This window comes from Cyprinodon tularosa, unplaced genomic scaffold, assembly GCF_016077235.1.
Source record: "Cyprinodon tularosa strain WSP-4 unplaced genomic scaffold, ASM1607723v1 ctg539, whole genome shotgun sequence".
Taxonomy (NCBI): domain Eukaryota; kingdom Metazoa; phylum Chordata; class Actinopteri; order Cyprinodontiformes; family Cyprinodontidae; genus Cyprinodon; species Cyprinodon tularosa.
In genome coordinates, this window is record NW_024039273.1 from 255,001 (window position 1) to 312,982 (window position 57,982).

At 42.9% G+C, this 57,982-nt stretch overlaps 1 protein-coding gene across 3 annotated transcripts; it reads left to right on the forward strand.

Annotated features, from left to right (window-relative positions):
* Nucleotides 1-11,598: 11,598 nt before the first annotated feature.
* On the forward strand, nt 11,599-56,942 carry tbx4 (T-box transcription factor 4). 3 transcript variants are annotated; one of them, XM_038304579.1, is made up of 9 exons: nt 11,599-11,726; nt 19,365-19,519; nt 19,639-19,733; nt 25,194-25,313; nt 41,697-41,844; nt 49,908-50,060; nt 51,831-51,919; nt 55,508-55,743; nt 55,819-56,942. In XM_038304579.1, the coding sequence occupies exons 2-9, from the start codon at nt 19,367-19,369 to the stop codon at nt 56,463-56,465; spliced, it is 1,641 nt and encodes a 546-aa protein (XP_038160507.1). In that variant the 5' UTR covers nt 11,599-11,726; nt 19,365-19,366; the 3' UTR covers nt 56,466-56,942. The 3 variants fall into 3 exon arrangements, with proteins under 3 accessions (XP_038160507.1, XP_038160506.1, XP_038160505.1); XM_038304578.1 differs by lacking the exon at nt 11,599-11,726 and adding an exon at nt 15,959-16,150; XM_038304577.1 differs by lacking the exon at nt 11,599-11,726 and adding an exon at nt 18,348-18,372.
* Nucleotides 56,943-57,982: the final 1,040 nt, after the last annotated feature.

The following is a 57,982-nucleotide window of genomic DNA, read 5'->3' on the forward strand; positions in this document are numbered from 1 at the left end:
AAGAACGTCTTTAGCACCAGATGTCAGTTTAAAGCTGTTATTTCATGAGACCAAACCAACAGAAATGTTCAGGTAAATGTTTGGTAGTCAACAGATTGTATTTTCTGCAAAGAGTGAAAAATAAATAGCAAATATTTGAATGTGTTATCATTATAAATGAGTTGGGCATCACTTCACTACAATAATACCTTAAAACAGGACTATCAACACTTAATGCTGTGTGCTGAAGAATTCTGACTGGGTTCAATAAAATCCCCCAATGAAACTTTACACCTTCAAAAGCATAAAAAACAACTTTATGCATTGAAAATGCAGCAACCTCCATCATATTTTACTGCAACAGGCTGTGCATCAAAACTGCAGACAAACATGTTCTGTAAACATTCAGGTTTGCTGCGTTTCTTCTTCATTTTTACACCCAAACTCAGCAGTTCAGGCAGGAGAAAGTGGCATCTCTCATTGTCTGTCAGAAGTGATGCATTCTACCGTAGAGCTGTTAGGTAAATAAACATGTGACTGAACTACATCTCTATCAGCACCAAATATTTGAGGTGGTTTTGCTCCATATCAAACGCTACAGCACAACCGATGAAAGAAACATGATGAAAAAACCAAGTAAACATGTTCAGACGATGGTTCATCCTCTTATGAGCTGCTACGCCCAAGACGAATTATAAACTGGGAGATGTTGAAGGGAAAAGCAGTAAATCAAAGCCAAACCAAACACTGGGAGTCGACTAATGAAGTGGCTGCAGAGGCCCAGACTGGGCAGCCTCCATTCTGACACTCATTACTGCAAAAGGAAACAGAGGAGGACGGCGTGGAGCGGCCGCCTTTCCCTGCCTTCGATAAAACACCAGCAGGAGCCGGTTGGACATGCAGGCGGTGAGGTTGGTTCATGGAGGCGTTCGCCACTCTGCGGTGCCACTGTGACCCCGGGCCCCCCGCGCACAGGCCTGACGCTGAGTGAGCAGAAGGGTTAGGACTAACACTGTCTGTGATGATAAATGTGGGCCGAGTCAAGAAGCTGACACCCAACCAAGTCCCCCCCCCAGAAGTTTGCCTGATCAGCTTCTTCTTTTAAAACAAACAGAGATGTTGGTGCAAAGCCGTCCAACACCAGTCAGGAAGATATTTATTATTCAGGTCACAACAGTTCAGTGGAGCCAGTTAGAGCTTCAAACCAGTATAACTGGTGCTTCCTCTGCTGGTCTCTGGTAAAATGGCCGTTGGTGAGAGGAAAATGTGTTTACATAGGTGGCATAGAAAGTACCATGAGAGCGCCCTCTGTTAAAAAGTACAAAGAAAAGGATAAAGATCACAAACTATTTGTTTAAGGCTTTGAGCAGGATAATCACAGCTAAGCACTCAAAAACTACCAGTAAAAAACAAACAAAAGAAAACAGCCTGATTCCAGAGTCAGATGAATGAGGGTCCAGCCAGGATTGGTGTAACACATCAGGTTGGTGGAGTTATGGCTTTGTTCCAGAGCTAGCTTAGCTTCTCATTGAAGCCACGCCTCTATACTGTCTTTACTGTAGAATCTATTCTCTGATGGCACTGAGCTGAGCTAATGACCAGGTAGGTAGAGGTTGATGCTTTCTCCAGTCAGAGCTCTGATTCTGGAGCATCAGGTGTTTTCCAATGGTTTTGGCCCAGAAGATTACTGCGCTGATTGATGGTTTTCATCTATTACTGTCTATCATATCAGTTAGAGAATCTAAGTAAGGACACAGGGAACACATTTTCACACTGAACCAAGAATAACATCCAAACTCTTGAAGCTTTATTGTTCCTCATATTCTAAACAGAAAATTTTGCTCCCAGATTGCAGGTTAACTAAACTTCAGCTATCAGGCTTTTCTCCTGTAGAACCCACTGGAGTTAACCCTAACCTGACCCAGGAGGCAAACATCTCATCTGCTTTTAGAACATTTTTAATTAAGCTTTTATTGCTAGAATTAATGGTCCAATTTTTTATTGACCAATTGATAAATGGACAGCAATTGTACTATACTAATATAGTAATCACTCTTTATAGGGAAGAGTAATTACTAATTAAGCTGTTGATTATTTTAATATTTAATTAGTCATTATTCATCCAAAAAATAACTTTAGCCCCAAATATTATAGTTAGAGTGGCTCAGGTTATCCTGATCTATCTCTATAGTTCTGCTGCTATAGGCTTAGACTGCTGGAGGACATAGGGACCCCTTTCTTTGCTAAACATGTATTTATTATTTTTGCCTTTTGTTACTATTTCAGCTTTAAACCCTATGTTCTATCTGTCCTTTTATGGATGCTGCACCTGGCCTAGCTTTACTCACAACATCTTCTGAGACACTAGTACCAAAACAGTCTCCTCTTTCTATAGATGCTGCACTTGAACCCGGTATTTCCATGGTTAACTCCATATCGGTTGAGCTGTTGTTGTGACTCTCGCTGACCAGTTGGGAGCTCAGCTGTTCAGCTGAGTTTCGCTCCTCAATGGAGCCACTGAGGGAACTTCTACTCCCGTTTTCTTTTACTTTTCTTCAGTACAATTCCGCTGTGTCCATCGCGTGTCTCTGCTCTGCTTTTTAAAAACCTCCAGCTGGTGGTGGCAGATCTCACTGAGCCTGGTTCTGATTAAAGGGTAGTTTTCCTCTCCACTGCCAGTAGAGGCACACTTAGCTTGGGGGATTGCTGCAAAGTTAACAGCAAAATGTTAATAGTGGATGCTGCGATTTAATGCTCAGCTGTGTTTCCTTAGACACAAAACATTTTATAATAATCGAATAATGAACCTGACTAAATAGTTTGAAAACAAGGAAGTAATTTTCCGTCCAATTCAGTTCAGTTTATTAAGTGCTGAAATCTTTGCTCCTGACTTAAAACTCGTCTGTAAGATTTGACAAAAATTTAAGACAACATGTGATATAAACTTGATATAACACTGTGGGATTTAATGTAGCTGTTAAAGTGTGTCAGTAGGCAAAAAAATGTAAAAAGGTCAATTGAGTTTTTCTGTCCTTGAATATAAGGAGTAAAATGTGGAATTTTCTTTTCATTTCTCAAACTTTCATATTAATTAATGTGACGGTTGATATTGTGAACTCCTGGGTGGTTTCTGCTGTTCTGTTTATTCGGCACATTTGATGAAACGTCTAGTTGCCGTCTTCCCATTTCTTCATCCCTTCTGTGGAGCTGCTTTGGAAAGTCTGATCATCCTGTTGTTTAGTTTGGAATAACTTTGACTGACTGCTTTAATTGTTTCTGCCAACAGGATCCTGCACAACTTCACGAAACCCAGCAGCATCACAACGTGCTTTCCTAAACATCCAAATGAGTTTGATGAACCAGGAGCCTCCATGCTCACCACGTCTCCAGCTAACTGGGATTTTTCAGTGACAGAAATAATAATCCTCCTGCCATAGAGCTAGTGTGTCTAGAAAAGCAGCATAGAGCATGAGTGGTGACATCACAAGTGTAGCAAAATGTCATCAGGCAGAGGAGAGCCAATCAAAGCATTAAATCTCCTCTTAATCCAATCAATAATTTTCCATTTCTCTGAGCAAGTTGTTTGAAATTAACTTCTAGTTCAGAGTTTTTATCTACATAAAAATAAAGATCTTTACTCCCGGATACAACTTCTGTGAAAAAAGATTATATATTTTTATTTGAGAGCTTGAATATTACTGAACATGCTCCACCGAACACCCCTGAAACATTCAAAATGTACTTTAGAAGTCAATAACAATCGCTTGAATAAACTCAGTTTGTTAATTAATGGAGCAACTGGAAGAGGATTAGTGCCACTGGAGAAAAAAAGAAACGATTTAATTATTTTATTTGAGTTTTATAAAGGAATAAAGTCGGAATTCTGACTTTTTTCTTTTTTTAGGAATAGGGCCACTGGATAATTTTTTTTTTTTTTTAAATTAGCAGATTTTTTCCTCTAGTTTAATATGAGCAAAAATTCAGAAATCTGAGATTAAAGCTGCAGTCTGTAACATTGAGGAGAGAGCAGACTTCACTGAAAATTTGAAGAAAAACAGGTTTCACGTCACTCCCCCACCCTCTCTGCTTCACTCATGCCCCACCTCCAAGCTCCGCCCCTCTCACAGCATCTGCGCGGCTACCGCATGCGACCAGAAGGGGGGGGCGGGATTCAGCGTGTGTGAGCTGTGATTGACACTCCATCAGACGCTCCTCTGGCTGTGATTGGTTGTTTTGACTCGTCCCGAATTATTCTTTCCAGATTGAAATACAGGCAGTAGGCGGGACCAATTGAAGCAGTTTTTTTCACAGGTTACATATCACATGTACTGCTGTCTGGGCATAGGGACAGTTTTAGCCAATATGACAAAAAAGTGATTTTTAAAAACTTACAGACTTCAGCTTTAAAGTGAAAATTCTGAGATTAAAGTAAAAATTCAGACTTTTTTCCCAAATTAAACTCAAATGAAATTAAAACTTAGTTAACTTTTTTTTTTCCAGTGGCCCTAATCCTCCTCCGTAGAAAGATTTTGAGTGAAGCATTAAAGCGGATGGTAGTTGCAGAAAGCAGATGCCCTCAGAGAGGCTGCCCTGAATGGCTGCTAACAGGTGGTTCAGTCCAACATGATGGTCAGTGTTTAACGGAGCAAAGCTGACAGGATCCCAGTGAGATGATGGGAAAATCCCACAGTCCCTTTGAACTTTAATCACCCCTCAAGCAAACAACAAAGATTTCAGAGCAGCCTGTCTTTGTCACAAACAGCCTAATATATGCTACTGCTTTCATTTGGCTGCATCAGTGACAAAAGTCCGACTACAGGGAGAGTTTCAGGTTCAGCAGAGAAGTTGAAGTTCAGAAGGAAACCAGAAATAGCATAAAAGAAAGTGGCCCCCAGATGTGTGGATTAGAGGTTATTGAGAGCTGAGCCATTAATGGCATGGGCCCTGAAAGCTTGATGCATAATCAAACCCAACTTCCATCCTGTCTCAAATAAAAGTTTCTCATTTAGGAGCCATTCCTCAACGGTTACACCTCCAGAACTTCCAGACACATTCCTGCAGTGAGCCGTGACGCGCCTCGCTCAGGGATCCCACCATTCAACGAAGAAGGGAAAAGGTGAGGAGATCCTTCCTGGGAGGTCTGAGAAACAGCGTCCCTGTGCCGGGCGGCTGGATAACCAGGTCCCATGTCTGCCTGGTCACATGTTCAGGGGTCAGAGGGAGCTAAAAGCTGCAGTGTAACCAAGACTATTGGTCTGACCAGATCTTGAACCGGGCGGCACATGATGCCTACATACCGCCAGCCGAGCAGCCTCTCTAAAGTTCAGCTGAAATCAGCAATTAACCCTGACACTAATATCATCAAGCTGCGCCTCGAATTAAATGGTCACAGTGCAAACATGGCGCCCACTTCAAAGAGCGCAGGGGCTTAGGTCTGAAAAACAAAGGCCATGGCACTGTTTAAAAACCTGCGAGACGCCAGAGCTTACGAGGTGGAGCAGAAAGGGACAGGCCAGATAAACAGGAGCCGTTTTATAGAAGCTGTAATCCTTCGCTTTTAGGCTGCGTTCACTGCAGGCCTGCTTCAGCATGAGGCATTTTACTGCACCGTAACCAAACTCACAAATTATTACAATAAGATATCTGAAAGGAGAAAGACGCAGTGTTTCCTCCATTGCTTAATTATCAGCGGCGGTGTGGACCAAAGGACGGAAACATCCCATCAGTAGAATATGGACATTTCCAGTTCCTCCTTCAGGAATCAGAGAGGAAGAATTTATGATGATATAGCATTCATTTTCTAATAAATCTGCAATCCTGATAATCCTGCTAATCCTGTAAATATGGAAAAATATCAAGCAGTTGTTGTTCCTCAAGTCATAACTGAATGTGCATCCATGTTTTCTATAGATGATCAGTTTGGATTTTTACTGCTATAAATGAAATTCTGATGAAGAGATGAAAATATGTTTCTGGATGTTGAACACAGAGTTTCCTTTGGTCCTGCTAATGTGCACTGCAAAAAATTAGAAATCTAAACAAATCATTTTGTCTTAAATTAAGTACGTTTTTTCTTGAATTGAGGAGGAAATTGAGACGCTTTACGAATGGAAAAAGAACATTTACATTTAAAATAATTTAAAAATTTCAAGTGCATGTTATCTTATTCTCTTATTCTAAGAGTAAAAAACTCATATTTCCCAGCTTAAATTAAGTGTAAATACACTTAATTTCAGAAATTTTGACTTATTTCTAGATCCTTTTTTCAGTGTAACATGCTTTAGTATCCAACTTAACATAAACAAGCATGCAGGGGAGGCTGTGAAGTTTTTTAACATTTTAAAACTCTGCTAAATTTGAACTGAAAAAGGTGTAGAAAATGCCTGATGATGTAATCTGCATCATGCAACCTTGTGGTCTGCAGATGGTCAGTCTGCTGGCTGCTGCAGGAGGAAGGTTGTTTCACGGCTTGATCTGAGCTGGAGGTGCAGACTGACACTCAGAGCTGCTCTCTGAGAAGCTATGAGCTAATGCTGCTTCACTTCATTTACAGGCCTAATGAACTGTAACCTTTTAGGCCCCTAAAGTTAAAATAAATGTCAGTTATGATGATATATGAAAGGTTTCATCTTATAGGACTGAAGTGATATTCACAACTTTGGCCACTTGAGGCCAAGATGTTTACATTGAGGAAAATCCCCACGGAGCGCAGAGAAACAGGCAGCCAGTTTCCCAGCCTGTCAGCGCTCTGTTTGTTTCTTTATTTAATGCCTTAGAGGAAACCCAAACCACCACTCCTCCATTAATTGACCACAGTGGATTTAGAGCTTGATCTAATGTAACCGCATGGCTTAATCCCTGCGTTTAATGAAGACGTATTCTGTGACTGTGAAACAGGCCGGCACATTGAGTTTCTACGCCTGCAAAGACAGACAGCAGCTCTTTATTATCTCAGTGCCTGAACCGAAGCGCCTCAACTTAAACCTGTTCTGTGATTCAGAACAATTTTACTGAAGTGTTCATGAAAAGGAAGCCTTTAAAGGGGTCATTTAAGCCAAAAGAGCAAAACTATTTTCTTAGAAGATTCTGCACATGAGGTCAGAGCAGAACAGTTATAATAGAAGAAAAATAGATTTTTTTAGGCACTAACGGCCTTTATTTTTCTAATTTCTGACAGTATTCAGACAGGAATGGGGATTAAAAGAGAGCTGGAAAGGCATTCGGCAAAGGCCTACAGGGCAGGGACTCAAACCTGCAACATCTGACTTATGGGCTCTCTGCTGCTACACCACAGCAGCACCCTGCAAAATAGAGTTTATTGATCCCGAAGAAAGATTATTTTGCTACAAGCAGCTTAATGTATGATTATGAAAATGTCAAACTCATCTGCTATCAATGCAAAACATTTATAATTATTAATATTAAAGGTGGAAGGATTATTAGTTCTGCAGAATCCTGAGACAAACAGCCTTATCTGATGCCCTGAGCTTTAGAAACCGTTTGGTTCAGCAGGAAGTCAGTCAGTTCAAACCTTCCTGTCACCAAACATCCCAGTTATTAACGCCAACTGGTTAGAGGGAAGTTTGAAGGATGAAGTCATTAATCTGCTGGTCTGCTTCTGTAACTCAGATTATTATTATTACATTAAAACGTTAAGCAGAGGATCAGAGAACTACTGAAAGTAAGTATTTCTGTTTTTAAATAACCTGGAGAATTAGGAAAATAGAGTTAAAATAAAGTTTTGTTTTAAAGAATATTTTAATTAACCTGGAAAAATATGAAAGAAATCCTATAATTAATCATAACTTTAAAGTGCAGCTGCAGATATTTACAGCAAAAGTTGCGTAAAGTAAGAGAAACCTTCCCTGTGAGGCACATCCGCTTCCTAAGCTGCCTTGTATTGGTCAGGAGGAGGACGCCGAGCGGCCAATCAATGAGCAGAAGCCGAGCGCTGGTGGAGGGCGGGGGAGGTCTGCATGAGATCACCGCTTAATAGACTACAAAATCTGATCTAACCGCCATTTTGACTGCACTAGAATCCCAGAGCACCACTGCAGATTACAAGCAACTGTAGAATGGTGTGCCCCCCCACACCCCCCACCCCTCCGAGTTTCAGAGAAAAAAGGACAGAACTTCAGCAATCCAACATCTTTCATCCAGCAAAGGCCAAAAAACACACAGCAGTTCTTAGGCCTGAACTTTCTTCAAGAAGAAAGAAGATTCAGTTTCTGTTGAAGTTAGGCTTAAAAAAAAATCATTTCCAAAACTACAATGATTGAAACTAATCAGCAGAGATTTTAAAAACAGGACATTTAAAAGGGATGAAATGACCAACATTCAGCAAAACTCCATCTCAATATAAAACCAAAGACACTCTGCTGCTCTGGAAAAAATTAAAATCTAGATAAGTCTTCAAATAAATGCATTTGTTCTTGGATTGAGAACTAAAAAAAAGACATTTTGCCAATGGAGCAAGACAATTTACATTTAAAATAAGAAAATTGCATTTTCTTACTTGAAGTGCATGTTATCAAATGATCTCATTCCATTGGTAAACTATCTCATTTACCTACTCACATTAAGGTAAACACTTAACATTACAAAGAAATAACACATAACACAGACATTTTTACTTATTTCTAGATCGTTTTCCCAGCGTAGTTAGGAAGAACCTGACCGAAATGATCCGATTCATGGACACTCTGAGTTGTCAACACGATGCAGCTGAAGGTCCGGATGCTCCACTTCCTGCCATGGAGCCTGCTGGCTTCTTAGTGCTTCCAGAATCAGGTCAGGCACTATTAGGACAACATGTTTTCATGGATAAATTAATGCAATGATTATCACGCCTCCTTAGTGAGCTCTACTGAGGAGGTCAGAGTGAAAGCAGGAGGAGAAAAGAGCCTTTCAAGGTGAACTTGTTTCTGATGCAGACTTAACGTAGGATGGATCTACCTGACAGCATCTAGATCTATCCCAGGAATTCACAGACGTTGGTTTGTCTGTGACTGAAGTCGGATCAGATCGGTTCTCCCGCTGCAGACCCATGCAGACCTTCCCTCACACTGAAAAAAATTGAAAGCTAAATAAGTCCTTTTTTTTCTTAAAATAAGTGCGCTTTTTCTTGAATTAGGGAGGTAAGTGAGACACTTTGCAAATGGAACAAGACAATTTAGATTTAAAATAAGAAAATTGAATTGTTTTATTTCAAGTGCATTATATCGAAGACTAAACATACTATTTCCATTGGCAGATCATCTTATTTACCTACTCAATTTAAGGGGAAATAGACTCATTTTAAGAATTTTTTGCTTATTTCTAGATTGTTTTTGCAGTGCACGTCTGAGGATCAGCTGTGAGGTCGGCCAGAAATCCATCTGGTTCATCCATCTATTTCCTGACATGCTGTATCCCTGCTGGGGTGACGAGGGGTGCTGGTGCCTATCAAGGTCCACCCTGGACAGGTCTCCAGTCCATCGCAGAATCAAACCCAGAATCTTCTTACCCACTGATCCACTGAACAGTCCCAAAAGCTGTCTGGTGTTTCAGTTTTATTCAACTCAGCTTAGTGCAACTTCAATTTTAACTTGCACTTAAAATTTAAGTGCAACTAACCCCATCCCAAGGATAATGTAAAAAACTTGAAGTTTATCCTGCAAATTCTGAATGAATCTCATTTCTTTAAATGTGCTTAATGCTGGTGAAGATTCTCAGTCATCCAGATCAGTCATTCCAACAAAGTAAAAAAATAATCTACTGGACTTTGTTTGCAAGTTTGAAGACGTTTCTCTTCCATCCAGGAAGCTTTTTCAATTCCAAATGTCAGGAATAGCGTTGAGTTCCAGGATTTTATTAAAGCATTTTTCATGTTCCCTGCAGATCTTTGCTCAACTCTTCTGCTATAAAGACAAATATAACTGTTCTGGTTGCAGCACATGTTCTGAGAGGGAACTGCGTGAGTTTAGGGATCGTCCCCAGAGGAGGATGAGGGAGCTCAGCAGGAGGCCCAGCAGGAGGTCAGAGAGAGTGGCAATGATCACAGGTGGGTAGTAACTAGTTGCATTTCTTTAAATAACCTTTGTTATGAGTAATGAGTAGTTTTACTGCACTGTATCTTTATTTGTACTTCATTAATGAAGAACTGTTTCCTGATTGATTATTAATTATCCTGAGCTATCTCTATAGTTCTGCTGCTATAGGCTTAGACTGCTGGAGGACATAGGGACCCCTTTTTCATCATTCTGCTTCATTCTATCTCCCACTCTGCGGAATCTGTTAGTTCAATCTCTAACGTTCTGCTCTCTCTGCTTTTTCTCATAGTAGCTTCATCTGGTCTGTTCCTGTTTGGCTGTGACTCCATCCTGGAGAGAAATATCAGCTGTGCTGCTGCCATCAACACCTTTGTTTCTAGATGTTGGAGCTTGGCCTGTTTTCCAGTGTAGTCCTGTTTCTCTGACTGTGACTAACTGGATGTGCTCTCTTCATCCTCTGACATGGGAGCTGGCTCGGAGCTCGTCTGCCTGGCTGTGTGTTTCCTGGACGGGGCCGCCTGTGGAGCTGGTTGACAGTTGCCTTTTGTATCTATGCTTCTTTTTCTATGTCTGCTTCTGTCTCCTTGAACCCCAGTGGGCCTCAGCAGATGGCCGCTCACACTGAGCCTGGTTCTGCTGGAGGTTTCTTCCTGTTCAAAGGGAGTTTTTCCTCTCCACTGTCGCTACAAGCATGCTTAGTGTGAGGGATTGCTGAAGAGTCAATGAGTCGATGCAATCAGCTGGTTTTCCTTAGATAGAAAACTATCTAAGGAGAATTGGAGCTATAGAAATAAACTGAATAGAATTGAATTTTGTCATTAGAGTGAAACATTTGGCTGCAGAAGAAATACTAGAATAAGAGGAGAAACTAAATTAAAGTTTTTGGTATTCATTAATTTCTTTTGATATTCAAAATAACAGAACTGATTACATGGTTTAATATTAAGGTGTGATTATGTGTGGTTACACTGTTTTAGTAAAACTTGATCAGCATTTTTAATAAAAACCTCTTTATTAATTTCTTGGATGGAAACTTGGAATTTTTATTTGATTAGAAATATGTTGAGTATTACTTACTCAAATACAGTTTTTATTGGGTTGTTGGAAGTATCTAATAATTTATTGAATTGATTTGAATTAACAGGAGAAACTATCAAAACATTCTGTTCTGTTTTCATTAAATGACCTTAAAGTGAACAAAAACCCAGAAACTCAGAGTTCAGGGTTAAAACCCAATGATGGAGACGTTTACAGGACAAACGCTGCTTTATGAAAAGCTTTTTATTAAAGTAAAGCGTTCATAATTGTGTTTTTTTTGTGTGCAAATACAAATAATTTGATTTTATTATTATCAAATAAGTCTGGAGATTAAAAAGAAATAAGGTGGGAAAATGTTTTAGTCCTAAATGAAGCAGAGATGAATTATGGAGTCAGTCTGACGTCAGACGTCTGCTGCAAAACTAGATTCTAATTCACCTGTGGTTTCGGAGGCCTCCTCCTCCTCCTCCACCTCCTCCACCTCCTCGTAGGGGGTGGGTGGGTTGGGGTGAGGCTGCTGGGTCTGGCTGATAAAGCAGATTGATGGTCGGAGGTTCTGCTCTCAGACGGTTGGTTTTCCCGGATCCGTCCTCCTCCTGGTGTCGGTCCAGATGCGACCTCCTTTCAGCCAGAAGGAGACGCGCTGCCTGCTGCCTCACTGAACGGAGCAGCTTTAAGGTGAGGAGAACTTCTGGAAGATATTTACAGGTTTGGGTCAAACATGACCTCTGGTTTATATTCATGCTGCTTCTATTTCTAGAAGATCAGAGTTCTAGAAAATGACTGAATTCTACTTTTTTCAGAGTCTCTGTGATCAGTGGGTCCAGCTGGTCCTCTCTGTTAGTCAGAAAATAAAAAACAAAGGATAGGCAGTGGGTCAATGAAGAAAGTTTGATTAGTTTTTGATCAGGGATTAATGATGGGGCCCCTCAAGGGCCAATTATTCCCTGCTGACAGTCTGTTGATCAAATTTTTTTCCAGTTCTTTGATTGAAGATGTTTTTTTTTTATCTCATATTTAACGAGACTCGATCCAAGTTAATTCAGTTCAGTTCATTTTTTTCTATAGCTGGAATTCACACCAACTGCAACAGCTTTAGGAGAAAATTCATAGATTGTAGATTTATAGATCATAGATTCATAGATGATAGATGTATAGATCATCCAGTCAGACTGGGTCAATTTTATAACCAGCTGATTGTAATTACACTCTATTATATATGACAATAATTATAACACTAATATAATATAATATAATATAGTATAATATAACATAATATAATTATAAAGTATAATTTACAATATTGTATAATTATTATAATATAATATGCTATTCTATTATTATTATATATCGTGTTAATCATGCATTAAATTTTGTATTTGTAATTGAACTAGAATGGGGCCCTTGGTCCCTCTAAATGTTCATGACAGAAAGAAGAAGAAATAAAGAAAAAGAAATAAAACATAAGAGTGGATTTAAGAAATTTAATCTGTGGTGATTTAATTATTTTCTTTGATTGTATTTAATTTAGCTTTTTAAAATCTGGTTTATGTGGGTCAGATCCTGTATTTCATTATCGCTACAGGGTCACAGTGGTTCGGGTGGTGCTGGTGGTTCGGGTGTTGCTGGTGGTTCGGGTGTTGCTGGTGGTTTGGGTGGTGCTGGTGGTTTGGGTGGTGCTGGTGGTTCGGGTGTTGCTGGTGGTTCGGGTGTTGCTGGTGGTTCGGGTGGTGCTGGTGGTTCGGGTGTTGCTGGTGGTTCGGGTGTTGCTGGTGGTTTGGGTGGTGCTGGTGGTTTGGGTGGTGCTGGTGGTTCGGGTGTTGCTGGTGGTTCGGGTGTTGCTGGTGGTTCGGGTGGTGCTGGTGGTTCGGGTGTTGCTGGTGGTTCGGGTGTTGCTGGTGGTTCGGGTGGTGCTGGTGGTTCGGGTGTTGCTGGTGGTTCGGGTGTTGCTGGTGGTTTGGGTGGTGCTGGTGGCTCGGGTGGTGCTGGTGGCTCGGGTGGTGCTGGTGGTTCAGGTGGTGCTGGTGGCTCGGGTGGTGCTGGTGGTTCAGGTGGTGCTGGTGGTTCGGGTGGTGCTGGTGGTTCAGGTGTTGCTGGTGGTTCGGGTGTTGCTGGTGGTTTGGGTGGTGCTGGTGGCTCGGGTGGTGCTGGTGGCTCGGGTGGTGCTGGTGGTTCAGGTGGTGCTGGTGGTTCGGGTGGTGCTGGTGGTTCGGGTGTTGCTGGTGGTTTGGGTGGTGCTGGTGGCTCGGGTGGTGCTGGTGGCTCGGGTGGTGCTGGTGGTTCAGGTGGTGCTGGTGGTTCGGGTGGTGCTGGTGGTTCAGGTGTTGCTGGTGGTTCGGGTGTTGCTGGTGGTTCGGGTGTTGCTGGTGGTTTGGGTGGTGCTGGTGGCTCGGGTGGTGCTGGTGGCTCGGGTGGTGCTGGTGGTTCAGGTGGTGCTGGTGGTTCGGGTGGTGCTGGTGGTTCAGGTGTTGCTGGTGGTTCGGGTGTTGCTGGTGGTTTGGGTGGTGCTGGTGGCTCGGGTGGTGCTGGTGGCTCGGGTGGTGCTGGTGGTTTGGGTGCTGCTGATGGTTTGGGTGGTGCTGGTAGTTCGGGTGGTGCTGGTGGCTCGGGTGGTGCTGGTGGTTCAGGTGGTGCTGGTGGCTCGGGTGGTGCTGGTGGTTTGGGTGCTGCTGATGGTTTGGGTGTTGCTGGTGGTTCAGGTGGTGCTGGTGGCTTGGGTGGTGCTGGTGATGTGGGTGGTGCTGGTAGTTCGGGTGGTGTTGGTGGTTCGGGTGGTGTTGGTGGTTCGGGTGGTGCTGGTGGCTTGGGTGGTGCTGATGGTTTGGGTGGTGCTGATAGTTCGGGTGGTGTTGGTGGTTTGGGTGGTGCTGGTGGTTCGGGTGGTGCTGGTGGTTTGGGTGTTGCTGGTGGTTCAGGTGGTGCTGGTGGCTTGGGTGGTGCTGATGGTTTGGGTGGTGCTGATAGTTCGGGTGGTGTTGGTGGTTCGGGTGGTGTTGGTGGTTCGGGTGGTGCTGGTGGTTTGGGTGCTGCTGATGGTTTGGGTGCGGGTGGTAGTTCGGGTGGTGCTGGTGGTTCGGGTGGTGCTGGTGGTTCGGGTGGTGCTGATGGTTTGGGTGGTGCTGGTAGTTCGGGTGGTGCTGGTGGTACGGGTGCTGCTGGTGGTTTGGGTGCTGCTGATGGTTTGGGTGGTGCTGGTGGTAGTTCGGGTGGTGCTGGTGGTTCGAGTGGTGCTGGTGGTTCGGGTGATGTTGGTGTTTCAGGTGGTGCTGGTGGTTTGGGTGCTGCTGATGGTTTGGGTGGTGCTGGTAGTTCGGGTGGTGCTGGTGGTACGGGTGCTGCTGGTGGTACGGGTGCTGCTGATGGTTTGGGTGGTGTTGGTAGTTTGGTGGTGTTGGTAGTTCAGGTGGTGCTGGTGGTTCGGGTGGTGCTGGTGGTTTGGGTGCTGCTGATGGTTTGGGTGGTGCTGGTAGTTCGGGTGGTGCTGGTGGTTCGGGTGGTGTTGGTGTTTCAGGTGGTGCTGGTGGTTCGGGTGGTGCTGGTGGTTTGGGTGCTGCTGATGGTTTGGGTGGTGCTGGTAGTTCGGGTGGTGCTGGTGGTTCGGGTGGTGTTGGTGTTTCAGGTGGTGCTGATGGTTTGGGTGCTGCTGATGGTTTGGGTGGTGCTGGTAGTTCAGGTGGTGCTGGTGGTTTGGGTGGTGCTGATGGTTCGGGTGGTGTTGGTGTTTCAGGTGGTTCTGATGGTTTGGGTGCTGCTGATGGTTTGGGTGGTGCTGGTAGTTCGGGTGGTGCTGGTGGTTCGGGTGGTGTTGGTGTTTCAGGTGGTGCTGATGGTTTGGGTGCTGCTGATGGTTTGGGTGGTGCTGGTAGTTCAGGTGGTGCTGGTGGTTTGGGTGCTGCTGATGGTTCGGGTGGTGCTGGTAGTTCGGGTGGTGCTGGTGGTTCGGGTGGTGTTGGTGTTTCAGGTGGTGCTGATGGTTTGGGTGCTGCTGATGGTTTGGGTGGTGCTGGTCGTTCAGGTGGTGCTGGTGGTTCGGGTGGTGTTGGTGTTTCAGGTGGTGCTGATGGTTTGGGTGCTGCTGATGGTTTGGGTGGTGCTGGTAGTTCAGGTGGTGCTGGTGGTTCGGGTGGTGTTGGTGTTTCAGGTGGTGCTGATGGTTTGGGTGCTGCTGATGGTTTGGGTGGTGCTGGTAGTTCGGGTGGTGCTGGTGGTTTGGGTGCTGCTGATGGTTTGGGTGGTGCTGGTAGTTCGGGTGGTGCTGGTGGTTCGGGTGGTGTTGGTGTTTCAGGTGGTGCTGATGGTTTGGGTGGTGCTGGTAGTTCGGGTGGTGCTGGTGGTTCGGGTGGTGTTGGTGTTTCAGGTGGTGCTGATGGTTCGGGTGGTGCTGGTAGTTCGGGTGGTGCTGGTGGTTTGGGTGCTGCTGATGGTTTGGGTGGTGCTGGTAGTTCGGGTGGTGCTGGTGGTTTGGGTGGTGTTGGTGTTTCAGGTGGTGCTGATGGTTTGGGTGCTGCTGATGGTTTGGGTGGTGCTGGTAGTTCGGGTGGTGCTGGTGGTTTGGGTGCTGCTGATGGTTTGGGTGGTGCTGGTAGTTCGGGTGCTGCTGATGGTTTGGGTGGTGCTGGTAGTTCGGGTGCTGCTGATGGTTTGGGTGGTGCTGGTGGTTTGGGTGCTGCTGATGGTTTGGGTGGTGCTGGTAGTTCGGGTGGTGCTGGTGGTTCGGGTGGTGTTGGTGGTTCGGGTGGTGTTGGTAGGTGGTGCTGATGGTTTGGGTGGTGCTGGTAGTTCGGGTGGTGCTGGTGGCTCCTGAAGGAGACCCTCCGAGGAAACTGGACCAATCAATCACACAGCGGCCTATAGCAGACCCCCCTTCCCACTGCGCATGCGCAAAGCACAGATTGGCTCCAGAGAAGCTGAGCGGCTCCAAACAGAACCAGCAGCCACCCGCTACAGACCGCAGCTTTGGGAGCCGGTCCGCGCGCTGCGGCTGAGTGAAAGGGAGACAGACCTTCACCATCATCATCACCATCATCATCACATCATCTTCATCACCACCATCAGCAGCAGCAGCAGCAGCAGAGCGCGGGGATGAGAGGTGACCGCATCAGGTAGGAGCGGCGGATCCAGTCAGGCGGTGAAGATCCGGAGCTTTTATCGGTCCGCTGATGGGAGGCTGCAGGAAAAACTCTTTAGATTTACGGTTTAATCCCGAATTAGACTGATAGATTTAGATTGAACAGATTAATTTTCTATCAGAAAGTTTGATGTGTTGCAGGAACGTCTTTTAGAAGAAGATCATAAAAAAATATGAACTAAAACACTAAAAGTCTAAACTAAAACAAAACTCTTTTTTTTTTATTTAGCCTATTTATTTAAAATTCTGGTAAAAATAACCAGATTTTCCCTCCATAAATAATTTCTGGGAAAAGTTCCGTTTAAATCCCAGGAGCAGTTTTATATTTTCCCACATTCTGATGCTTTCTGCTTGGAGATGAAAGGCCTCCGTCCCATCACCCTAATCTGTCTCCATAGATAATCTATCAGGTTCGAAGCGCGACTTTAGGCCGCAAAAAAAAAAAAAAAAAAAAAAACCTCCACATCAGGCTGAGTGAGGAGGCAGATCTAAGAAAACTAGATCCGCAATAAATCTCAATGATTTTGGGCGTAGTTTGAATTTATTGAATTGTTTTCTTTTCATCCTTTTCCTGCTTTTCTCTTCGATTTTATTTTTAAAATAGCTTAAGGGTGTTTTTTTCCTCTGACGTTTATTGTTGTTTTTACACACTAATAATAATAATAATAATAATGATAATAATGATAATAATGACAATATTAATAATAATAATAAAACATGGATTAAATAATATTAAATAATTTAAATTATAAAAACAATAATAATGTCTTTTATTAAATGTTTCCCTTTAACACTAACATTTAATACATTTTTTGAAGTTATTACTTTATTTTTAAATATAAATTTTCATGCTAACTCCTGAGTCTGATAAATCTAGCAGGTCATCAGGATGCGCAAAGATTTTTAATGATTTTATTTCTTTGACCTTTCTTTGTTTTCAGGCCTGGAAGCTGCTGGCTGCAGAGTTTAATGCAGCAGAGCAGATATTTAGTCAAATGATTCATGCAGATATTGCAGCTATTATCAGTCGTTAGCAGGGAATATTTAGAGTAGAACAGAAATGTCATGTTTAATTTCCTTAGAGAGGAAATTCAGGTGTATTAGCAGCAGAGTGGAAGGCGTTTGGAAGCATAGAGCAGAAATATCAAAACAGAAATGAAGATGAATAGACTGTAAATGATTCAAGCATTTTTCACCACAGAGCTTTATAACATTGCTCCTTCATCGAGTGCTTTCTCCTGATGAGAGTTTTCCAGATTTATAAGACATGTTCTGCTATGCAGACGCTGCTATGCAGACGCTGCTGCTGCTGCGTCGTCTTCTTCTCCACTGTGATGTTTTCAAAGCAGCCAGCTTTAAAGCAAACACTTCACTGCAGCAGCAGAAGGAAAGGTCCAGACCACTTGGTGGATTTTACACCCATTTCAATGAACCTGCTGCGTTCTGAACATAGAGAAATTAGGTTATGTTCTTTTTCTAGTAGTATAACATTGCTTGCAGCAAGTTGTTCACAGGGATATTTAGTGACAGAGGAAAGTTGAGTTCTCACTGCTGGGTTACGCCGGATCAGTGAAAGGCCCGGATTCTCAGCCGGGCTGTTGCTGTGTCAGTCCTTATCTTTATTAGCTTTCACAAATGTCTCCATTAGTTTACACTGGGTGCTTTGTGTCCCACTTCCTTAGCTCGGAGGGGCTGCTCTCGTTTACAGGTCTGCTGCACCAACAGTCAGCCTGAGGAATAAACAGCAGCTGGGATCCAACATGAACTGACTCTCTGCAGTTGTTGCTCAAAGCACGCTGCAAACCAGAGATGTTTGCTGGGGTTTTATTTGACAGATAATCTATTATATTTATGACGGTCAGAGACCTGCAAAAAAAGCATGCAGCAGCTACAACATATTCTCTAATTTCACTGAAAAAAATAATGCAACCCTTTTTGGCATTTTCTTAATCATATTTAGTTACTTGAACACAAATATTTCATATTAGCAGGGTAGTAAATAAAACAATTGTGTTAAAGTAACTAAATATGATTTAAAAAATGCAAAAAGTGGTTGCACTATTTAACTCATTGTGATGCAAACACAGAAGAAGCCCTCAGAGAAAAGCTTGTTTTTCTCCAGGAGCTGCCTGACACCTTCCAGGCCCTGATTGGAGCTTCCAGCTGCAGCAGGAGAGCCGAGAGGAATGAAGAAGCGTGAGGATCAGTCTACCTTTTACTGCCAGCTGAAGCTCCACTCCACTAATGTTTAGAAAGACCTATGTGAACCAGATCTGAAGTGGCAGATCTAAAGGAACGCTCTCTATAAAGCTCTCCGAAGGCCGTCTCACACGGTGGGATTTCAGTCTGCAGAGAAACCGACGAATTTGAGCTGTTTTTGGTGATAATCTGACTTTAAACCGACTGATTGTGAAACTCGTTTAACAGTTAGGTGTAAATAAGGATTATGCATTCTTTAAAAATATAACTAATTATTTTAAATAATGGAGCCATTTAAATAATAATTTTATATATTAAAAATAGAAAACTTCTCTATTAAAATATATATACCTTTTATTTTTTCCTTTTTAGGAAAGATATTAAATATTATATTTTTAAATATGAATATTTGAAATAAAATGGAATAAAATAGAATAATGCGATTGTATTTTTGGTAATATGTAAAAGTTAGAGGTTTTAATTTAATGTGAAAAATGGTGACAATTGTCCCAGCATTAATTAATTATATCAAAACTACATTTTTAGATAATTTAGGTTAAAACCACTAAACCGTTAAAACTGTTAAAACAATTTGATTTTAAATTAAATAAATTAACTATATTTATAGTTTCTTTTCATGAATAATAAATAATTCATTTACTTAATAAAAAAAACAGAGATGGCAAATGACACTGTAAATTTTCTTTGTTTTTATTTTTTTTTATTTAAGCAGAACAAAAGCAAAACAACCAGACTTTATATGAACTGATATAATATCTGAGATGGTAAAAAGGTTGAGTAAACATTAGATGTATTGACATTAAATCCACATCTATTGAGTGTGTGTGTGAGAAGAGAAAACAGGCGGCGGGTTTATTTTCAGGAAGGAGATTCTTTTTGGAAAGTTTCGGGTCGGCTGCACGGTGACCCCTGCGGTGACCTCTGAGCACTGATAACTCTGACAGCTGAGTATTTGTGTAATGCTGCAGAGATGCTGCAGGAGAAGGCTTCAGCTGTGACGGATGATCCTGTGAGCCGGGTCCGGCCCGCCGGGGAGACGGATCTTTTTCCAGACCAGTCACAGCTTGGCCCGTCCACAGCTCCCAGCGCTCCCAGTGCTCCCGCCTCCTCTGGCCCAGACCAGGTACAGATAGAGGCTGATAGAAAAGATCAATAATCAGCACTAATTTCTCTTGATATTCCAGGTAGAGGTGGTTGACATGCAGTCATGAAGACGGTTTGAACTGTTCTGCTCTCTTCCAGAACATCGAGAACATTAAGGTGGTCCTTCATGAGAGGGAGCTGTGGAAGAGGTTCCATGAGGCTGGGACGGAGATGATCATCACCAAAGCTGGAAGGTCGGTAAAGTTCTCTAAAGTTCAACGCTCCGCCGTGATGCGACCCATAGACATTCAGGAGCTGCTCCACTGATGTGTGTTATCTTCGCTTTATCACGGCTGACATTTTCTTATTTTATTAAAAAGGATTGTCCAGATGTTAGAGTTGATCTACCTCCAGGACATTTCACAGCGCAGTGCGACCTTGTAAAGTAAGATGCAGCTAAAGCTGGAGGTGCAGCAGATTTAGAGACAGAGCAGCTCAGAGCTGAAGCTGCAGCATCACGGCTAGCTGCTCATTTTTCAGGCCAAAGAAACTATTCCTGAAGGCTTTGGAGCTTAAGGTCCAGGATTTATGAACCCCGAACAGCAGAACGGTTCACTTCTAAACCCTTCGCTGAGAGAAATGAATTTCTCTCCACATCAACAGAAACTGGCTGAATGCTTTATGTGCTGAAAGCCGCTCCCATTCTTCAACATCTGTGGAAAACGGAGGGGAAATGATAGCAAGTGGGTGATGAGAAGGAGACCCCTCTGCAGGCAGTGCCGTGGACAGCTAAAATGAACGGAGAAGACTTTTATCTTAAAGAAGAGGCAGAACGTTTCTGCCTCATACCTAATTGAAACCACAAATGACTGCTGGCCTTGTTGGATTTAATGCGGCCTCAGGATTACGCAGTGAAGCCTTTGGACATTAACCAGAGAAGGAGAATACTGGAATCGACCTCTGCCTCTCATCCCTCACTAGATGATTTTTATTGTTTTTCTTTTTTCCCAGTAAAAGGTCACCACATTTTTTCCTTAATGCTTCATAACTAGTGGAGATAGCCTTTCGCTTCCCTCGCTGATAAAGTGGTTTCTGAAGACTTAAAGCCATTTGGGAACTCCTTGGAGACGCGGCGCTGGGCTGGGAGGCCTTCTGGGTTTACCTGCTCCCAGTCTGGAGCCAGACGGGCTCCAACCGGCCGGGTCCTTCAGCTGGTTCTGAAAATTCTCACAGAAAATTAGATTTTTACCTTCAAGCATGTTTGGATTAGTGAGGTTTGATCAGTTAGACGAGCGGACCAGCCGGTTCTGGGTAGAACCTGTCAGCTCAGGTCCTGGTGTTATATAGACAGACTGGACTGAATGTGCTGCAGCTAACTGGACCCTACAGGATTAGATTATAACCCACAGAAATATGCTGAACTACATGTTGGACCTGAAACTATAAAAAGAAGCAGGAAGGTGACGCCTGGTTCTCCTGCTGTTGTTTTAAAAGGGCCGTTCAATAAGTGATGCCTCTAATCCACTTCCAGCTGTTGCTTGTGAAACTATTTATATCTCTATAAATGAAGCAGTAAATTACAGCTCTGTGCTGAATGGGCTTTCTGATTTACAGGCGTTTTGACCCGAGTCAGGTCTGAAATGTTGAGTTTTGAGCAGTCATATGATGGGCATCATGTGGCCTTTTCATCAAAGACTCCGCTGGTGTGCAGATAACTGCTCGGCACTCAGACTTGAACCAGTTCAAAAAGCTGTAAACCAGAAACACCATTAGTTCATTTATTACTTCATCTACAGAGATAGAAACAATGGGGAGTGGTGGCCTAGTGGTTAGAGCAGCACTCTGTGCTCTGAGAAGGCTGCAAGTACCCGGTTCAATCCCCACAGTCGCACCCCATGGTGATGGTTAAGATGCAGAGAGTGAGTTTCTCCACTGTGACATCAGGGATGGTCGATTATTGTTTCATTGCACATGCAAAATTCAAACAATGTGAAGTGGTTCAGAGGCCACCATTTATTTATTTAACTGCTGGATTTGGACATTGGGCCCTTAGCATCTTCCTAACCCCCCCCAATACGGCGCCCCTGTTAGAGGCATTACTTATTGAACGGCCCTCATCATTATTCTGGGCAGAACGACAGTTTGTTGCTTTTCTTTCTGATTCTGTGACTATAAATGAAATCCCAACCAAGCTGCTCCTACTTGTAAAGAATAGTTTGGCATTAGGTGTAGAAGCTTGAAACGCTCCAACATGTCTGCTGGGAACCACAGAGTTCAGGAACAGCTGGACTCGATAATGGATTAATTTTCTCAGTGAGGAAAGGTGAATTTTAAGGAATGTTTGAAAAAAGGGTCAGTTTTAGACACTAATAGGACGATAAATGGATTTATAGGGTGCAGCCTGACGGACATCGAGATCAGAGTCAAAGACAGTTCTGGTTGCAGATCTCTATGAAGTGTGAAGAGGCGAGGTGGTGGGAGAGGAAGGACAGATGCAGGCCGTTTCTAAAACACCAAACAGAACCGGGTCCAGGTCGTGTTATGATGAGCGTCACCGTTCAGCCAGAATCCTCCGTCTTCAAAGCCCCCGGCGCGGCGCTTCCCTCACGCTCCGTCTGTGTACACAGCCGTCAAAGGGCAGCAGGTTGATGAGAGAAATGCGGCGCCCTCAGAAGGCCTGAGACCTGCGTTTTCTATCGTTTAAACACCCCCCCCCCACTCTTTCACCCCCCCTTCCTGGTGCTTCTTTGATCTGGCTGTGGCGCTGGAGCTTCCCAGAGAAGGAATGGATCTCTGGACGGCCGACACATGTTGATGGAAACAGCTGGCCGGGCCGCAGACACACACACCCTGACACTGATATCACACATGGACACTCCGACTGCCATTTCTCATCCTCCCCTAAAGCTCGTTTAGTCACACGGCCTCATGGTCGGCTGTGGACCCGGACTGAGCCGTGTCTCAGTAGACCGGCTTCCTCACTGGAAGAAATCAATATCTCAGTAAGTCATTTTATCTTAAAATAAGTGCATTTGTTCTTGGATTGAGGAAGTAATAGAAACATTTTACCAATGGAACAAGACAATTCACATTTAAAATCAGAAAACACACTGAGTTGTCTTATTTCAAGGGCATATTATCTAATTGTCTTATTTTAAGAGTAAAAATACTCATTTAATTGGCAAACTGTCTCATTTACCTGCTCAAAATAAGGATAAACACTTAATTCAAGACAGTTTTACTTAATTCTAGATTGTTTTTCCAGTGCAGCTTCCTCATGGGAAAAAATCAATACCTCAATGAGTCTTTCTTTTTTTTTTTTTATAAGTGCATTTTTTCTTGAACTAAGGAAGTCATAGAAACATTTTGCCAATGGAACAAGACATTCACATTTAAAATAAGAAAACAAGGAAATCATCTTGTTTTAACAGTAAAAAAATTACTCATTCCATTGGCAGACCATCTTCTTAGCTACTCAAATTAAAGCTACAGTGTGTAATAATTACAGGGATATACAGTCAGAAATGTAATATATTATACATAACTATGTTATTTATCATCATCTACGAGCTCAGCCTCTTAACCTTAATATTTGCGTTGCCTTAGAATTCGTTATTTATAATTACATAGGAGCGGGTCTCGCAGCCATGGAGGCTGACATCTTTGCGCTACGGCAGCGCAGAGCCAACAAACTAGCGATTGCGAGATCGCCCATTACGCTCGAAAGTAACTACGGCAAGTTGTTTAAGTCTACATGAAATCTATACCCTACACAGACTAATGAAATACTATCAGTAAAATTATCTATGTAAACAAACCTCATCACTTGAGAAGGTAGGTGATGGGGACGCCGTGGAAGACATTTTGTCCCGTAACGCTCGCCTTACTGTTAGGGGGGAGAAGCGGTGGGGGGGAGATGTTCATGTTGCTGCGGTCTGCAGTCTGGACGTTAGATGTCGCTGAAAATTACACACTGTAGCTTTAAGGCTAAATACATTTAATTTAAGAAATGTTATTTCTCGATGGTTTTTTGCAGTGCTGTTAAAGCGCCTGCAGCTGGGATCGCCCAGAGCTGCTGGGAACCATTAAGCTCCTGCTGGAATCGACTCTGCAAACAAAAAATTTGGTGTATTTCCCTGTAATTTAAGCAGGTAAATAAGAGGATTTGCCAACAAAATGTATATTTCTACTCTTAAAATAAGATAATTAGATAATATGCACTTAAAATAAGAATATACTTTTTTTAAATGTAAATTGTGTTGTTTAATTTGCAAAATGTCTCACTTACCTCCTCAACTGAAGAAAAAAAAATCACTTATTTTAAGAAAAATTGGCTTATTTAGATTCCAATTTTTTGCAGCGTAAAGGAAATAATTTTAGAGAAAGTTGTCCCTGATGATTCCCTCTGCAGAACGGACCGAGGATGGCTTCTATGGGAGAGGGTAGGGAGGATAAGGATGATGAGGGGGGCCAATATTTGCCCAGCAGACATGAAATCTTCACTGACATGTTGGGGTCCGAGGATCTGCCTGATGAAAATCACTTAAATCATCTTTAAACACAGATATGTTCTCCCCATCCAGGGCCCACATGTCCTGACTCAGGCCTCCGTCTGCTCTGGGTGGGGTAAGCGGGCTCTGAGACGAGCAGAGGTCTGTTTTGAATGTTCCCCTCAGATTAAGCTGTCTTTCAGCGAGGATGATAGCAGATCTGATCCGTCCCTCTGATTGGATTTGAAGCCTCAGAGAGATTTAAATTACCTGCGCTCAATCCCTTCGTCTAACGTGAGAGAATATTTACAGTAACATGATCAGCGATACCAGTCTTTGAAGATCAACCACTGCACCAATCAGAGGAGAAGGCATGAAGCCGGGTCCTGTTGCTTTCCCAGCCGCTCTGACGATGCAGCTCTATCTGCTGCAGGACCCGGGGATAAACTGCAGGCCTGACTTCTTGAGCAACGACGAGCCAGCTGTTTAAATTGTCCGAGCTGAGCGGCCATTAAAAACCACTTAGGGTTTTATAAGAAGGCCGACGGCTGCAGATGGAAAGAAAATGGTTTTGGTTTCTGAGAAAAGGGCCACCAAATGTAGCTTCCTTTGTGTTTTACAGCCCAGCTTGCTGCTCTGAAGCAGTTAATGGAAAAGATCCCAGAATTCCCGGGAAGTTTTTGAAAAGCACTTCGAGTTGAAGGGAAATTAAACTGGTTTTGATTTGTTTTTACAAATAGAAATCTGAAAAAGATGCCTTGTGAATTTGCTCTCAGCAGCTGAAAGGCTCTGACCAGGGCGGCTCCATTCTGACCTCTAAACTTCATCCTTCCAGAGAACTTCCTCCCTGGCCTGCTGGATCTGCTCCTTGCTCTGCAAACAGCTGTTTGTTGTCTAAATGTTCTCTGAAGCAGAGCCGCTGGCTGTAGGTGTGAGTTCCTGTGTGCGTGGTCGTCTGCCACGTCTCTGAGTGGCCCTTGGATGCTGGGGTGTCCGGTCCACAGTCTCCTGCAAGGCCTGATCGGCTGATCAATGGAACAAATGATCAGATACATGCAGAAGTATTAAAATGGGACCATAAAAATATAAATGAACTATAAGCTGATATAGAATGGAGGTATGGAGCAGATGATGGGGATGGAGCAGTTTGAACGGCTGAAGTCGGATCCTTTAGGAGAGGCTCATCCTGCGCCTCATTGTTTGCTTTTTCCTTTTCTTCAACAGGAGGATGTTTCCCAGCTACAAGGTCAAAGTGAGCGGGATGAACCCCAAGACCAAATACATCCTCCTCATCGATGTGGTCCCAGCTGATGACCACCGCTACAAATTCAGTGAAAACAAGTGGTAAGAGAGACGCAAAGCAAATCCTCCCAGCAAACACTGATCAATTAATCTGGTCTCACAGCTACAGGTTAAAGCAGCAGTAAAAACACATCAGAATCATCATTTAATATCAGAAAATAGCGCTTTATACGATCAACATATTGCTTTTTAACAAATGATTTCTGGTTTTAAAATGCTGCAACAAAGACGGACAGGAAGCTCAGTTTGCTGCCTGACTGTCAAACATGCATCTGTTTTAATCCCAAATGTTGCAGATTATAATTACTCTATAGTTCCCTGAAAAAATAACGCCAACCCTAAAACTGTGTATTTCTTAAAGTTCCATAAAGCAAATATTTCTCTTTTTCTGTGGATCATTTAATCAAACCTGGAGCCGCTAACATTGCATCCCTGATTAGCTCATCTTTATGTTTCAAACAGGTTGTTTTACATGATAAAAAAGATGGTTACAGCAGGGAGTAGAACCAGCAACCCACCAACTACAGGGCAACACCCCCCACCCCCCCATCCCTCCTCAGATCTCAGTTTTCTTGGTGCTGTTGTTAAATAAACATCCACATCCTGTCTCATGAAAAACACATTTTTCTCTGTTCTAAATTCAGTTTTTCTGAAATGAAACAGAAAATTAAACAGATTTCTGAATTTTGCTCGTTCCTTTTAAACAAAACGATACAAATTCTTTGTGTTTGAATGTAATAATATTAATAATCAAACGTTATTGATCTCACATCGGATACATTTACCTCTGCATTAAACCCCTCCCCTTGGGGAGCAGTGGGCTGCCATTGTGCGGCGCCCGGGGAGCAGTGTGAGGCTAAGGGTCTTGCTCAGGGACCCAGAGTGGCAGTCTGTGGGAGTGGGGATCGAACTCAGAACCTCTGGAGGTAGAGTGAAATGCTCCAACCACTAGGCCTCCACTCCCTGAAAATATTTGTATTTTAAAACAAAATCCAAACAACGACTTGTTTTTTTCTCAAACATCCTTTAAAACAAATGAAATGAGAAAAAGATCCAGTGATCCTAATTATTGGGATGAGCAGGAGGAGGAAAAGGGAAACATGTTTCACCAGCAGAAGAATGAAACAGGCTGTTGATGCTTAGCGTGTCTGATGGTCTGCAGTCGACGTGGCTGGAAGGAGGCGTGGCCACAATGACAGATGGGATGGAGCACATGTCAGCATATTTGGAGCAATGAAAGCAGTACAGACATTCAGTCTATCTGACCTATTTTTGGGATACACTCCTTGTCACACTGTGTTTTCTGGATGCATCTTCCAGTGCGGATAGTGCAGCACCATTGTAGTGTAGTGGTGCTCCAGAGGTGGGGGGTCATGAGGGCCCACCTGTCTGTGCAACAATCTACAGGTCAAATGGAAAAGATAACAAGAAGATAAACAATAATTAAGTTACAAACTGCAGGACAGATACGGAGCCTTTTTCCACAAAGGAGTGGAAATATTTTTGTTAATAAAACATTATAATTACATTATATTTCATTATGGTAAAATGTTGCTGTCTGAGCACCACAGTTTATTCATCTATGGTGCAGAAAAGGCCCAAACTGCTGCTTTCACCTCTTTGTTGTTATTCAAGTTTAACATCATAAGAGAAAGTAAAGGACAGGTTATCGTTGCAGTTTAAACCTTTATTTTTAGAAAGTTTGCCTCCGTTTGGTTCCTCAAAGTCAGCAGTTTTTTATTTCCATTTCACAGGATACGTTCATTTGCTTCATATGGCATTCATACATGCCATGTGAGCAGTGCTGATAGCATCCAGTCTGTCTCCCCAGGTCTCCATGGTGACAGGCTTAGTCCTCGTCCAAATAGTGGGTCTAGGGATTCTATTTCTACCTAGTTAGTTCCCAGTTTTTAGGAGCAACAATCTGAGCGGCAAGTCTTTAAGGTCGGTCTCCACCAGTTTTACATTTAGAGGAGCGACTTTTTCACCAGTCTTCCCTGCAAAAACTCTGGAGCAGACTGGATGACTGGGGTCCATGAACATGACTCCTGCCGCAGATTATCTGCTGGATGCAGGTCTGGACTCTCAGTTCAATTTCAATTATGTTTATTTCTATTGCGCCAATTCACATTATGTCATCTCAAAACACTTTATCTAACGAAAACCAGCTGATTGCATCGACTCATTGACTCTTCAGCAATCCCTCACACTAAGCATGCTTGTAGCAACAGTGGAGAGGAAAAACTCCCTTTGAACAGGAAGAAACCTCCAGCAGAACCAGGCTCAGTGTGAGCGGCCATCTGCTGAGGCCCACTGGAGTTCAAGGAGACAGAAGCAGACATAGAAAAAGAAGCATAGATACAAAAGGCAACTGTCAACCAGCTCCACAGGCGGCCCCGTCCAGGAAACACACAGCCAGGCAGACGAGCTCCGAGCCAGCTCCCATGTCAGAGGATGAAGAGAGCACATCCAGTTAGTCACAGTCAGAGAAACAGGACTACACTGGAAAACAGGAGTGTTAATATTTTGGTTTAGTGCGCAGCTCTGCATTAAACCAAGGGGCCAGCTTTCTATTTTTAAAGTTTTTCATTTTCAAAGGAGCTGCGTTGTCTAAGGCAATACGCAGAGAACTAGCAACCCCATCAACAAAATCATCAACCTGTGAAGGAGAATAAACTAAACTTTTGCACTTTGCAGCACTGCTCAGCGACAAAGAGGAGAAAGAAAGTAAAACTGAGTCTTTAAAATGTATAACTGCTCTATCTGATAAAGATCTACTAAAATTGAACCTTCTTTTGGGGAAGGAGAACTCTGTTAAAGTAATCCTGAAGGTTATTAGAAAGTGGTCAGAGAGGACAGGGTTGTGAGGAAATCCTGTTATTTCTTCACATTCTATGCCGTATGTCAGCACAAGATCCAAAGTATGAAGATGAGAATGCGTGGGACTATTCACATTTTGAACAAAGCCAATAGCGTCTAAGATAGCATTAAAGGCTGCTCTTAAGCTATCGCCTTCAATGTCAGCATGGATGTTAAAATCTCCCACTATGATGACCCTGTCAGTATTTAATACCAAATCAGAAAGGAACTCTGAAAACTCATCTAAAAATTCAGAGTAAGGACCTGGTGGACGATACAAAGTTACAAAAAGAAGAGGTTTTCTTGCCTTGAAATTTGGATCAGGGAAATTAAGGGTTAAATGTTCAAAAGAGTTGTAGGTATTAATTGTTTTGGGAGTAATCAGTAAGTCAGACTGGAAGATTGTTGCTACTCCTCCTCCTCGCCCAGAACTTCTGGGGATGTAAAAATGTCAATAACCTTGAAGGTTTTCTTCCAGGACTCTCCTTTATCTAGATACAAAGTCTTCTAGTTTCTAGTCAGCCTTGCTAGTCTCCCCTTTACCTGCAGGTGTTTTAAGCTTTCCCGCAGCATGATTCTTACACCCCTGTATTTCATAATACTGCTATAAGGGTGATCTGATGTGCTGATTTTCTCACACAGCCTTTCTACATGTGGATCATCAGGTTCAGTTTTTCAGATTATATCCATCACCAATGTGCACTCCTGTTAGGTCTGTGACACGTTTCAAGCAGATCTTCATATGGCCTTTAAACAAACTGTCAATTCAATTCAATTCAGTTTATTTATATAGCGCCAAATTCACAACACATGTCATCTCAAGGCACTTTACAGTTCAACCAGATCATACAGTCAAATTGATACAAAGTTTTCTATCTAAGGAAAACCAGTTGATTGCATTGACTCATTGACTCAAATACAATCCCCCACACTAAGCATGCTTGTAGCGACAGTGGAGAGGAAAAACTCCCTTTTAACAGGAAGAAACCTCCAGCAGAACCAGGCTCAGTGTGAGCGGCCATCTGCCGAGGCCGACTGGGGTTCAAGGAGACAGAAGCAGAGATACAAAAAGCAGCTGTAAAAGGCGGCCCCGTCCAGGAAACACGCAGCCAGGCAGACGAGCTCCAAGGCAGCTCCCATGCCAGAGGACGAAGAGAGCACATCCACTCAGTCACGGTCAGAGAAACAGGACCACACTGGAAAACAGGCCGATCTCCAACATCTATTAACAAGGGTGTTGATAGAAGCAGCACAGCTGATGTTTCTTTCCAGGATGACGTCACAGCCAAACAGGAACAGACGAGGCAAAGCTACTCTGAGGAAAAGCAGAGAGAGCAGAAGGTTAGAGATTGAACTAACAGATTCTGTAGAATAGGAGAACAGAGAGAGAATGAAGCAGAATGATGAAATGGGGGTCCCTATGTCCTCCAAAAGTCTAAGCCTATAGCAGCATAACTATAGAGATAGCTCAGGATAACCTGAGCCACCCTAACTATAAGCTTTATCAAAAAGGAAAGTTTTAAGCCTAGCCTTAAAAGTAGACAGGGTGTCTGCCTCACGGACTAAAACTGGTAGTTGGTTCCACAGGAGAGGAGCCTGATAACTAAAAGATCTGCCTCCCATTCTACTTTTAGAAATTCTAGGAACCACTAGTAAACCTGCAGATTGAGAGCGAAGTGCTCTGTTAGGAACATAAGGAACAATCAGATCTCTGATATAAGATGGAGCTTGGCCAATTAAGGCTTTATATGTGAGAAGGAGGATTTTAAATTCTATTCTTGATTTAACAGGAAGCCAATGAAGAGAAGCCAGGATAGGAGAGATATGATCTCTCTTTTTCATTTTCATTAGAACTCTGGCTGCAGCATTTTGGATCAGCTGAAGGCTTTTAACTACAGTTTGTGGACTTCCTGATAGTAAAGAATTACAATAGTCCAGCCTTGAAGTAACAAATGCATGGACTAGTTTCTCAGCATCACCCCTGGACAGGAGATTTCTAATTTTTGCAATGTTCCTCAGATGAAAGAAGGAAATTCTAGAAACCTCTTTGATATGGGATTTAAATGACAGGTCCTGATCAAAAATAACACCAAGATTTTTTACTTTATTATCTGAAATCAGTTTAATCCCATCCAAATGAAGTGACTGGCTAATCAGTTTCTTTTTCAGAGACTCTGGTCCAAAGACTATAACTTCTGTTTTGTCTGCATTCAGAAGCAGAAAGTTAAGAGTCATCCAGGTTTTTATGTCTTCAAGACATGCCTGTAATCTATGTAATGGGTTAGCTTCATCTGGATTTATAGACAGATATAGCTGGGTATCATCAGCATAACAGTGGAAATTAATCCCATGCTGTCTAATAATTCTACCAATTGGGAGCATGTATAAAGTAAAGAGAATTGGTCCTAGCACTGATCCCTGTGGTACTCCACAGGTAACCTTTGAGCGTGTTGAAGATCTATCATTAACATGAACAAACTGAATTCGATCAGATAGATAAGATTTAAACCAGTCTAGTGCTGTTCCTTTAATTCCAACAAAATATTCAAGTCTTTCTAAAAGAATATTATGGTCAACTGTATCAAATGCAGCACTAAGATCCAACAGGACGAGCACAGATACAAGTCCATTATCTGAGGCCATGAGAATATCATTAGTGACTTTCACCAGAGCTGTTTCAGTGCTATGATGAGCTCTAAAGCCAGACTGAAACTCTTCAAAAAGTTCATTATGGTGGAAGTGATCGCAGACTTGTTTGGCAACTACTTTCTCAAGAATTTTGGATAAGAAAGGAAGATTGGATATAGGTCTATAATTGACCAAGTCATCTGGGTCAAGAGACGGTTTCTTAAGCAGAGGTTTAATTACAGCAATCTTAAAAGCTTTAGGTACATATCCCTGTAACAGAGATAGATTAATCACATCTAAAATGGAGGAGGAGATCAAAGGGAATACCTCCTTAAATAACCTGGTTGGAACTGGATCTAACTGTCTCTTCTTCTCATTGACCTAAATCTTGTGAACTGCATGGCTGATGATCCTTGGATCTCTGCAGCTCCTCCAAAGTTCCCCCCTACCTCTGGTGCTATTTAAAGATGACAGATTATGAGATGTTCAAAGCTTGGGAGAATGTCTGAAAACATAAACCTTTTTTTAAATGTTTCTGAACATATCTGCTGGCTTCTTTGGTCTTCTGGGTGCTTTTTGTTTTTTCCAATGTGACAAAAACCTCTGAGATCTTCCCAGAACATCTGGATCAACATAGAGACTAAATGACAAAAATGTGAAATGTGTGCGTGTTTGTGTTGCATTTTATGGAGGGGTGTTAGTCTGAAGGGAGAATGCATGACAATATCTGTATTTAAAAAAAGAATGTTATATTTTTTCTTCCACTTTATAATTAAGCACAACTTTGTGCCTGTTTGTCACATACAATCTTAATAGGATACAGTCATGTTTGTGGCTCACAGCTGTGTTAAACCTGAATGTTTATATGTAGATCTAAGTGTGCAATAGCAGAGCTTCAAATAAAGACACCAGAGCTAAACACTCCCAGCAATCCCTGCTCTGCTGTGAGCAACACCGTGGTTAGTCATGCAGCTACAGAGGAAAAAGAAGGTCAACCAAACCAGAAATCACAGCCATCTACAGTAAATAGGGACATCACTCACTCTGTACTCGACTGAATGTCTTACCGGAGAGAAAAATCTAATTGTTTTTCCCCCCCGCCCCCCAATTCAATTCTATTCAGTTTATTTCTATTGCTCCAAAATTTAACACCCCCCCCCCCCCCTTTTCATCTCAGGTCACTTTCCGTTCACCAGATCATCCAAAACGATGGATTCAAAGTTTTTCCCAAACTAAGGGAAAAACCAGCTGATTGCATCGACCCATTGATTCTTCAGCAATCCCTCACACTAAGCATGCTTGCATCCATCCATCCATCCAACAATCATCCATCTATCCATCAATCATGTTTCCCTAATCCTTTCCCTCCTCCATATCCTTCCCTCCAAACATCCATCCACCCATCCATCCAACAAAAAATCCCATCAATCCTTTCCCTTCCATCCATTCCAAAAAAATAACCCTCCATCCATCCATCCACCAACAAAACATTCCCTCGATCCATCCATCCAAAAATCATCCATCCCTTCATCCCTCAATTTTATCCATCAATCAGTCATCCAAACCCTCAAAACAAACCAAACCCTTTAATCAAAACCCTCCATCAATCATTTATCCATATCCCCCATAAAACATTTTATCCCTCAATCCATCCATCCCTCAATCATCCCCTCCATCCTTTAATCATTCAACCCCCCAGCCCAAAATCCCAATCATCCAAACAATATCCATCCATCCATCAATAATTCATCCATCCGCAATAAACCAAAACAACCCCGCAATTTATCCCTCCCTCCATCAATCAAACATTTCCAAAATCCCTCCCCTTCATTTAATCATTATCCATCATCCCTTCCCGCCAAAACATCCCTCAAACATCCAGCAATCACCCTCCATTTTTAATCCATACATCCCCCTTCATCAATCATTCATTTCCCATCCCTCCAAATCAATCCAAACTTTTATCCAGCAATCATCCATCCTTTTTAAAATCCCTCCCTTTATCTCATTTTTCCCAAAATCCATTCCGCAAAACATCCATTTTATCAAAAATCCTTTCCCTTTATCAAACATTCATCCTCATCCCATCCAGAAATCATCCCTTCATCCATAAACATCCATCCACCACAGTCAAATTTATCTATCATCCCTCCATTCATCAAAACATTAAACCAACAATTTCCCTCCAGCAATATCCTTCATCAATCAAAAAATCCATTCATCAATCATTCTCCATCATCCAAACCAGCAATCATCCATTCATCCAAACAATATCCATCCATCCATCAGTCATTAAACCATCATCCATTTTCCCGGGAATTTATCCCCCCAATTTATCCAGCAATCATCCATCCATCAATCATCCATCAATCATCTATCCATCAATCCATCCGTCCCTCCATCCATTATCTTCAATTTTTAATCCATTCCCGCAATCATCCGCAAAACTCCATCCAATCCCTCAATTATTCATCCATCAATCCCTTCATCCATCATCCCCCCATCAATCAATAATCCATCCATTTTATCAAAACATTCATCCCCCATCCCTCCCGCAATCTAACCCTCAATTATCCGCAATATCCATCCATCAATTTTATATCCAAAATTTATCAATCATTCATCCATCTTTCCCTCCAAAAAATCATCCCCTCCATCATCCAAAAAATCATCATCCACCAACAAAAACCAAACAATCATTTTATCCAAACATCCATCCCTTTAATCATTTTATCCAAACCCTCAAAACATCCATTCATCCCTCAATCATCCATCCAATTTAATCCCTCGTCCATCCATTTCCCTTTCCCTCCCAAACATTCATCCATCAAACCCTCCATCCAGCAAACATCCCTCCATCCCTCCATCAATCATTCATCCGCAATTAAACCAATTTAAATTATCCCGGAATCATCCATCATCCATCATTCATCCATTTATTTCCCTCCATCAATCAATATCCAAACCTTTTTATCAATCAATTTTATCCCCTCATTTCCCTCCCGAATCAATCATTCATCAATTCATCCATCCATCCATCCACCATCAATTAATCAAACCATCCATAATCATTTATCCCTTTCCCGAATCATCCAAAAAATCCAGCAATCATCCCTCCATCCATTTAATCATTCATCCCTCCATCCCAAAACCAAAACTCCCACCCAAACAATTTTTTTTTTATTTTCCCTCCAGCAATTTATCCATCCATCCATCAAACAATACCATCATTCATCAATCAATCATTCCCTTTCCCAACCATCCATCCATTCATCAATCATTCATCCAACATCCATCCAGCAATCATCCATCAATCATCCAGCAATCATCCATCCATCAATCATCCATCCATTCATCAATCATTCATCCAACATCCATCCATTCATCCCAAACATTTATTCCCTCATCCAAACCCGCAATATCCATTCATCATTCAGCAATCATCCTTCCCGCAATTTATTTTATCCATTTTTACAAGTCATTCATCCAACCCTCCATCCATTCATTTAATCAATCTTCCCCCAAACCATCATCCCAAACATCCATCCATTCATCATTTATTCTCCAACATCCCTCCCTTTATCAACATTCATCCATCATCCATCAAAAATCATCCCCTTTAATCATCCAGAATAAACCATCCTTTAATCATCCATCCATTCATTTAATCATTCATCCATTTATCCATCCAGCAAAATTTCCCTTTTATCCATCAAATTTATCCATCCATCCAAACAATAATTTATCCATCATCCATCCATTCATCAATCATTCATCCATCATCCATCCAGCAATCATCCATCAATCATCCAAAACCCTCCCTCCCTCCTCAACATCTATCCCTCAAAACCATCCCTCTATCCATCCAAACATCCCTCAACCTCCATCCATCCAATCAATCTTCACCCTCCAGCAATTTATCCATCAATTCCTCCAGCCCCCTCATCCATCCTAATCCATCAATTTATTTTATACAAACATCCAAACCAGCAATCATTATTTCCCTCATCTATCCCTCATCCACCTCAATCATCAGCAAACCCTCCCTCCATCAAAAATCATCCATCAATTTATCCCCTCCATCCATCCATCAATCATCCATCATTAAACCATTATCCCCTCCCTTTAAACATCCCTTTAAATTTATCCCTCCATTCCCTTTCCCTCAATCACCATTTAATCTTTTACCAAACAATCCAAACCATCTAAACATCCCTTTAATTTTTCTATCCAAAAATCCTTCCATCCATCCATCAAAACATCCCTCAAAACATCTATCCTTTAAAACCATCCTTTTATCCCTTTAATCATTCCCCTCAATCATCCAAACCCCATCAATCATTCATCCATCCAGCAATCATCCATCAATCATCCAGGGAAAATTTTCCTTTCCCTCATCCCTCAAAACATTTATCCATCATCCATCCGCAATTCTATCCAAACTTTTTATCCATCATTTCCAACCCTCAATCATCCAGCAATCATCCATCATCCATCAAAACATCCATCAATCATCCATCCATCCAAACCATAAACATCCATTTAATCATCCCCTTTCCCCTCCACAATTTAAACCCGCAATCATCCCTCCAAAAAAAACATCCTTTCCTTTTATTTAATCATTCATCCATTTATCCCTCCGCAAATACCCTTCATCCACAACCAAACATCCAATCCAACCAAACAATTATCCATCAAACCATCCAAATTTATCAATCATTCTTCCCTCATCCCTCCAGCAATAAACCATCAATATCCCGCAAAAATCCCCTCCATCAATCATCCTTTAATCATCTATCCATTTAATTCCCTCCCAAATTTTCCATCAATTTTATCCATCAATTAAACCATCCACCATCCAATCATTTTATCCCTTTCCAAGGGAATCATCCATCAATCATCCAGGGAAAAATCCATCCATCATCCATCAATATTCATCCTCATCCATCCAGCAATCTTTAGCCATCATCTATCCAACATCCCTCATCAATCATCCAGCAATCATCCCTCCCTCCATCAATCAAACCATCAACATTTCCCTCCATCCCAAACCATTTTAATCATCCATCAATCATCCATCCCACCAAACCATCCCAAACATCCTTCAATCAACCATCTATCCATCCATCAATATCCAAACCATTTCCCGAATCATCCCTCAATCGGGCCCGCAATCATCCCATCCATCCGTCCCTCCATAACCAAATTTTCCATCAAAACATCCCTCAATCATCCCTTTTATCCCTTTAATCCATCCATCCATCGTCCATCCCTCCCTCCTCCATCCATCCCCTCAATAATCATCAATAATCCCTCCTTTTTCATCCATTTCCCTCCAGGGAATCATATCCCTCCATAATCATCCATCCATCCATTTAATCATTTCCCTCAATCACCCCCATCCCTTTACTCATCATCCAGTGATCATCCATCAATCATCCATCCATCCATCCATCCATCCATCCATCTATCTATCCATCAATCATCCATCAATCATCCAGCAATCATCCATCCATCCGTCCATCCATCCATCCAGCAATCATTCATCAATCATTCATCCAACATCCATCCATTCATCAATCATCCATCCATCCATCCATCTATCCATCAATCATCCAGCAATCATCCCTCAAACCGGGCCGTCCCTCCATCCATCCATTCATCAATAATTTCATCCAACTTTCCCTCCAAACCCGCCCAAACATCCCCTCAATCATCCAGCAATCATCCATTTCAATCATCCATTCCCTTTAAATCATTCAAACCCAAAATCCATCCCGCAAAAAAACCCTTATTCCCTCAATCATCCATCCATCCATCAATTTTCAAACCATCATCATCCCCTCCAAAACAATTTATCCATCCAAAAAATCCATCTATCTCAAACTCCAGCAATCATCCATCCATCAATCCTCAATCAATCATCCATCCATCCATCAATGTTCATTTCCCTCATCCAGAATCCTCCACCATCCATCCATCTATCCATCAATCATCCCGCAATTAATTTCCCTCCATCCCTCAAACAATCCCCCTCCATCCCAAACCCCAATCCCTTTCCCTCAATTTTTCCACAATAAACCAAACAAAACATTCATCCCTCCAGCAATCATTTCCCGCAATTTTTCCCTCCATCCATCAATTTATCCATCCATCCATCCATCCCTCCCCTCAATCAAAACAATCATTTCCCTCTATCCATCAATCATCAAACCTTTAAACTTTTCCATCAAAACTCCATCCTCCTTTCCCTCCCTCTATCCTCAATCCATCTATCCACAATACCATCCTCCATTATCCATCCAAACATCCATCGATTTAATTCTCCAACCATTTCCTTTTATCCATTTAAAAATCCAAACCATCCATCCATCAAAACATCCATCCCTCCATCTATCCATCAATCATCCTTTCCCTCCATCTTTCCCTCAATCATCCATCCATCCATCTATCCATCCATCCCCCTCTATCTATCCATCCCTCATCCCCTCCCTTTCCTCCATCCCTCTATCCAACAATATCCATTATCTATCCCTCATCCATCCATCCATCCCTCCATCCATCAAACCCCTTTTTCCTCAAAACAATTTCCCTCCATCCATCTATCTAAACCAAAAAAACCATCCATCCCCAAACCATCTATTAAACAATCATCCATCCATCCAATCTATCTATTCCCATCCCTCCATCCATTCCAACCCTCCATCCATCAATCCATTATCCATCAATCATTTCCCTCCATCCATCCATCCATCTAAACCCTAATCTCCATCCATCTATTTCCCTCATCATCCGTCCCAACCCCCATCCATCCCTCCATCAAACCATCAATCATCCTCCTTCCCCTCCATCCTCCAAACCATCCCATAAAAACCATCTATCCATCAAACATTTCCCTTTCCCTCCATCCATCTATTAATCCATCATTTCCAAAAACCATTCCATCCATCCATCTATCCCTCAAAACATCCAAACCTCCATCTATCCCTCAATTTATCCCTTCCATCCCTCCCCTCCCTCTTCTATCCCTAATTTCCCTCCCTCCAAACCATCTTAAACTATCCCCTTTATCCATTTCCAAACCATCCCATCCATCCATCAATCATCCGCAATTTTATCCCTCCATCCCTCAATTTAAACCCAATTTCCCTCCATCAATCATCCAACAATTATCCATCCCTCACTTCAACCATCCATTCAGCAATCATCCCTAAAATTTTCCCTCCATCCCATCCATCCAAACCATCCATCAATTTATCCATCAATTTATCCGCAATCATCCCTCCAAAACCGTTCCCAACCATCCGCAATCATTTTATCAATCATTTTAAACCAACATCCCATCCCTTATCAATCATCCCCTCCATCCATCCAAATCATTAGGCCAAACATTTAAACCTTCCCTCCATCCATCCATAACCAGCAATTATTATCAATTTATCCAGCAATCATCCATCCTCCGTCCAAAACCCCCATCCAATTTATCAATCATTCCTCCCAAAATTTTAACCAACCCGGAAACTCCAACAACATCCGCAACCACATCAAACCCTCAATTTATCCCTCCAATTTATCCCAACATATCCCAAAATTTCCCTCCCGCAAAAATCCCATTCCCCCCTCAAACCCATCAAACCAAAAACCTTCAAAATTCCCCCATCATCCACCCAATCCCCACCACCCTCATCCTCTACCATCAATCCTTCCCCCCCCAAACAAACCATCCCCCTCAATCCCCAAAAAAAATCAAACCATCCTATCCCCTCAAAACCCCTTTACCAAACATCCCGCAATTTATCCATCCTCCCTCCCTCCATCTATCCATCAATATCCAGCAATCATCCATCCTTCCAAACATCCATCAATCAATCATCCATCCATCCCGCAAAAAACCCGCAATCATCCATCCCATCATCCCCAATCATTTTATCCATCCAGCAATTTATCCAGGGAATTTATCCATCCATCCAATCAATATCCCCCAAACCCAAACCTTTCCCTCCCTCAATCAATAAAGAAACATCCAACCATCCATCCAAATCCATCCCCATCCCTCCAAAACAATCCCCTCCATCTATCCATTTAAAACATCCATCCAAAACAATCAAACCATCCCTCCATCCATCCATCTATCTATCATCCATCCATCCCCATCCATCCCTCCATCTATCCAAACCCTCCATCCATCCCTTCCCGTCCCCATTTTCCCTCATCCCTCCCCCCCATAATCATCCCATCCCTCCAAATTTTCCAAACCATTCCATCGATCAATAAACCCTCCATCCAAACTATCCCCCTCAAAACATGCATCCCCCCATTATCCAAAAAATCATCCATTGATCAATATTTCCCTCCATCCATCTATCCCTCAATTTCCCATCCATTATCCATCCATCAAAACAAACCATCCCTCCCATCAATCCCTCCATCCATCCATCTATCAAACAATCATCCATCCATCCATTTTAAACCATCAATCCCTCCCTCCAATTTCCCTTCCCCTTTCCCTCTATTTATCCATATCCACCCTCCATCCCCTTATCCATCAATCATCCATCCATCCCTTTTATTATCCATAAAACCCTCCATCAATCCATCTTTTCCATCAAATCATCCAAACCAATCCATCCATCTATCTATTTCCATCAAAACCCTCCATCCCTCTATCTATCAACATCCTCCATCCCCTCCATTCCCCCTCAAACTATTTCCATCATCCATCCCATTCCCATCCATCAATTTCCATTAATTTTCCCTCAATCATCCCCTCCATCCATCCATCAATCCATCTTTTCCTCAATCATCCTGCCATCCATCCATCCAAACTATTTTATCATCCTTTTGGTTTTCCCTCCATCTATCCATCCCTTATCCAACCATCCATCCATCAAATCCCATCTATCCAATTTAATCATCCAACCAAAAAACCATCCCTTACAATCCTCATCCATCTATCCCTCATCCCCTCCACCCCTCCATCCCTCTATCCATCCTTCCATCCATCCATCCATCTATCCCTCAATCTCCATTTCCAAACCCTCCCATCCATCTATTTTAATTTCCCCATCCATCCATCCATCCTCCATCCATCTATTTCCCTTCCCAAACATTTCCCTTTCCCTTTATCCATCCAATTCATCCCTCTATTTTTCCATCATCCATCCATCCCCTCCATCCACTTTCCCTTTATCCATCCACCCTCCATCTATCCCTAATCCCTCTTTCCATCCCCTCCATCCCTCCCTCCCTCCACAATCATCCATCCATTTCCCTCCATCCCTCTATTCCCAATCATCCATCCATCCATCCTCACCATCCCATCCACAATATCCATCCATCCATTTCCCTACCCTCTATCCATCAGAAACAAACCCCCCAAAACATCCCTTTCCCTCAAACTTTTCTTACATAATCATCCATCCATCCCCCACCCCCCTCCATCCCTCCTTTAATCATCCATCCCATCTATCCATCAAACCCCCATCCTTTTCCCCAAAGGTCAGTTTCCCTTGTTCCCACTTTTTTTTTCTTTTGCTGGCCCTTTAAAAAGGGAAACCCCCCACCCAAAGGGGTGACTTAAATTAAAAGGGTTTCCCAAACCCAAATTTAAAACCCCCCAAAAGGTACATTTTTAAACAAACAACACAGAAAACTAGAAATTTTTTCATTCTGATTTATTCCAGTCAAAATCATGACAGCCGTTTGAGCCCCCAGTAATCCAAAAAAAACCTTTTTTAAATTTTGCACCCCCCCCCATAATGCCCCCCCAAACCCCGAGGTAGCTCGTCCCGTTGTTTTAAAATATTCCAAAATTAAATATTATTAAAACCCCTTTTTTTCCCACACACCCCCCCAAACCCCATCCCCTTTTTAAACAGCCCCCTTGGGGGGTTTTACCAGGGAGGGGGGTTTACCGCCCGATGGAAAAACATCACATTTATTTCTGTTGGGGTTTTTCTTTTAGGCCTTTTCCCCCGATGTGCCACAGGGCTACGCCCAACTAAAAAATGGGCAAACCAAAAGGTGAGCATTTAGGTTTTTTCCTGCTACCCCTGGAATGGGTTTGGGGGTAAATGCAGTTTTTTACTCATTTTTGGGTAATCTTTAAAAACGTTCCCAGATCTTAAAAAAAGCAAAACAAAACCCGGTTTTTTTAAACCATTTTAAAAAGTCACTTTTCTGGTGGATGGCGGCCCGCAACCCCCTTTGGGCCATGTCTAATCGGAAATTTCCCTTTAGCCCAATTTAACCCTTGACTAGATCCCACTGGGCTCCGTGGAGCGGATTTATCCCAATTTCCAAACTTTTTTAAACAAATTTCGAGTCAAAAGAAACCCTTTCTTTACGGGTTTAACAAAAAAACCCAACCCCAAAATTTTGGAGTTCAGCTGTATTTAGGTCTAAGATATTCCAACATATATTTAAAAAATGCATGGCTAATTGTAAAAAAAAATATCTTTTTTTTGGTTTTATTCCCGCACGGGACGCCAAATTTTCCTCTCACTGAAATTGAAATTCCCAAAGTATTCTGGGAAATCACTTCATTCCCAAGTCAGCTCCTGACCTCACTCGGTTTGACTTTAAGGGTTGAAGGGCACTTCACCCTAGCTCTTCTAACTTTTGGAACACACTAACCTTAAACGTGAACGAGCAAAACCAGCTATGGTCCAAAACCGAGTGCTAGTGAGAGAAGTGGGACTGGGCCATTAGAAATTCAAAGTTCTTGTGATTTCCTTTACCCAGCCTTCTTTTTCATGGATTTCAGTGGATGCTGGAGATTCATCTGAACTTTTAGTCCTGTTCATGTTGAGCCCACTGGTTTACAGCTTTACCATCATACATAAGGCAGCTATATGGTTTTATAAACAGTATCCATCCAGCCCTTGGAGATCAATATATGACTAAAGTTGCAGCTCATCTCTTTCAATCTGCTTTCAGGATGGTTGCTGGAAAGGCTGAGCCAGCAATGCCAGGCAGACTCTATGTGCATCCAGATTCCCCGGCAACAGGAGCTCATTGGATGCGGCAGCTGGTGTCTTTTCAGAAGCTAAAGCTAACAAATAATCACCTGGACCCGTTTGGGCATGTGAGTACCTACTGAGTACCATTACAGTCTTAACATCCATCCATCCATCCATCCATCCATCCATCCATCCATCCATCCATCCATCCATCCATCCATCCATCCATCCATCCATCCATCCATCCATCCATCCATCCATCAGCTTAGAGAGAAAGAACCAAATGTTGACTGAAGGCAATGGATGCAGCTCATGAAAGAATGTTTAATACCAAAATAATATATTTTCACCTTCTGGACCTAACAAATTATGATGTGGGCGTTAGCATTTGGTCTGGACTAAAATTCAAGAAATATTCCCAATGGGCACGGCTGGGAAGAGCAGGAGTCATAAAACTGGCTTCTACATGATGTGAAGGAGGTGATTATCATTATATCAGTGCTGTAGATGTCAGCTGTGACTCCATCCTGGAGAGAAATATCAGCTGTGCTGCTGCCATCAACACCTTTGTTTCTAGATGTTGGAGCTTGGCCTGTTTTCCAGTGTAGTCCTGTTTCTCTGACTGTGACTAACTGGATGTGCTCTCTTCATCCTCTGACATGGGAGCTGGCTCGGAGCTCGTCTGCCTGGCTGTGTGTTTCCTGGACGGGGCCGCCTGTGGAGCTGGTTGACAGTTGCCTTTTGTATCTATGCTTGTTTTTCTATGTCTGCTTCTGTCTCCTTGAACCCCAGTGGGCCTCAGCAGATGGCCGCTCACACTGAGCCTGGTTCTGCTGGAGGTTTCTTCCTGTTCAAAGGGAGTTTTTCCTCTCCACTATCGCTACAAGCATGCTTAGTGTGAGGGATTGCTGAAGAGTCAATGAGTCGATGCAATCAGCTGGTTTTCCTTAGATAAAAAACTTTGAATCAATCTGACTGGATGATCTGGTGAACTGGAAAGTGACCTGAGATGACATGATGTGAATTGGAGCTATAGAAATAAACTGAATAGAATTGAACTTTATCATTCATGTAATGAGATCGGATATAAAACTGATGCTGGTGCTCAAAGGAAAACATGGGAGTTGGAAGTAAAACAAACCCTCTAGGAGGATGAACAGCTAAAATCACTGAGGGTTCAACTTAAGTTAGCAGATAGAAAACAATAAGAAACCATGAAAGATGGCCGACAGACTGGAGGTTTTTTCTCCGACACGTTATGATAAAGACAGAAAGAAGCAGAAGAATGCGGCAGGTTACTGGACGGAGCAATCAGAGGTAGAGAAAACACTGAACCATCAGGAATGACAGGAATGAGTAGCTGTGCTGCCGTTTATCTGAAATACATCTGCTGATCATTAACACCCCCCCCCCCACACACACACACACCAGATTGGTTTGATAATTTATGACCCTGCTCCAGCATCATAAAGCCATCTGAAGCAGCTCCAGTAAAAAGTCCATCCTGAAGAGAAACAACCTGTATCACAAAGAAAACCAGATGAAACCAGCAGGCTTTTCTACATGGAGACATGATGACTAGGGGTGTGCAAAATAATCGTCATATCGATGCATCGCGATTCTAATTGTTGTGATCTACTGCATCGATTCTTCGATTATTAAAAAAAAAAAAAAAAAAAAAAAAAATTTTTTTTTTTTTTTTTTATCATTTCAGTTTTCAAGTTGAAACATTTTAATGTTTTCGTTTCATTGGTTTGAAGGACCACTGAGGCCATGTAAACGGCACTGATTATCCTTATTTTGTTATTTTAAGTTTGATGAATCCTAAGATCTTTTTGTCAGTGTGTCCACGCCGGTAATAGTAATATTTCTGTCCAGTATTTGTTTTCATGGCAACACCTCCAAAAGTCATTTCAATAAATACAGCTATGTATGAATTCGGTTGCTTTCAGTTATGTATCAATTGAAGACACTATCCAGATCATACCCAGCCAGTCAGCCACTGGTAAGGGCTGTATCCTTTTACTACAGTGTTCAGTGAAAATATTGCAATGCATCGCAATATTTCAAGTATCGTGATGCATCGTGATAGAATCGCATCGTGGCATGTGAATCGTGATTCGAATCGAATCGTGACTTCTTTGCCAATACCCACCCCTAATGATGACCGAGTTTAGGCTTCCTGCAAAAACCTGTCTATCAATAAGAATGTCTAAAAGCAGCAGATTAAGCCAACATTTCTCTGTCTGCCTGTTTTAGGATTCAGAATCTGCAGGTTAGGATGTCAGTCTGCAGGCCGAGGTTTTACTGTACGGTTAAATACTGGCAGACTGATAGCAGCCAACGGATGGGGGGATGATGAGCTGAGCTCTGATGGAATGAGAGAGTGAGCGAGTGCTAAGGGACAAAGAGTGGAGCAATGTAGAGGAGAATGCATGAGGAGGTGAAGAGTGTGACTGTGGCAGCTCTCCCCAGGGGAACTCTGGGATAGCTTGTCTGAAGCCATCCCATCAATGGGCGGGCTCATTAGGTTCATAACCTCTCAGATCAGTGGTGGAGCCGGCTGTCACATTGAGTTGAGTGCCTGGGCAGTGATAAGGGCGAGTAATGAGGAAAGAACAAGGTGGAGGCCAAGCAGGGGCCAGATGACGGCCTGAGCATGAGGTGTGCAGCAAAGCAGAGCCTTTCAAAGAGGGAGCAGGATATTCCTATCACTGCTAATTATATTAACTACAGAATGGATGACAGCGATTCTGGTCGTCATCTCCAGCAGCTCTGGAAGCGGTACGATGCGACTCTGGGCAGACAACAGAGTAGCACAGACATGTAGAGCCCGGTCCGGCCCGTGGTTCAACCGCAACCTTACCAAGAAGAGAGAAACAGGTGGTAACTCTGGAGCAGCTGCAGAGGTCTCTTGCTCAGGTGGGAGAATCTGTCATCAGCGATCAGGATTTAATGCAGAAAGAATCTGCAGATATAATGTGGCTAAGGGCAAAGAATCCAAAAAATTAGCGCTGAATAATGTAGGCAATTAGTGGGCATGTTGTGTGATCTATGAATGTTGCACATACAGAGAATAACCGGTGCAAACCGGTTTGGTCCGCCCCACCTGTTATGTATAATTTACTTTTCACATGTTTATGTACTTCCACTTTGGGTCTCTGCTGCTTCTAGAAACTATCCAAATCATAAAGAAAAACAAATATCCATCTGTTTTGACAATAAATAAACATTTTGTTGGTGTCTCATAAACCTCTGGATCATGACGTTAAAATTGAATAAATTAAATCCAATTTATTTTTTTAGCTGCAACTCACAGCATGTTTTCTATCTAAGCAAAACCAAATAGACTTTATAGGATTCTCTGCTCCTGGATGAGCAGGTAGAGACCGTAGATATTCACTTTACACTACCTTATTGAAACCGTGCCGACATCGGGCTGAGCACGGTAACCGAGACAGCTGTTTAGTGTAAATGCATGACCAATTGAAACAGACCACGGCAGACGCAACCGAACCGCACTAACATGGAACTAGTTCATCAGCAGGGCTCGCCGCGGTTCAGTTCTGGCTCGGTTCTCAGGTAACAAAGAGTGCATGAGCAGTCATCTCCTTACAGTCAGCCTCCGTTAGTTGGCGGTAATGCACATCAGTAAGTTGCTCGCCAACCGCCACAAAACAGAAGAAGTAGACCCGTAAACAACAATTGAAATCTTCTCAAAACTACATTTTAAAAAATTGGCTTCAAAAGAGAGTGGTTCGACCTGGGATGACGCAGAGGCTGAGGCTCTTATTGGAATTTGGGCGGAGGACACCATCAAGGCGATGTTGGATGGAACAAAACATAATCACAAAGGTTTCCTACTAGAGAGAGGTAATACCGTAGATCATCACTAGGAGGCGAGGAACCGTGCTAGCGTGATGCGTAAACGGTCGTAAGGAACCGAGCACAGCGCGCTTAGCAGATCTGAGCTCTGTCCAAAACTCGGCACGGATTGGTTTCAGAGGGTAGTTTAATGGGGCTATTGACTCTTCAGCCATCTCTCACACCAAGCATGCTTGGAGCGACAGTGGAGAGGAAAACTCCCTTTTAACAGGAAGAATCCTCCAGCAGAACCAGAACTATGATAGAAAGCTAACAATAAATTAGCTCCAGATGTGGCTTTGTCTGGGAAATAAACAGTTAATCAGATGAGCTCTGATGTCAGAGGATGAAAGAGAAAACATCCAGTTAGTCCCAGTAAAAGCTGAGCCCAGATCTAAGTCTAGAAACAGGACCAAACAGGCCAAGCTCCAACATCTAGAAACAAAGGTGTTGATGGCAGCAGCACAGCTGATATTTCTCTCCAGGATGGAGTCACAGCCAAACAGGAACAGACCAGATGAAGCTACTATGATAAAAAGCAGAACGTTAGAGATTGAACTAACAGATTCTGCAGAGTGGGAGAATAGAGATAGAATGAAGCAGAATGATGAAATAGGGGTCCCTATGTCCTCCAGCAGTCTAAGCCTATAGCAGCACAAATAATGAACAAAGCTTAGGATGACGTAAGTATTTTGGATGAGGTAAAAGAAAGGTAGAGCCAAGATGTCCTTAGGGATAAATTAACCTGCGAATATTAAGACTTTAATTTGACATGGAGGAAAACTACAAAATTTAAATAAGAAATATTAGATTAGAAAAATGCATTTATGTTTATAAAAAAATTCAAGTTTTTCGACTTGTTGCTGTGATGAAATCATAAATGAATTAAAGAGCAGTTTTATTTTTAATAGATTTTAGCTCTGTGTTCACCTACTCATCCCTTCATTAGTCTGCTCTTTATCAGCCTTGGACACTTTTCTTCACATTTTCTGCTGTGATGTAATGTAATAACTAGAAATATAATAATACTGGAAAAGATGCAAAGATTTCATAGAAGGATGTCTGTCTGTGAAATGATCCCTTCCAGTTTCCATCTCTGCTTGAACTGCTTTTCCATCACAGGTTGCATCTTCTCTATTAAGCTTAATCTAAGGGTGTTATTACAAACACAGTGAAGGTTTTATGTGATAAAATATGGGACCTTTATCCAAAGTATGAAACAATGATATCAACAGTTTGTTTTTTTGGTTGAAGCTAAATTTCTCAGCTGGTTTCTGACTGATCAGGAGCAGCTGATGCTTTAGCGTTAGCCTCCACCCAGCCTTGCAGCACTCCACCTCTTCAACCTTTGCCTCTCTTTGGGAGTCTCTTCAGGAAGAGGCTTCTCAGGAGAGCGTCTAGCAAAGGGGCGGGGCAGCGAGGCTGACGGTAATCCTAGCTGACAGGTCTGGACCAGTGATGACCCTGTTCTGCTGCTGCTAATGCCTGACTGGACGCAGCGCTGAGCAGAGTGATGTTAGTGAGCTGACCTGCAGCCGCCTCACAGCCTAAACGTGTTCATGTTCAACACACCACCTGCTACACAATTCTCAGATCCCATCAAGTGGGATGAAATATGCAAAGATGCTGCTCACTTATCTCAATGCTCCCAAGAGCTTTCTGCTTGAAATGTTCAGAGATGTTGAAAATTTAGCAGCAAGGGTTTTGGTTTCTGTCCATTTGGTGTAGATGTGATCCAGCAGCGTTGATGTTCTTTATCCAATGAACACGGCTTATGCAACATCCAGTGAGGTGGGGGGAAACCTTTCCCTGTGTTGGAATGGCCTAGTCCAGAGGTTCTGTCCTGCTCCTCAGGTTCCACTGCCTTGCATGTTTCAGATCTCTCTGTTTGAGCCACACCTGCTTCATATGACTGCATGAGCTCCTCAGCAGCCGTCAGGTGCTGAAGAAGCCCGTTATTCATCGCTTCATATAAGTCAGGTGTGTTACACCAAGGAGACACCTACACCTGCAGGACATTGGTACTCGAGGACCAGGATGCAGAAACACTGCTCTAGAATGTAGTTAGACATACATATTGCTGTTTACCAGCAAAAACTATTCCGTTTCTACTGGAGGACTGGACAGGTCACCCAGTGGCCAGATGTGGCGGATCCAAAGCAGCGGGTGGAGCTACTGCTAGAGGAACACTGACTGTAGGAGATCGAACAGTTATGCACATTTCCAAAGCTGCAGACATAAATAAAACAGAGCAAACTCTCCATCAGTCACCCTTTTAATTCTTGGAGGCACAGGAAGCACAAAGAGGTTTGAATACTTTAGCAGACACTGTACATATGGGTTAGGGTCAGTGAAACTGGTTTAGGGCCGACCTCCAGCTGAAGGTCACCCTCTGTCCCAGCCTCAAGGTCGTTGTTTCTTTCTGCCACTGTTTGTAGTCTGATCCATCTGCAGATCAGTGTGGACCAGCTCCTGTGTATCTGCTGAGGAGCGAGATGTTCAGTGATCAGGTTGAACTGTAAAGTGCCTTGAGATGACTTGTGTTGTGAATTTGGCGCTTTATAAATAAACTGAATTGAATTGTTCATTGTGATAATTCATCAGCCTACAGGTCAACAGTAATTATGACCACATTGGGCTCAAAACCATTACCTTCCTAATCCATTCATTCTCACAACGCCATGGATCAGTAGTTGGATCTTTTCAAGCAGTTTAAAAATAATAATAAAAAACAATCCACTAGACTTTTTTTCCCCAAGTTTTGAAGACATTTCTCTTCCATCCAGGAAGCTTTTTCAATTAAAAATGGCAGAAATAGTGTTGAGTTCCAGGCTTTATACAGTAGACACAAAGACAAAGGCTTATATGGCTTAGAAATATGCAAATTGAAACAGACGAACCTTTGGAATGGGGTTATTTGGCTTCTTTGTTAGGCTGCAATGCCCCATACTGTTCCTCTGTAGCTTCAGCATGGGGCACTGCAGGCTAACAAAGAGCCTAAGCCTAAAGTAGCATAACTATAGAGATAGAATGAAGCAGAATGATGAAAAAGGGGTCCCTATGTCCTCCAGCAGTCTAAGCCTATAGCAGCAGAACTATAGAGATAGCTCAGGATAACCTGAGCCACTCTAACTAGAAGCTTTATCAAAAAGGAAAGTTTTAAGCCTAGCCTTAAAAGTAGACAGGGTGTCTGCCTCACGGACTAAAACTGGTAGTTGGTTCCACAGGAGAGGAGCCTGAGAACTAAAAGATCTGCCTCCCATTCTACTTTTAGAAATTCTAGGAACCACTAGTAAACCTGCAGATTGAGAGCGAAGTGCTCTGTTAGGAACATCAGGAACAATCAGATCTCTGATATCAGATGGAGCTTGGCCATTTAAGGCTTTATATGTGAGAAGGAGGATTTTAAATTCTATTCTGGATTTAACAGGAAGCCAATGAAGAGAAGCCAGGATAGGAGAGATATGATCTCTCTTTTTAATTTTCATCAGAACTCTGGCTGCAGCATTTTGGATCAGCTGAAGGCTTTTAACTACAGTTTGTGGACTTCCTGATAGTAAAGAATTACAATAGTCCAGCCTTGAAGTAACAAATGCATGGACTAGTTTCTCAGCTCCAGTCGATTGTTTTTTTTTTTTTTTACTTTTTTGGAACGACTATGACCTGGATGACTGAGAATCTTTACCAACACTTTTCAAGCCGTGTGACACACAGACAGACCGACAGGGACACCCCACCTCCCCAGGGTGCTGATGGGTGTCACCTGCCAGCAATATCCAATAATACTAATAATGCTTCTACAGGAAGCATCTGTAAGGAGGGATTTTTTTCCTTCCTTCAACGGCTCGTCACGAAGCGTGGCTCTATGATGTTAAACTGTTCTGGGTCTACCTTGTCTGGCAGTATATCACCTCTAGCAGCTGGTGGAGTTAATTCCAACTGTTTAAGAGATTAATTTGCTATAAAATGTGCGTATTGCTCCTTCTTTAATGGGGGTGGGGGACATTGGCAAACAAAGACAACTGCCCCATGTTGAAAGATATTTGAACTTTTATGATTCTTGTTATTTGTATCTTTTTTAATTTTAATTTAACTTTGATAATATTGTTTTCAGCCTAATAACTGCCATCATTCCCTCCATCTCTGTGTCCTAGAACCTCTTTTTTTTTAGGGCCGCTCTCCTACTGCATGCAAAGGCCCGTGACACAGGCATATAGTAATCGTTTCTTCAGTTTAACTTCCTAGCCTCCATTTTTAAAAAAACTAAAGTTTTCTGTTCCTCTGTAGCTTCAGTTAAATGATTGAAACTGTCTGTTTTTCCTAGATCATCCTTAACTCCATGCATAAGTACCAGCCCAGACTCCACATCGTCAAAGCTGATGAAAACAACGCCTTTGGGTCGAAGAACACTGCCTACTGTACCCATGTCTTCCACGAGACCACCTTCATCTCAGTAACATCTTATCAAAATCATAAGGTATACGATCCTTTACGAACAATCTGACGTTACCTTTTACTCTGCAGACTCCATAAATAAACCTGACATGAATGTCTAACCTATTAAAAACGTCGAACCTCTTACATCCACTGTTCCTGACTGACAAAGTGTTTGCAGAAGGTGAGAAACGTTATTTAAAAGAGCTGGTTTAAAACTTTACCCCGTGTGGATGGAAAGGAAAGTGAGCTGGAGAGAAATCTTTAATGTTTTTAGATGAGCCGCCAAGCTGTTAGCGTCTGTGTGTGATGAAAAAAAATGTGTCTGTAAAGACCTCATAAGAACATAACGTTAAGAGAAACACTTTGTTTTACTTGTGATTGTTTGGCTCAATGTTTGGGGTTCAAAGTCGGTGTTTTGGAGCAGCAGTCATAGACCCTGACCTTCATGACACGGAGCATCTGAAGACAGAGTTGAATGGCGCCGGCGATGATGGATGAAACATGACTCGGCGGTTCCTGCTCAGTCAGGAGGAATGAAACGATCCGGAGCTCCAGCAAACTGTTGATAGAAGCTGATATCTCCATAAATCTGATTTCATTTAGAGATGAGTCCTTAACATTTGCATAAAATCTGTTTTTGTAAGATTTTGTTTGCTGTGGTCCAGCAGTGGATAAACTGTTGAAATGTTGGTAGTTCAGCCGTAGGAGACGTGATTAAAAGCAACATTGCAACAAATGCATTTGGCTGTTGTGTCTGTAGCTTAGCAACAACAGAATCGATTACATCACATGTAGTGGCGGCAACAGCAGAAACTGAAATATAAATGGTTATGAACAGAACATTGGTAAACTGCTAAACTAAAACCAACTGGCAACAGTTCAATATCTGGGCTGCAGTGAGAATGAATCACAGTGACACGACGACATCATCTGTTGTTCACAAACACCACCAACCCACCTCCTTTGAATTTTCCAGTCTTCTTTAAATCTGTTTGCTGGTCAGAAAGGCAGGCAGAGCGATGCTTGAGTCTGAGATATGATCCTGCAGCCATGTTTCAGTAAAACACATAATACTGCATTTATGATATTCTGTCTGTCCTTGATGGGGCTTGGAAATGCCTTTAAATGTTCTGCTCCTCTCTCTCGTCATTGCTCAACCTTCTCAGTGCCCCCTTTCCAACTCAGCTGGTACCTGCAGAAGTAGCTGAAGTAATATTTCACTTTGAGAGACGTTAATGAGCTGCAACAGGATGTTAAAAAAAAACCTTGCTGTGTTATGCATCATAAAAAGTGTCCAGAGAAATATTGCTAAAAAAGGGGGTGGGTCAAATACAGAGAGTGAATTTCCCCATTGTGGGACAATAAAGGGATTTACATCTAATCTCACATGGTGAGAAAAAAGTTTCTTTGTGTCTTAATATGCAGAGAATGTTCAGTATACTTCTGGTTAAGTAGACCACCTTGGTCTCCTTTGACCACTAAGAAGCTGAGCTCCGTTTGATCCACATAAACTCTCCAATAAGTCCTCCTCTACTTGTCTGAAAGCTGTCATGGATGTTCTGTTTCATGTGAGTCATCCCCACATCAGATCCATGTTTGATCCAAACAGATAATCTGGAGGATCTCTGCCGTCCTTCAATGCTGTCTTACCTTCACGAGTCTGTGCCTGCTTCAACACCGAGGGGCCTTACAGTCGATTAGAACTAAGATCCATTTGGCTCTGTAGAAACTATGGCAGACCTTTTGCTCTCAGAGCTCCTGTTCGATGCATCATACCTGATCTAACTGTTGCAGCTTCTATATTTTTCAGATCACTCAACTCAAGATAGAAAACAACCCATTCGCTAAAGGTTTCCGAGGCAGCGAAGAGGGGGACCTGCGCGCCTCGAGAATAGAGGGGTGAGTATATACCGAAGAAATGCTGATTCTTCCCCGTCTCATCCTGTTCTAGTTCTACAACATGGTAACCCTACCCTGTAAACATTTAGGGGGGTGATGGACCTCTGAGGGCTAGTACAAAGTTAACCCTTTATAGGGAACAAGCCGAGCAGGAATAGTCTCCATAGCAACGAACAAAAAATTCCACAACAGCAATACAAAAACCCAGGGAACAGCTGTCACCTAATTTTCATGGCCTGAAACTTAACCAATGAAAACATAAACAAGCACAATGATGACGCCATATTTATCACACACATTACAATCTAAAGCTGCTGTCACACCATGACCATTTAGACCAGCGTCTGTCTGACGTAGGAAATATCTGGCTAAAACGCTGGCATACGTTGGATAAGTTATGGCTACATTTAGTATCAGTTATTAGCGTGCTGAAGTACGCTGGAACACGTCGACATACGGGGAGTACGCCCCGGCGTACGCCAGCGTCTGCCATCCGTGGTCCATCAGTTCCAGGTCAGTTATCTGATGGCTGCCATCCGTTCAGTGTCAGTTCCTCATCAGTCGTGGCGTCTAGCTGATCGTAAACCTCTGAGTAACTTCTGCGTAACTTATCCAGAACTTCTCTCCAACATATCAGCGTATCTGCCGTGTTCCAGACGAGCGCTGAACGTGTTTCTAACTTCCAGCTACTGTATAATGGCGTATTGGCAGCGTTTTGGTATAAAGGGGGTTCACAGGAGGAAACCGTCAGTTCTCCTCCAGACTTCATCCCCATCATAGGGTGAGCCAGAAGGTGATTGATGGATCCTCCCTGCGTTCACGCCCACCACCAACACACTTCCTAGCAGACATGACGCTCAATCTGCTGACACCAGAAACCTGCTTTCTTTTTTTTCTTTTCTTTTTTTTATTATTTATTGCTTTTTTTTCCTGGCTGACGGTAAACAGCAGCTACCATTATCAAAGACATCCTTTTTTGCAGGCCGGGCGCCTCCAGGTGCATCGCTGCCCCCCTCAGCACAATGGATTGTGCATCATTTCTTGGGCATTACGCTGCCGTGTGTTATGCAGAAGTTAGGCTGTCGTTGGACAGAAGTTCTGGACTCGTTATGAATACTGGCATCTGCCAGTGTTTTAGGAGATTCTGGGACGTCAGTCAGACACTGGAGAAATCATCAAGGTGTGACAGGAGGCCTAACATAGCAGAAAATGCAGGCAGTACCATGCAAATCATATAAATGATGGGCTTATTCCATCATCCACGAAACGTACATCTGCCGATTCTACTGCTATGTGAGCAGGTTTTCTCTAACGAGGCAATGAAGCCTTCATGGTTACAGGAGCATCTGTTAAAAGACAACCTGACAGGCATCAAAAGACTCGGCTTACTTCCAGTCCCTCAGGTATCATCATTTAAGTCGCCCTACAATCAACAGCATGTTTGTTTAAAGCGTCAATAAGACACGGTCTTTCGGTGGCGACTCACTACTGACTGCAAAGGCCGGCTTACCGCTCACTGTGGGGGAGCCTCTGGTTATTGCCGCTATAAAGGAGGCCATCGCCACAAAACAAAACACAAAACACCCATGAGCCTATAGGCCTATTTAAAATACAATAAAAATAGATAGGAAAATAGATTGAGATTCACTACTTTATTGTAACATAGACTTCAGACTTTTCACCTCTTTGACTTCTTTGGGAAAATGAAGGAGGTCACATTGAAGCTCCAGAGCGATTGGGGGACACTGGTCCACTCCAACATCACCATCTGCAGCTTCCTTCCAAAACTGGAGCTCTTCCAACAAAACCTGACGATGCGAAAATGACTTCAGTTTCCATAGTTAGCGAAGTTGTTGGTTGAGCTGACAGATCGCCACCTTCTGCTCTATGCCGACCACGGAACGCCAGTCAAGGCCAACATAATTTGCTTCAGGGACCTGGAGCAGTTAGATGTGCCAGACTAGGTGATGGAGCCATGCCAAACAGATGCTGCTGAATGTGAGCAGAAATGAAAGAGAGCTTCAATGATGAGGAGCCTAAAGTCATGTTTTGGACCTCCGGCCGGCGTGCAATGAGGGTTCCACATGGGTTCTTTTCCCCCGACTCTGGGAGAGTGTCCGTCACCTCTTCCCTGCTTTCTCCTCTTCCCTGTATCTCATTAGTTTTCAGTCAAGCTGTCCACATGCAGAAATATCGGAACCCGGTTAGCTCTGGTGCAATCTTCCCAGCGTCCAGAAGAGCTGGAGCCTGCAGCAGCCCAGCGAGAGCAGAGCTCTCACTCATAACGTGCAGCTCATCCCATAAAGTCGTTCTTCTTTTAAAAGGTCTGTTTCCTTTAGCATCTCAGCCCTCAGTTATTTTTCTCAACTTTAATAAGCCAAGACCAAATCGGATGTTCTTTCCCCTCAGCATTCATTGACATGTGAGCGATTCCTGTTCTCTCACTGGTTAATGGTGAACGTCATTATATATCAGTAAAATAAATGCTATTGTAATTTAATATTTCATCTTGGGTTAAATTTTGGGATATCATTAATGCAACTAGGGAAAAAAAAAAAAATATATATATATATATATATATAGCAGAAAGGGCTGCTCAGTGGCGCAGTGGGTAGCACTGCTGCCTTGCATGTTCTCCCTGAGCATGCGTGGGTTCTCTCCGGGTACTCCAGCTTCCTCTCACAGTCCAAAAACATGACTGTTAGGTTCATTGGCTTCTCTAAATGCTCCTTAGCTGTGTGTGTGAATGGTTGTTTGGGTCTATGTTGCCCTGTGATGGACTGGTGACCTGTCCAGGGTGGACACCGCCTCTCGCCCACTGACTGCTGGAGATAGGCACCAGCACCCCTCGCCACCCCACTTGGAATAAGCGTGTCAGATAATGGATGGATGGATGATGGATGATGGATATAGCAGAAATATTGACCTTCATTTCTACTTTAAAGCTCTTTCCAGAAACATCTAAGTAGCAACTCAAGATCTCAGGGTCACATTACAATTAGAATAACATTTCCATGTTTTTAGCAGTTTTCCAGTTAAGGAACAAACTTGACCTATTGCTGATGAAGGTTCTCAGTCATCCAGGTCATAGTCATTCCGTAAAAATTCAAAAAATATCCACTGGACTTGGTTTTCAAGATTTGAAGACGTTTCTCCACCTCTCCAGGAAGCTTTCTCAATTCAAATGTCTGGATCCGCAGTGAGTTTGAGTCTTATATAGACAACGCCTTGTATCCGGTCGGTCGAGCGACCCCTAGAATCATAGACAGGTTCAGATATTACAGGCTAACGATGGAACTAACGACCCATTCATCGGTTTCCATTGCATGTTTCCAAGCGATACAAGGCATTGTCTATATAAGACTTAAACTCACTGCGGATCCAGACATTTGAATTGAGAAAGCTTCCTGGAGAGGTGGCGAAACGTCTTCAAATCTTGAAAACCAAGTCCAGTGGATATTTTTTGAATTTTTACGGAACTTGACCTATTATGTCTCAAAACATACAGTCTAGAGGGAATGTTTAAAATATAAGACTTCTGAGGGAAATCCAGTCTGATTGTGTCCTCTTCCTGTTCCTGGTGTCCAGGAAGGATTATCCAGTCATGTCAAAGAGCGTGGTCCGTCAGAGAATCATCTCCTCCCACGGTCACCTGGCCGGGAAGCTTCGGACCGGGGTTCTGACCGGCCATTCTCAGGTCCTGTCGTCTTACCCGTATGACACTGGGGCTCCTTTGACAAACTTGGATTCCCAAGATGCTCTCTCCAGCCCCTTTCCTCCCAGCAGAGATCCTGGTGTAGTTTACCACTGCTTCAAACACAGAGGTACGTTTCTGTACTCATTAGGAAATACTACTAACGCAGTCCACCCTCATGGCAGCTGATCCCATCGCTTTGCAGATAACAGCCGACACCTGGAGCTTGGATGCAAGCAGCCGTATCTGGAGTCATCCTCGCTGATATCTGAGGAGCGCTTCTTCCATTCAGCTCCCTCTTACGAGTCGCCCCTGCTCTCTCGCCCTTACTATGCCGAAGCCATCGCTTCCAGAGAGGCTTGCATGTACGGGGGGGTGGAGGCGCCGTCCGGGTCGGGATCAGCGGACAGAGACGAGCGAAGCGGCTCTCCCGCGGTGAACTGCAACATGTGGGCCCCGATGCAGCCGTATTCCCGGTACAGCGTGGACGGCGTCCCCTACCAGCCCTTCCCTCCTCACTTCCCTAACCCCGCCCCCGTGCTGCCACAGCCCGCCTCGTCCATATTACCCCGACCACAGGCCGACTTCGGGGTCTACAACTCAGCCATGGTCCAGAGGAGCCTGCCTGCCGTAGCGCAGTCATCCTCCTCTTCATCGGGCTCTGCTGCTCTCACTGGTTCTAGAGACACAACCAGTCATCCTCCTTTGTACCACAAAAAGCCCGGCTCCGCTCTCCAGCCTCTGAAAGACTTCTCAGCCTGTTCCATACAGGGGATGATCCCCGGCCGGGATCCCTCCTATCAGCACCAGATGGGGCTGAGTGGAGGCGGGAGTCACTGGAGCGACGGCTAACTCTGCTCCAAGACGGGTGTTAGGACGGCTTTCTAAAGGCCCTGGCTGTGGACGGTGATAACAGACTCTGCTGACCCATCTCTGACACAACTGGGTTCTAGACACTCGGTGTCCACCTCCACATCTACGCTGGTATAAAGCACATGTCGCAAAACCTGAGATTCAAATGTAAACCTTGGGTGAAAGCAGCACAAAGTGTCTCCTGACACCCACCCAGGTTCCAGTCGGTAGGAACGTAAAAGCACAAACAAGAAAAGGGAAAATGATTGATTCATTGCTGTCAGTAATGATGCTGTTCCAGCTGCTGCCATTTTTTATAGAGGAACTCCTGATACGGTCAGTGAAGGTCTCCTGGGGGACTATCTACAGCATGCATGCGCAGCAGGAGAAAAACATCAATAACTGAATCATAGTGGCTTTGTTTTCTGTTGATTGGATTTTGGTACCAAACAGAATAAAGAAACATTTAAAGCAGAATTTCCTCATGAATGATGCCGTCAGCTGAGCTGCAGGCGTTTGTCTTCACACACGACAGAAAGCCTCTCCGCTCAGCCTTTTAAAAACTGCATCTTTATCTCAGCATCAGCACCACAGCTGGAAACACTCTTTAGTGCAGAAGCGGTGGCTGCTGCTGAGTGAAGGAAACTCCAATGTATCCTCAGTTAAAATAATGTGAGAAAACAGTTTAAGGCTTCTTGACGACCGGAACGCACAGAAGAACAGACAACTTGTAGAGTTGCTTTGTTCAAACCCTGAACTCCTCAGATCATGAGGAGAGTTCAGGTAAAGGTCGACTTTCTACAGGTGTGGCTTCACCTTCCAGAGCCGATAGAAATCATGACAGGAAGGAAAACTTCTTATTTCTGTAGTTGATCCCCGTTCTTTAGGAGGAAGAACAAACAAAACAATCTTAGAACTAAAGATTAGAATGCAAAGGGCCGGATCTATCAAAGGTTTGCGTGTATAAAAACGTGAGCTATTTCACTGCGCACGCTAAAAAATGTACAAACTGATCTATCAACAGCGTGCTAAAAGGATTTGGTCTTTAAAACGTCCTAAATAGCGCCTCTTATCCATTTAGTACTTTTTCTGCAATGAATATGCAATATGGGGCGTTTACACGCAAAAGTGCGTCTTGTGGGAGGAGAACATGTAAATATATTAATTTAGCACTCGCAAAGTTATTTATCAAACCTGAAAGCAATTTTGCTAATGGTATCTGACTCTATATTTAACACGTTTCAAAAGAAGGTGCAAATGGTCTGTATGCGTAATTGTGCACACATGGCAGCGGTTATTGTCGCAAGAAGGAGACCCCGAGAACGCATTTTTTTCACTCCGTGTGAATATTTTTGGAATGAAGGAGGAAACGATCATCAAAACATATCGTTTATCCAGCATTGCCATTTTGGAGCTGTTGGGGGAACTCCGAATGGATTTGGAGCCAGCCACAAGGAGGACCCACGCAATACCAGATATCACAAAACTCCTTGCAACATTGCACTTTTTTGAATCTG

Excerpts from the sequence above, each read along its gene's own strand:
- tbx4 (XM_038304577.1), top strand. Across the intron at positions 19,520-19,638 it reads CCTCCTCTGGCCCAGACCAG|AACATCGAGAACATTAAGGT; the intron begins GTACAGATAGAG and ends GCTCTCTTCCAG. Across the intron at positions 41,845-49,907 it reads ACCTGGACCCGTTTGGGCAT|ATCATCCTTAACTCCATGCA; the intron begins GTGAGTACCTAC and ends TGTTTTTCCTAG.